Source organism: Hippocampus bargibanti, linkage group LG07 (genome assembly GCF_051943395.1).
Source record: "Hippocampus bargibanti isolate YZ-2025 linkage group LG07, ASM5194339v1, whole genome shotgun sequence".
Classification (NCBI taxonomy): domain Eukaryota; kingdom Metazoa; phylum Chordata; class Actinopteri; order Syngnathiformes; family Syngnathidae; genus Hippocampus; species Hippocampus bargibanti.
In genome coordinates, this window is record NC_142740.1 from 21,662,620 (window position 1) to 21,728,430 (window position 65,811).

At 41.8% G+C, this 65,811-nt stretch overlaps 2 protein-coding genes across 2 annotated transcripts; one reads left to right on the forward strand and one right to left on the reverse strand.

Moving 5' to 3' along the window:
- The first annotated feature begins 4,784 nt into the window (after positions 1–4,784).
- rnf13 (ring finger protein 13) lies at positions 4,785–47,956 on the forward strand. Its single transcript, XM_089000808.1, has 10 exons — positions 4,785–4,959; positions 11,877–12,072; positions 12,202–12,282; positions 20,328–20,450; positions 32,920–33,007; positions 34,666–34,756; positions 34,825–34,930; positions 35,128–35,221; positions 44,046–44,126; positions 46,240–47,956. Exons 2-10 carry the CDS (start codon positions 11,959–11,961, stop codon positions 46,596–46,598), a joined length of 1,137 nt encoding a protein of 378 aa, XP_088856934.1. The 5' UTR covers positions 4,785–4,959; positions 11,877–11,958; the 3' UTR covers positions 46,599–47,956.
- LOC148895797 (profilin-2-like) lies at positions 47,696–53,458 on the reverse strand. The gene is made up of 3 exons (XM_089000809.1): positions 53,155–53,458; positions 50,551–50,746; positions 47,696–48,999 (listed from the first exon to the last, which is right to left on the reverse strand). The coding sequence occupies exons 1-3, from the start codon at positions 53,284–53,286 to the stop codon at positions 48,902–48,904; spliced, it is 426 nt and encodes a 141-aa protein (XP_088856935.1). The 5' UTR covers positions 53,287–53,458; the 3' UTR covers positions 47,696–48,901.
- Positions 53,459–65,811: the final 12,353 nt, after the last annotated feature.

A 65,811-nucleotide genomic window follows, 5' to 3' on the forward strand; every position in this document is an offset into this window, starting at 1 on the left:
ATTGTCCTCAAGTTGTTTGTCTTGTGAGGGAATGGGACAAGCTACACTTTAATGACAGAGGTGTTTTGTACAGAAAAACGGCAAACAGAACCCAACTACTGCTTCCTGAAAAACACAAGGTGACAGTGTTAAAAGAGCTGCATGATGAAATGGGCCACCATGGTGTAGAAAGGACTCTTTCCCTTGTAAGGGATCGTTTTTACTGGCCCTTTATGCAAAAAGAAATAGAGGACTATGTACTGAGACACCCCCCCGCTTTCCTTTCGTCACTCGAGCCCAGCCCTCGAGCCTCAAGTGACGTGACAGTTTCCTTGTGGACAGCGGGGCACAAGTAAGCCTGCTGACGCCCACCGCTGCGGACAAGATGGCAGGTGGATGCGGGCCTGCCTAGTGCGCAGCTAACGGCTCGCCCATCGCTAACTTCGGTTCCAAGTCGGTGACTGTGCGTTTCCACGGACGGGAATTACAGTGGAACTTTATTGTTGCCGCGACCACAGTTCCTATAATTGGCGCCGATTTTTTATGTGCTCACGGACTTCTTGTGGACATTGCCAACCGTCGTTTGATTGACGCCATCTCTTTCGCCACTTTTCCGTGTGAGGCCGGAGGGCTCGGGGCGTTAACGCATGCAAATTATTTAACATCGGGTAACGTTTATGAATGCCTGCTGACCGATTATCCGTCGTTAACCACACCCGCCTTTTCCAATGCCGATACTAAACACGGGGTAGAGCATTTCATTCCCACGGTTGGCCCGCCAGTTTTTGCCCGCGCTCGTCGCCTCGACGCGGCAAAATTGGCAGTGGCGAAAGGGGAGTTCGCGACGATGGAGCGCTTGGGCATCGTGAGGCGTTCCAACAGCCCGTGGGCTTCACCATTACACATGGTGCCCAAAAGTGACGGTTCTTGGCGGCCGTGCGGTGATTTTCGTCGGCTGAATAACATAACCACACATGACCGTTACCCCATCCCGCACATTCAAGATTTTTCCGCACGTTTGGCCGGCGCCGTGATCTTTTCAAAAGTAGATCTAGTTCGCGGTTATCACCAGGTGCCGGTACGGGCGGAGGATGTGCCCAAAACAGCGGTGATTACCCCCTTTGGCCTCTTTGAATTTCTCCGCATGCCTTTTGGCCTGAAGGGGGCGGCACAGACCTTCCAAAGACTGATGGACTCAGTCTTGCGAGGTCTTGATTTTGTATTTGTCTATCTAGACGACATCCTTGTGGCCAGCCCTTCACCGGAGGAACACCTGTCGCACTTAACCGAAGTTTTCAAGCGCCTTGATTCGCACGGCCTTATAGTCAACCCTGTTAAGTGCCAATTTGGTCTGTCCAAGATCGATTTCTTGGGGCATCGCATTTCTCCACAGGGCGCCATCCCCTTACCCGCCAAAGTACAAGCAGTGGTGGATTTCCCCCGCCCGGCCACAGTTAAGGCTCTGCAGGAGTTTTTGGGAATGATCAATTTTTACAACCGGTTTCTTCCTCACGCAGCCGACCTCCTACAACCCCTCTACGGCGCCTTGAGAAAAAAGAAGGCTAACGACCCCGTCGAGTGGGCACCGCAACGAGCACAATCCTTCCAACGGGCCAAGGAAGCTCTTGCGGGTGCAACTCTTCTGGTCCACCCAATCTCAACCGCACAGGTAGCTTTGACTACCGACGCGTCTGATGTTGCCGTAGGGGCGGTGGTTGAGCAGCTTGTGGAGAACGAAGAATGGCAGCCCCTTGCATTTTTCAGTCGGAAACTGCAAGATAACGAACGCAAGTACAGTGTTTTCGACAGAGAGTTGTTAGCACTCTATCTTGCAACGCGCCATTTTCGTTTCCTCCTCGAGGGGCGCCGGTTTACCGCATATGTGGATCACAAACCACTCACATTCGCCATGTCAAAGGTGACTGAACCGTGGTCGGCCCGACAGCAACGGCATTTGGCGGCCATTTCTGAATTCACAACAGACATTCAGCACGTGGCCGGCAAATGTAACCCTGTGGCCGATTGCTTGTCACGCGCGATTGTGTGTCCAGTCCAGCTCGGGGTGGATTTTTCAGAGATGGCCACCGCCCAATCTGAGGATCCGGACATCCACGAACTCAAGGCAGCAGGCACAGCCCTGAAACTTGAGAAGGTGGCACTGTGTGAAGGGGGTCCCGCTCTCCTCTGCGATGTGTCTACGGGTCGCACTCGTCCCGTGGTTCCGCAGGAGTGGTGTCGGCGAATTTTTAATTCTATTCATTCCCTCTCACACCCTGGTGTCCGGCCGTCAGTCAAACTTATTGGGGCCAAGTTCGTCTGGCCTGGGTTACGGAAGGACGTCAGGAAGTGGGCAGCTGCATGCGTGGCATGTCAGCGCGCCAAAGTCCACAGGCACACCCGAGCAAACCTAGAAACTTTTCCAATTCCGGACAGGAGATTTGACCACGTCCATGTGGATCTGGTCGGGCCCCTCCCTCCTTCGCAGGGTTGCACACATCTCCTCACCATGGTCGATCGAACAACTAGGTGGCCGGAAGCAGTCCCCCTGTCCTCCACGACCTCGGCAGATATTGCTCGTGCATTTCTGTCGTCCTGGGTCGCACGTTTCGGCACGCCATCCGATATCACTTCGGACAGAGGCCCCCAGTTTGTGTCCGAGCTCTGGTCGGCCATGGCGCAGTCCTTGGGTGTGCAGGTACACCGCACTATGGCCTACCACCCGCAGGCTAACGGGATGTGCGAACGCTTCCACCGGTCACTGAAAGCCGCGCTACGGGCCGCGCTGTCGGACGGTAACTGGGTCGACCAGCTTTCGTGGGTCCTGCTCGGGTTACGTTCGGCCCCTAAAGAAGACCTTAACGCCGCCCCCGCAGAGTTAGTGCTCGGTCAACCACTCCGCGTTCCTGGTGAATTTCTGCCTGAAGCTTCGGGTGCACCTTCATTCCCCCTTTTGCCAGCAGAGCCCCTGACTCCAGCACCAATTCACCACTGCGTCCCCAATATATTTGTTCCGTCTGCTCTTAGGTCAGCCGGTTTCGTCTTTGTGCGTCACAATGTCCACCGCTCTCCCCTCCGACCGCCGTACGACGGCCCGTTTAGAGTGCTCGAACACGGTGAAAAGAGTTTTGTGCTCGATATGGGTGGGCGGAGGGAGGGAATTTCAATAGACAGGCTCAAACCGGCTCATTTAGTTGCAGGCGAGGACGTTTCGCCGGCCCAGGCCCCACGTCGCGGACGCCCTCCGAAACCTCCAGCCTCACTGCGGCATGCCAGGGTTGAGTGTCGTTCCCCCACTGAGGTCTCGCCCGAATCACCTACACCACCTAATGACGGACTGCGTAGTCGTTGGGGCAGGCTGGTTAAGCCCCCTGCAAAATTTTCACCTTGACCTTCCTTCTGGGTGTTCTGGGGGGGGCTGTGTGGCGGGCACTAGGACCAGGCATCTCACCCAGCAGGTGCAGCGGAGGGGGCAGTTCATGTTGCATGTATTGCACTGCTTTTGCTGTTCAGTTCAGATCCACTTGTTAGCCGTTGGAATAAACACGTCTCCACATATTCATCATGTGTGCTCATTCCTCAACGGCTACAACATATTGATTTATATAGCGCTGTAACAACAGCTGAATCTGTAACAAGATGCTTAACGTGGACAGCTATCATATAGAGGAAATAATGCAGTCACAATTGGCCGAAAATGACTTATTGACCAGAGATATTACAACAGATCTGTTAGTAATGTTTAGTGGCAGACAGACAGAACAATCAAATGTTTCTTTTCCACGAGATGGATGAATGTAGATTAAAAACCCAAGTATCCACTTTTTTGTAACAATTTAGTTTGGTGGTGTGCCTTGTGATTTTGTATTTGTACTACATATAGAATACAGTATGTACCTTGGGTTGAATAAAGTTGGAAACACCACTACGATTTACAATAGTTGAACGGATAGAAACTTGACCATTGTCAACACTATTATATATTCTCTGGTATTTTGGACTCTGAAGTGGTGGTGCGCCAGGAAGTGCTTGCCAACCGGAGGAAACCCACACGCACCCGGGGAGAATGTGCAACCTCCACACAGGAAGCCCGAGAAGGATTTGAACTCATGACGTCTGTGATGTCGGCGTGCTAACCACTTGACTACCCAGCCGCCGATGTCATTTTTAATGTGTAATAATAAAAAGTAGATTGTTTTGCTAGTTCAACTTGTTTGAAACACCTTTGCTAAGACTAACCATTCATTGGACGGGAATTGCTGGTTATTTTGAGCCACCAGGCTGGCACCATGAAGCAAATTTGAAATCAGTTCATATAAGAAACAGTTCAATTGTTAATATAGTTGAATATGTGGTCCAAGACATCCGATTTTGAATGCCCGGGGGGTGACATTGACATGATTGCACAAAACACTGAAATCTTGTTATTTTTATTTTTAAGTCTTATTCTTAACATTTATACTGGAAGCCGTGTAGAGAAATGCAAATAAATTGAAAGACTATTTGGAAAGCGTTAATACAATTTAATAGAATAAATCTGTAAATCAGGGTGCAAATGTTGCCTTCTGTTTCTGTGATGTTGATTTAGGGCCAGCAGAGAAAGCCTTAGCTGTTTCTGTGATGTTGATTTAGGGCCAGCAGAGAAAGCCTTAGCAGGCATGGAGAGATACACGTACCTCAGAGTTGTTTTGGAGACCGTCACGTGTGAAGTGTTTACGTCTGCAACAATTTCCGGAAATAAATTTGATTGACAATCACTTTGCCCAACCAGAGGTGAGATATCGGACACGCGTGTGGCGGAAGTTTCTACTCACATGAATCACTAACATAGCGGACCGGAGCGGATTAGCCGTTTGTCCCCAACGTTCGAACGGTATGACGAGCATCCACGATCAATGCCGTTGCACTCAATCCTTCAAATGATTTATATGCCCCTGCGTGGAACTTCAATTGGATAAGAAAAAGCAGCGCGAAGAAATCGAGGTAAATACCTGCTCCTATAGCTAACGCGCTTTAGCACGTTCCCAGCTCCTGGTATTTTATGGTTCTACACTGCTTGTCATTTCTCACTTCTTTTGGTGAGCCCATGAGTTTGTCATCATCTTCACCTTATAATATTTAAGGTTATGATTTTGTGTGTTATACGTTTTGTCATCTTCAAAAAAAATCATAGATAATTTCAAGTCACTTGATTTTTAGTCATCTGCTTGGAACAATCATGTGCACCGTAGCTTTCGCTTCCCTTTTATTTTACTTTGAAATAGGTGTGCTGTGTCCATTTATCCATCCATCTATTTTATTGAACACTAGTAAAGACAGTAAGGATGGTTTCTGCACAATACTTTCTGCATAACTTGTTTGCAATTATATAGTAATCGATTTGAAATAGTTGACCATCGTTGCGATGATGAATTATGATCAGAGCTGTGTGACAAGGCCGCAAAAGAAAGTGTTATTTAGTCCTCTGCCCCCCATATTAACGTAGTTCTCAATTGTTATCTTTTTCTTAGAATTAAAAATAACAAAGGCGGCTTGGTAGTCGAGTGTTTAGCACACCGGCTTCACAGTGCAGAGGTCGCCGGTTCGCGTCCCGGACGGCCTAAAGAGTTTGATGGTTCTCTTTATTTGTAAGTAGGTTCGTTGTCAGATCTTCCAGGCAGATGATGCGCAGAGCTTGATCGTGGCGTAGAGTCGAGCAAGTCGTGCTGTGAAACTCTGTGCGATGCTGAGCAGGTCTCTGCGAGCGGTGCGTCTGTCTGGGTCTGAGTCCGAGATGAGTCTGAGATGATTCTGCCCCGTGGTTCGCCCAATCTCTCTGTCCCGCGACAGCTCCTTTTATACAATTTGCAAGCGTGTGCTATGCGTCAGGGTGATACGCACATCAAGGAGATCAAGGAATTGAAAGACATGAAAGTGTTGAAAGGCGCACTTCAAAATCATACACGCGTGTGACGCAACAGGGCTCCCCTCCTGGATCCGAAGTCGGTGAAAGCGATGAAGGAAAAAGAAATAAAAACAAAAGTCATTCTGCGACATGGTGAGGCCAGGCAAGATGACGGTCACCGGGCCTGGCAGGCGTCGGTGGGGTGGTTGCAGAGGAAGTTTCGTGGTGCCTGAAGTCGTTGTACGGGAGCACGGCAAAGAGTGCTCTACGACTGCCAGTTTGAGTCGATCGATGGAAACTTTCCTCACGGCCGTCGAGTCGATGCCGGAAGGTCTTCTCACCGTGAGTTGTTCGGCTGGGATCGGTCAAGTCGGAGAATCGATGAGGGATTGTGAGGACGAAGGTGCGTGGGGTTGGCCATGCTGCCGCGCACGGACAGGCCGGTCATCGGCGACGGTGGCGATGATCGCGTTGCCATGGCGCTCTGCAGGACGCTGAGGAAGAACGCTGACGTCGGCGGCCGTGTCAGCCATGAAGCGTCTTCCCGAAGTCCGATCGTGGACAGAAGCGATGTCCGACGATGTCCGATCGGGGACATATATTGATGTCCGATCGTGGACATAAGCGATGTCCGACGATGTGCGATCGTGGACATATACGATGCAGCTAGTTGCAGAGCCGCCAGGCGAACTGGACGATGTCGGCCATCAGGGTGCGGCTGGTTTCACGGTGGGGTCGGGGCGCCCACGGGTGGTGGCGGCCCATCGGGAGCTCGGCTTGAGGAGGAGGGGAAAAATGCTCCTGGCTAGCTCGCCAATAAAGAGTTTGATGGTTCTCTTTATTTGTAAGTAGGTTCGTTGTCAGATCTTCCAGGCAGATGATGCGCAGAGCTTGATCGTGGCGTAGAGTCGAGCAAGTCGTGCTGTGAAACTCCGTGCGATGCTGAGCAGGTCTCTGCGAGCGGTGCGTCTGTCTGGGTCTGAGTCCGAGATGAGTCTGAGATGATTCTGCCCCGTGGTTCGCCCAATCTCTCTGTCCCGCGACAGCTCCTTTTATACAATTTGCAAGCGTGTGCTATGCGTCAGGGTGATACGCAGGAGGAGATCAAGGAATTGAAAGACATGAAAGTGTTGAAAGGCGCACTTCAAAATCATACACGCGTGTGACGCAACAGGCCTCCCTGTGTGGAGTTTGCATGATCTGTTGTTTGCGTGTCTGTTGTTCTGCATGTTTGTCCGGTTTCCTCCCATACTCCAAAAACATGCATTGCAGGCTGATTGACCACTCCAAATTGTCCCTGGGTTTGAGTGTGAGAGTGCCCGAAGACAGCTGAGATAGGCTCCAGCACTCCCCGCGACCCTAATGAGGAATAAGCGGTACGGAAAATGGATGGATGAATAAAAATAACAATGACATTCTTTAAATGTTCTGTTAAGTATACAGTACATTGAAAATCCAATGATCAGAAAAAACTATAGTTCATATTTTATCTCCTTTACAGTTATGAAAAAAGTTTTTGTCAAAACATACATGTAAACATACAGTATATCCATCTCAAATACAATAGCATGGTGGTTCTTAAAACCAGGCTTTGGTCAAACCCTATGGGTTCAGTCAATTGGTCTCAGGGGTTCAACGGAGCCTCTGCCAGGGCGATTAAGACAAACCCGACTTAAGATATCAATTACAGTAAAGTCTCGTTATATCGATATCGGTTATATCGATAGTACCGCTTATTACGATACTATTTTCATTTCCCTTGCACATTTCTAGTCTTTTTATGTATAATTAGTACCGTTTAGTACGATACCCGGTTATGACGATAATCCGGTTATTACGGTGCTCCTTTTCATCCCCCGCCGGCCATTTTTGTTGTTTATATCGATATATCCGTCGCGCCATTGGTCAACTTGGTCACGTGTCTTATTACGTGAGCCGCCATCGGTCGCGCCATCGGTCGCGCCATTGGTCGACTTGGTCACATGATCCGCCATCGGTCGCGCTATTGGTCGACTTGGCCGTGTGACTTTGTCACGTGACACGCCATCGGTCGCGCCATTGGTCAACTTGGTCACGTGTCTTGGTTACGTGTCACGCCATCAGTCGCGCCATTGGTCGACTTGGTCAGGTGACTTGGTTACGTGCCCAGCACCCGTGTAGCAGAGCCATTTTCATTTTCAGACGCTAGCTCGTGTGTAGCAGACGAGATTGAAGTGTTTGTGTTAAAAGGTAAAAATGGGAAGCAGAAGAAGATTGATGACTTTTTTAAATTGTATACATAATACAGTAAGATGTAAGCGTTGCAGTTTCCCTGTTGTGTTATGTACATGCCCACTGTACTGTATATGAATGCAATCGTTTTTTGCAACAATGTTTCTTGTTTTGTCTGCTGAAGCGCGATGATTTTGAAAATTATTAACATTCCATACTGTGTATTAAAGGACAGCCGATGTCACTTTTTATTCAAATGCAAATAAAAATGACTTCACGCCAAGACGTCTTGCATTGCTTGTGAATCCAAACAATGGCTTCAGATTCGGATAATATGCTTTCTTGTTACACATCCAGTTATGAATATGTTTCAAATACACTGTAGTTCTGAAGATTAAAGCATACATGTTTACAATCATTAAAGAATTATATGTGCCATTTTGAGGCAACATCTCTCACCCAAAAAAAAGAGAGCTAATGGCCAGCTCCGTTTCTTATATGGCGCTTGGCTGCCCTCTTTTGGCGGCTTTTGTTTAATGCAGTTCGGCGCAGGATCGGATATATCGATAGTCCCGGTTATATCGATATTTTTTCGGACTCCCTTGAATATCGATATAACGAGACTTTACTGTAGTTATGACATGGCTATTGCTGGCTGCAGTTGGTCACATTACTATACATTGGTTGTTCAATCAGTACAGCGGGAAATTTAGTCTTCTCGATGGTCACCGTGTGATTGCTGTGAAGTATATGTCATACAATTAAAAAAAAACTATACTCATGCCATATAATTCTAATTTTAAGAAATGTGTTTTTTTTAAATGTATTGAATTAGTAAAAAAAATATATATACATTTATTTTTCACAAATGAAATGTTCGGTGAACATGGATATGAACTGGTTGTGTTCCGCACCTCTAACAAGGTTAATAAGAATCAGAATGATCAAGCCTTTAATAGTCCCACAATCGGGAAATTAGATAGATAACATTTGAACACATTCATCCTAATTGTCCAATTGCATGGCTTGTCAGATTCATGTGCTGGTAATGCTGTTCCCAATTCAGCTCTCTCATGCTTTTTTCACATTGAGCTCAGGTGTGGCCAAAGTGGCCTTGAAAAAATATTTCTAGCTGTGAATCATGTGTTGATAAATCACTGCTTCCACAATATACGAATAAACACAATGCGTCTAGCACTGTAATGTGCCTTCATGTTGAGCGGGGGGAAAGTCGCTCAAGTCAATTTCATGCCAGGAATCCCTTGTGGGTGAAACAAGTATGCAATTTCAACCCTACTTTTATAAACTAGTGTCTATTAGTTACTTTGTTGTTAGTTTAAGCAGTGTATGGCATCTGGGACAACAGCTGAATACCATAAAATAAATGGAAAAAACATAAATCTATGAATCATCCATCAATTTTTCATACCGCTTATTTCTCATTGGGGGTGGGACCCACCAGGGGTCAGCTCTGAGCCCCTTCTTATTTGCTATGGTGATGGACAGGCTGACAGACGATGTTAGACAAGAATCTCCTTGGACCATGATGTTTGCAGATGGCATCGTGATCTGTAGCGAGAACGGGGAGCAGGTGGCGGAGAAACTAGAGATCTGGAGATATGCCCTGGAAAGGAGAGGAATGAAGATCGGTCGCAGCAAGACGGAATATATGTGTGTGAATGAGAGGGATCCAAGTGCAAGAGTGATGCTACAGGGAGAAGAGATAAAGAAGGTGGAGGATTTTAAGTACTTGGGGTCAACTGTCCAGAGCAAAGGAGAGTGTGGAAAAGAGGTGAAGAAGCGTGTTTGGACTGGAGACAGTGCCGCTGAAGAAAAGACAGGAAGCAGAGCTGGAGGTAGCAGATCTGAAGATGTTGAGGTTTTCTTTGGGAGTGTAAGCGAGCTTTGCCACAAAAATGTCAGGTGTGATGTGTGATAGAAGGGTTTCGGCTAGGATGAAAGGAAAAGTGTATAAAACCGTGGTGAGACCAGCCATGATGTTTGGACTGGAGACAGCGCCACTGAAGAAAAGACAGGAAGCGGAGCTGGAGGTAGCAGAGCTGAAGATGTTGAGGTTTTCTTTGGAAGTGACCAGTTTGGATAGGATCAGGAATGAGTACATTAGAGGGACAACTCATATTAGAGGCTTTGGAGAGAAAGTCAGAGAGGCCAGACTGAGATGGTTTGGACATGTCCAGAGGAGAGAGGGTGACTATATCGGCAGAAGGATGCTGAGCCTTAAACTGCCAGGCAGGAGACCGAAAGGAAGACCAAAGAGGAGGTTTATGGATGTGGTCAAGGAAGACATGAAGGTATTTGGTGTGAGAGAAGAGGATGCACAAAACCGGGTTAGATGGAGGGCATTGATTCGCTGTGGCGACCCCTGAAGGGAAAAGCCGAAGGGAAAAGAAGAAGAGGGGTGTTTATTTCCCAGAAACAATCTGATGATAAAGTTATTCACATAAATATTAGTGAATGCTACAAAATAGGGTATTTATAGGAAAAGAATGGGGTGGTTTTATGAACACTGGGCAACAAAGCCTCACTTTCCTTAAATATGATATACAGTTGAACTTCAGTGCTTGGTCAGTAACCACCGAATGCTCTGGGTGGAGTAACTCCACTGGAGTTGCTGTATTTTATTAACATGATCTAAAATTAAACGTACCGTGCCTATGGAGGGTGACACACTCGGGCCAAGGGCACTGCTAGCTCATGGTACTGTATACTTACAGGCATTTGTAATTGTCGAAACTTTAAAAGGATTATGACAAGGAAGCACACCCTCAGGTTAGGAAAGTGTGGCGGCTGGCTTGTTGCACAACCGTGAATTTAACTGGGTTATAATGTCTTTAATACAGTGTTCATGGCACTGTCACGAATCATGAATCACCCTATGGCCACTGCTGACAAAAAAAAAATCTCTGAGGCCGAAAGTATATGAGCCACTACTCACCCCCCCCCCCCCCCACTTCTAATACACTTACCATACTTGAACGCAAGTATGGCTTTGCTCTGTATTACTGTGGTGATCAGGGTATTGAAAGAAGGTAGGCGGCTTTCTGGCTTACAAGTGAAATCGGCAGCTCGAAGTGAAAAAAATATATTTGTATTATTACAGTAAAGTCTCGTTATATCGATATCGGATATATCGATAGTCCCGGTTATATCGATACAATTTCTATGCACGCACGGAGAAAATTACATGCAAACAGGGTCGGATATATCGATAGTCCCGGTTATATCGATATTTTTTTGGACTCCCTTGAATATCGATATAACGAGACTTTACTGTATTATTAAAGTTGTGTATTGTATTTTTTACTGCTGGAGGAAACACAAATAATCTTTTGGAATTACTCCTTCTTTGTTACTCATAACACATATGAAATATGTCAGCAATTTATAGTTATCCATTCATGTTGGATCATTTCCATGCAGTCTTTGGGCAAGGTACACCCTGAACTGATTGCCATCCAATCACAGGGCACATAAAGAAGATTATTATTATTATTATTATTATTATTATTATTATTATTATTATTATTATTATTATTATTATTATTATTATTATTATTGTTGATGTTGTTAAAGACCGCTGAATATCTATTGATAGATAAATATATAAGGTATATAAATCTGAATAGATGATTTGTTTAATTATACTTTCTGCCATCCAGTGTAATAACATTTAATTGTTCTTTCACTAGTCACAAGGCATAGATGAGCAATGTCTTTGGAAATATATATATTTTTAAAGTAGTCCTAAATTTTCTTTTAAAAAGGTTTGTTTTTTTTCCTGTAGGCAAGATCAACACACTGTCTCGCAGTGTGGTTTAATGAGGGAGCGGTGCAGCACCAGGTGAACATTGCAACGGGATGCCAAGATGCTGCTGTCCCTGGGGATGCTGATGCTGTCAGCCATGCAGATCTACACCATCTTCACCATCCAGCTCTTTGCTTTCCTCCACCTGCTGCCTGTGGAAGCCGACATTGCAGCTGTGAGTAACTCTCAATGCGAAAGCCTCCTGTAAGACTGCAGTTTAAAATTTGTCCACAGCCTTTTTGGAATAATACTATGTCCATCTCAAGTCAGTGTCCTAAGTAAAATATTCTGAACCTTCTTTCAGTACTCATTTGAGAACAAAACCAAGACTTTTGATGACCTCCCGTCGAGGTTTGGATATCGACTACCTAGCGATGGATTGAAGGTGAGTCTGAAAGCATTTGAGGTATATTCTTGTGCATCCAACACAATCCATTCCACGGAATAAGATTCCTTGAAAAAATATATTGATAAATTAAAAAAAAATTATCTCTCCCATGGTCAACATGGTACTTTCGTAAGATATTGTTTAACTTTTATAGCATCAGTCACAGAATCAAAAAAGGTTAACCCCGATAGGCTGTAAAAAACATGCCAAAGCAACAAGTGGTTTTGTATTCACTCAAAGAAAAAAACCAATTTCTGCATCATTTTTATTTTTCTTGAAACATGCCTGAAGCAGTGCCTTTTGCATCATAAGGCAACATAAGACTGATGATTCTCCTCAGGGCAACAGGCGGCCAAACAAAGCCTTCTCTGTTTTCATATGCACAACTGCTGCTGTGTACACTTGCCTTGCCACACGTTTCCAAAACAGCAACACGAGTTTCAAGCCACGGAACGGAATGCTCTGCTTTGTGGCATCTGATTATTATTTCTTTTAAATTAGTGCTGGGGATCAAATAATGAAAAATAACAGCACAACACAAACTTTGTGTTGCAAATTATGATAGAGGTTTTGCTGCTATTTGACCCACATACGAAATAACCGGAAAGATAGGCTATTTGAAGACTTTAAATTGGCCTGTAACAGTCCAGGGTTCTTTATCTGTATTTACTCTGATTAACGGGGTAACACTACCAGAAGCAGTAGGGTCATTTGGGATATTCTCTAGCTCATCTGTGACCTTGAACAGGTGTGCGGACTTGGGCTCAGGTGGTGTTTATTTATTTATTTAGTTTGTTTATGTTTATTTATTTATTTATTTATTTATTTGTTTGTTTGTTTGTTTATGATGCAATGGGTCAGGTCATTGATAGATGACAGCGATGTTGTGCTGTTCCATCAGAATTAGATGGACCCTTTGGGTTTTTAACTACCAGGGCTTCCCACGGTAACAATGGCAAATGCATCTTGCCGACCAAGGTGTGGCCTACTCATGCATATAACTCCCAGGAATAGTCCTATTGCTCGTTTCCGTTCAGTCATCTAGCAACCAGCAACCATGATGGGCACGTTTGCGCTGGGCCGCCATGTCCGTTCCGTCCTGCAACCCACCCTCGGCCAGGTTGGGCACCTTGAAAACAAAGTGCAATGTGTAAGCGCTTTAACATGAGTGTCCAGTCCATCCACATGAGTGCTTTGTTTCAAGCTCTCAGGCTCTTTTATACAGAGACCTCACATCAGAGCCGCATCAGAGCTGCAGCAGAACGTCCCTCTCTAAGAAGGACTACACGATTTATGCAGAACCCTGCAAAGGAGCAGTATTGCTGTTGATTGTGTGTGATATTTACATACCAAGCCGGCATTGCTGGTGCAATTACAGTTTATATATATATATATATATATATATATATATATATATATATATATATATATATATATATATATATATATATATATATATATATATATGTTTATAGAACGGATTTTGCACATCTACATTTCCACAGTATACAGTTGACATTTTTATTTTGTTATGCTTAGAATATCTTGTTTTCTATCCTTTCACTCCCACCCCAACCCCATCCCTCTTCAATTGCTGCTGTGGCCTGCAAATTTCCCCATTGCGGGACGAATAAAGGTATTCTGATTCTGATTCTGATATATATATATATATATATATATATATATATACATATATACCTCCAGCGGGTGAGGCAAGTCCTCAGAAGCCAGCTCAATGGCAAGAACAAGACCCGGGCAATAAACAGCTATGCCCTGCCAGTGATCAGATACCCTGCAGGAATAATAAGGTGGCCAAAGGAAGAGATTCAGACCACGGATGTTAAGACCCGAAAACTCCTCACCATGCACGGAGGGTTCCATCCCAAGTCCAGCACCCTGAGACTGTACACAAGCCGTAAGGAAGGAGGCCGGGGACTAGTGAGTGTGAGAGCCACTGTCCAGGATGAAACATCCAAGCTCCATGAATACATCAAAGAGAAGGCTCCAACGGATGATGTACTCAGAGAATGTCTCAGTCAATGGGGAACAGAGGATGAGGTGCTGGAAGAGGGACAATCATGGGAGGAAAAGCCCCTACACGGGATGTACCACCGAACCATAGCAGAAGTGGCTGATCTCAAGAAGTCCTATCAGTGGCTAGAGAGGGCTGGCCTAAAGGACAGCACAGAGGCACTCATCCTGGCTGCCCAAGAGCAGGCCCTGAATACCAGAGCCATAGAGGCAGGGATATACCACACCAGACAAGACCCAAGGTGTAGGTTGTGCAAAGAGGCCCCTGAGACAATCCAACACATAACTGCAGGGTGTAAGATGCTGGTAAGGAAAGCCTACATGGAGCGCCATAACCAGGTGGCTGGCATAGTCTACCGAAACATCTGTGCGGAGTATGGACTGGAAACCCCAAGGTCAAAATGGGAAACACCTCCCAAGGTGGTGGAGAATGACCGAGCAAAGATCCTGTGGGACTTCCAGATACAGACCGACAAGATGGTAATGGCCAACCAACCAGATATCGTGGTCATAGATAAAGGGCAAAGGAAAGCCGTTGTCGTGGATGTAGCGGTCCCGAGTGATGGAAACATCAGAAAGAAGGAACATGAGAAAATCGAGAAATACCAAGGGCTCAGAGAGGAGCTGGAGAGAGCCTGGAAGGTAAAGGTGACAGTCGTGCCTGTGGTGGTCGGAGCACTTGGGGCAGTGACCCCCAAACTCGACGAGTGGTTGCAACAGATCCCGGGAACAACATCGGATATCTCGGTCCAGAAAAGCGCAGTGCTGGGAACAGCACGAATACTGCGCAGAACCCTCAAGCTTCCTGGCCTCTGGTAGCGTCAGTTTCTAGTGTGAAGTATCAAATACAACAATGGCGGGAGAAGTGAGTGCCAAGGTACTTATCCGAGCGGTACGTTGTTTTCACCTTTTCAAATTTTAGTTCAAATGCTGTACTTCAAATTCGACATTTTATAGGTCATTACAATGTCTACCAATTGCTGGCTTTACTTAAAGGACAACCGAAAAATGACTTAAAGTGTCTAAAAAGTACTTCAATTTGAAACCGGAAGTGGCCAATTTCAGAAGGTCCCGCCCCCATGTTCGTGGTGTCACGGCAAGACGTCCTGCCTTGCTCGAGAATCAAAACAATTGCTTCAGATTCGGAGAATATGCTTTCTTATTAGGCATCCAGAATTTATTCCGTGTCATATTGAGGGGGGAAATATAGCACCGAATGTGTGTCATCGGGGGGGGTGTAGCACCGAAAAGAGGCAGAAGAGGGTGACAAAGCTCCGTGGAAAGCTCTGTGGAAACGGGCTGATAAATTCCTTACAATTTTTGTCAGTGAATATCAAATAGATGCTTGGTGCCACACACAAGGTTTGACCATCGCGTTATGTGTTTTCCTTCTAATTTCGCCATCAACACGGATCAACACGAAGTTTTCTGACCAAACAAAGTATTGCAAAATGCATTGAGGTGATGCAAGGTATGTCCTTGCTCGCTGAGGGGCGTTCCTTCAGTGACGTAGGGTGAAGACTCGTCACCAACTCAAAAACAAGACTTCCGGGATATTCAACACGAGTCTTAAAACATAAAATATAGCTATATGCGGTGGAATCTTTGTAAAATACGCTCAATAGAAGTAATTTGAAGCCATTTTACAAATTATGCACACAACTTGTCCGGAGACGTCGGTTGTCCTTGAATAGTATGTTGTCAATATGTATTATATTGTGTTTTTTCCCTTTTTAACAAATGCAAAACAAGGGGGCTTCCATATAGACAATAAAATATTTTTTTCTCGCACTTCAATGTTAAGGTGGCACATGCGGATGTCAAACCGGTGGCATTTAATGTTTTATTTTTAAATCGTTCAATAATATTCTGCAAAATTACAAAAAATCTTCACCTGCTTCACAGAACAATTATGAATAGACAGTAATTCTGAACAGCAGCTCTTCTTAATATTTTAATTGCTTTGTAGATATTCTGCAAAACATTGCACAACAATATTCTACGGTAATATTTAACAGTGAAGAACTTAAAATCCGTTTTTTTTCATTGATTTTTGCGACTGTTTCTGACTATGGCAAATGTGTCCTTTCGGGGATATACGTATCTGCAAAGTTTGATGTAGAGCATGCAAAGGTCTACCATTTGTAGCTAATACAGTACAAAATTCTTTCATTCACCTTTCAAACCGCTTAATCCCCACAAGGGTCACGGGGGAGGAGGATGGGTGCTGGAGCCTATTCCAGCTATCTTTGGGCAGTGGGTGGCGGACACCCTGAACCGGTTTTCAACCAATCAGGACATAGTCAGACAAACAACCATGCTCACTCACACTCACACCTAAGGACAATTTAGTTCAGTCAGTCTTCCATGCATGTTTTTGGAAAGTGGGAGGAGACTCAAGTGCCCAGAGTTAAAACACTCAGGCATGGAGAGAACATGCAAAATACAACAGCAGTCAGAATGGAAAAAAAAATCTTCCTTCTATTTATACTAATTTAGCATTTTAACACTTCTGTTCTCAGATGTACCCAAAATGTCTTATGGTTTGTGTGATAGTGGTATATATGTAACGGAGTTGTGCGCTTAGATTATTAAATTATGAAGGAAGTGACGCAACGGCGCACAGTGTGGCACTATGTCCCGCCCATAGTTTCCAGAACAATCTCGAGGAGATTCAGGTTAATCACAAGACGAAACCCATGCGACTTCACCCATCCCTTCTGCCATACTGTGTTGCAGAAATAAAAGAAATAAAAAGACACATCCACGCGTCTCGTCTTCATTAATACGGCAGCATCGTGGAGATGAAGACAGTCACTGTTGTGACACCCGTCTCATATAGACGCGAAAAAAAGAAAATGGGCACGGGCACATGCAATAAAAGTGTCTTGCTTTTTTTCCCCAATAATGCACCAAGGCTGCCACTCGCTCATTTCCTTGCAACATCCTGTGTTTCCTTATTTGGACACTTCAGCACGATCCTTTTTTCACCTACTGTAGAGCCTTATATGGCCTACAAGGGGCGGTATTGCCATAGTTTCGACGGTCATTAGGGCAATAAAGCAGGAACACAGTGACGTCAGTGCGCGCCAGACAAGGAGAATGAAGCGATGGTGTCAACTAAGGACAAAGAAAAAGTGATGGTGTCAAGAAAAAAAAAGGGAGGCGGGGAGAGTGGTGGCGGCCAGGAGCTTCGTTAATTACTCACATCCTGTGCTTGATTTTAAAGATGAAAAAAAGAACTTGTTTTTGGTCAATTTTGGAGTTTGTGTGTGTCTGTGTACGTGTGAGATTTGCAGTTATTTTTTGTGTTATCTTGAAGGGTGCTTGACTTATCAACGCTTCCTGTTGAAACCAATTGACACACACTTATACACTCCCCTGCCGCTCACACATGCATATATATATATATATATATATATATATATATATATATATATATATATATATATATATATATATATATATATATATATATATATGCATGGCAGGCAGATTGACCACTCCAAATTGTCCCTAGGTGTGAGAGTGACTGTTGTATGTCTTTGTGTGCTATGCTGGCAACCAATTCAGGGTGTCCCCTGCCTCGTGCCCGAAGACAGCTGAGATAGGCTCCAGCACCCCCCGTGACCCTAATGAGGAATAAGCTGTACGGAAAATGGATGGATGGATATACAGTTTGTATATAAAAAAAATAAAATTCTCGTCTCACCCCACCATGTGTGGTGTCTGTCCCTCATTTTAGCTCGGGTCCTCTACCAGAGGCCAGGAAGCTTGAGGGTTCTGCGCAGTATCCGTGCTGTTCCCAGCACTGCACTTTTCTGGACCGAGATATCCAGTCTATCGCATATCGTATGGACGAGATGCGATATGCGATATATATATATAAAAAAAAAAAAATCCTCGTCTCACCCACCATGGGTGGTGTCGGTCCCCATTTCAGCTCGGGTCCTCTACCAGAGGCCAGGAAGCTTGAGGGTTCTGCGCAGTATCCGTGCTGTTCCCAGCACTGCGCTTTTCTGGACCGAGATATCCAATGTTGTTCCCGGGATCTGTTGCAACCACTCGTCGAGTTTGGGGGTCACTGCCCCGAGTGCTCCGACCACCACAGGCACGACTGTCACCTTTACCTTCCAGGCTCTCTCCAGCTCCTCTCTGAGCCCTTGGTATTTCTCGATTTTCTCATGTTCCTTCTTTCTGATGTTACCATCACTCGGGACCGCTACATCCACGACAACGGCTTTCCTTTCCCCTTTATCTATGACCACGATATCTGGTTGGTTGGCCATTACCATCTTGTCGGTCTGTATCTGGAAGTCCCACAGGATCTTTGCTCGGTCATTCTCCACCACCTTGGGAGGTGTTTCCCATTTTGTCCTTGGGGTTTCCAGTCCATACTCCGCACAGATGTTTCGGTAGACTATGCCAGCCACCTGGTTATGGCGCTCCATGTAGGCTTTCCCTGCCAGCATCTTACACCCTGCAGTTACGTGTTGGATTGTCTCAGGTGCCTCTTTGCACAACCTACACCTTGGGTCTTGTCTGGTGTGGTATATCCCTGCCTCTATGGCTCTGGTGTTCAGGGCCTGCTCTTGGGCAGCCAGGATGAGTGCCTCTGTGCTGTCCTTTAGGCCAGCCCTCTCTAGCCACTGATAGGACTTCTTGAGATCAGCCACTTCTGCTATGGTTCGGTGGTACATCCCGTGTAGGGGCTTTTCCTCCCATGATTGTCCCTCTTCCAGCACCTCATCCTCTGTTCCCCATTGACTGAGACATTCTCTGAGTACATCATCCGTTGGAGCCTTCTCTTTGATGTATTCATGGAGCTTGGATGTTTCATCCTGGACAGTGGCTCTCACACTCACTAGTCCCCGGCCTCCTTCCTTACGGCTTGTGTACAGTCTCAGGGTGCTGGACTTGGGATGGAACCCTCCGTGCATGGTGAGGAGTTTTCGGGTCTTAACATCCGTGGTCTGAATCTCTTCCTTTGGCCACCTTATTATTCCTGCAGGGTATCTGATCACTGGCAGGGCATAGCTGTTTATTGCCCGGGTCTTGTTCTTGCCATTGAGCTGGCTTCTGAGGACTTGCCTCACCCGCTGGAGGTATTTGGTCGTAGCCGCTTTCCTTGTTGCTAATTCGAGGTTGCCATTGGCCTGTGGTACCGAGGTACTTGTAGCTGTTTTCAATGTCTGCTATTGTTCCTTCAGTGAGTGAGACCCCTTCAGTGTGGACTACCTTGCCCCTCTTAGTCACCATCCGACTACATTTCTCCAGCCCGAATGACATTCCGATATCACTGCTGTAGATCCTGGTTGTGTGGATCAGGGAGTCTATGTCCCTTTCGCTCTTAGCATACAGCTTGATGTCATCCATGTAGAGGAGGTGACTGATCGTAGCTCCATTTCTTTATTATATATATATATATATATATATATATATATATATATATATATATATATATGGGATATGCATTTACCAGAGACCTCACCAGTCAATCGTAGAGCACCTATAGACAAGCAGCCTTTCACTCTCATAAGCACGCGCACCTGTGGAAAAAGTTTCCTTTGGTGAACCTAATGTGCATGTTTTTGTAATGGAGAAGAAAGCCGGAGTTCCACTAGCCGGCCCGCACAAGCAGCTTAACAATATTTGATCTCAGAATCTCTCACCTGCAAGACAGAAATGCTAACCATCTTATTGACTGTACCAACCACCATAACCTACACGCAAATTTAAACCATTTGAAATGAAGTAAAACATAAAACATTATGACTAGCTGTATGCAACATACTAGCTGTCTGTTGCAATATATTGATGATTAAGTATACATAGGGTGGCTGAGTAGTCTAGTGGTTAACATGTCGAGTTCACAGTGCAGAGGTATCAAGTTCAATGCCAGCTCCGGCCTTTCTGGGTCCTCTGGTTTCCTCCCACATTCCAAAACATGCATAAAAAAAAGTAAAAGCAATTTTTGATGTGATGATAAATATTAATTGTCATCCCCACAGGGCTTCCTGATTGATGCACGACCAGCAAATGGTTGCCAGCCTATTGAGCCCCCGCCCAGAGACAACTTGACGGGTGCCTTCGTTGTCCTAATCAAACGCTTCGACTGCAACTTTGATATTAAGGTTTGTCATTTATTGCTGCTTGGATGGGATATGCATATGTGAAATACAGTGGTACCTTGACTTCGAAGCAGCTGCTGGATGATATGGGTTCTGCATAATGAATTCCAGAAATGACATATATTTGTTTAAAATAGCCCCACTGCAAATATGTCTAGAGTAGAAAAATATTTGTCACGATATACAATGTGAATTTCAGAAAGAATCAGAATCATCTTTATTGGCAAGTATGTAGAACACACAAGGAATTTGTCTCCGGTAGAACACGCTGCAATAGTATTATAGAAATATAAGAAAAATTGAGGCACGATACAGTTCTATTTGGGTTACTGTTTAGAGAGTTAATTGTTTGGGGGAAGACGCTGTTTAAATGTCTGCTGGATTTGGTGCGCATTGATCGGTAGCGCCTGCCTGATGGGAGTAGCTGGAAAAGGTGGTGGGCAGGGTGCGAAGGTTCCAGTAGGATTTTCAATAAAAACATTTTTATTGTTTGATTCAAAACTCTTTACTTCAGCAAAAAATACCGCTCAAAGTTAAAACATTGTTCCTCAAATGAAGTAATTGGTTAGCAAAACTACCAAAAAATTCAAGAAAAACTACAAAAAAATCAACTGAGCTTTGTCCATTGCAACTGCCCTTTAAGGTCCACTTCCAACAGACAAATAAAGCACTGATCGCACTTCATAAAACTATTTTATTTCTCTTTTATTCTAATTGTGTCAATTATAGTGCTATATTTTATGTAATAGGGGGAAAATGGATTAAACGTGAGTGTAATGAGTTTGGAGCTGAGAGCAATTCAAACCTTTAAGTCAAGATGCCATGACCCAATACATCTGTTTCTATATATTTAATCAATTAATTTACCTACTGAAAAGCAAATTATTATTATTATTATTATTATTATTATTATTATTATTATTATTATTATTATTGTTGTTGTTGTCATTGTTGTTATTGTTGCATTATGTTAACAGCTAATATGTTCCACTTGTCAGTATTTAGTGTTTGAGGTTTAGCTTGTCTGAAACCATAGCACAAAAACAGGAAGTGGGCCCTTCTCTCAAACCAACACTTTGCTCATGATTGTCTTGACTTTCACAATGATTGGCAGCTTAACAACTTCAATTCTTTTTATTTGTATGAATTCTGAAAATGCCAAGAATTAATGTAGATTAAATTTGATTAAATAATTCTTGTTGAAAACGTTAACCCTTTCAAACAATTCAACACAAAACATTTGAATACTAGTTTGATGTTACTGATATATAAACTTTGTTATTTTACAATGTTGTCCTGATCATCCCGATCAATCATATAACATATATAATAATACATAGAAAGCTACTAAGATCGTCCACCAAGACTAAACACATTTAAAAAGTGAAAACAATCCACAAAGTTGTGTTTTGGGGTTTTTATTCGTCAATGTGTTAGTACAAGGGTGTCAAAGTCATTTTTTGCCGCAGGCCACATTGTAGTTATGGTTTCCTCTCGAGGGCCGTTATGAATTTGGGGAACCCATTAGAATGTTTAAATCCCTTCAAATATTACATATAGAACACACAGCAAATTAATGAATAACTCGTTTTCAAATCTGAAGTCAAGAATATTGACTTTTATTGTGGCTGACATCCAAAAATATGAAATTTTGGCTCAGATTTTAGCAATCACCATGGAATTTAACATGTTTGATTTGCTTTCGCGGGCCCAAAAAAAATTATGTGGCGGGCCGGATTTGGCCCACGGGCCTTGACTTTGACACCTGTGTGTTAGTAGGATGAGGAATAGACAATTCTGTGGCATGGATGGTGCTATGGATGCCACGGTGACTTGTATTCCAGAAATAAAGAATGACCAGCTACCGTAATTCATATCCCTTTTGACACCGTTCAGGTTATCTACAGTTATCTGAAGTAAATTTTTCAAAATGCCTAAGCTTTGCTTGGTTGCAGTCTTTTCCGTGTTTAGTCTTCATCATCCTCTGTTAAAAGATATCCAAGGTGTGAATTAAAAAGGAGTGGGAGAAAGGTGAGGGTTAAACACTGGAAGAGGAGGTATGAATAATTGTTGCGAGATGAGCAAAAGCATGCTGCATCTTGGCAGCCTCTCCTCATCCGTGTTGTATCGCACTTGTCTCTTTGCGCCTTCTCGCATATAGAAGCTTCACCCATCCTCATTCATTCATTCATTCATTCATTTAGAATGTTCTGTTTTTTTTACATGTGATTCCACGGTACATTGAAGCCTATTTGCCTATTCCACTCTTTCCTCTTTTGTGACCAAACCAGCCGTACAGCCTTATAAGGCCTTACTGCAGTATGTACGCACACACATAGACACATTTTCTTGTTGTAAACCATTGACTCAAGGCCGAGCCACCCCCGCCCTCAGCAGACTAGTTATGCACACACATAATACACACAGGCATTCAAAAGTCAAGTTTTAGTCAAAATGTCCTCACATTCCTTAAACCTTTAAACAACAAAACCCCTCCTAAGAGACAGAGACACACTGGCTAGAGTGTAAACCAATTCTATCTCCCAAATCTGATATGCGTTGACACTCACGCCTAACTTGATGGTTGGCATTTACACGCCTCACCATTTTGGTCAGATTGGTACATTTGGCTCTATTTGTCTGTTCTTAGATGAAACAAACCACAACATGGACAAGGAATTTCTCTCCAAAAGATTTTTGCCTGTGGTTGTTATTTAAATGAAATGTATTATTATTATTATTATTATTATTATTATTATTATTATTATTACTTGTGACTGTAAAGTGACCTTGACAGTTTTGAAAGGCGCTTACAAATGAAATGTATTATTATTATTATTATTATTATTATTATTATTATTATTGTAAAAATTGAAACTCCTTCACAGGAAGAGCTCATTAGCCAGGTTACAAATTCATCAGTTCATGGAAGAGACAATGTTTTATTGCTTACAGCTGTTCGCGCTTGGAGCGCCCAGGGGCGTGGTATTCTAATTAAGAAAGCTATGTTTTACTAGAAGGTCTGTTTGTGATGTAATGTAAGGAAAGCGATGCCCATTTCACGGTAAGATCAGAGCATTGTCATCAAATGGTGAGTATAGTTTTTACTTTTTTGAATGTTGCTGTGCCGATGACCATTTTGTGTTTTGGTGCCTTTTACTGAGCGAGGTGCTTGTTCTGTAGCCACAAAGGAACATAAGTCTTCTTGTGCCGGTCCCAAGCCCGGATAAATACAGAGGGTTGTGTCAGGAAGGGCATCCGACGTAAAAGCTGGCCAAAACAAACATGCGGATCATACCTCTAAACATGGAGGACACTGATTTGCTGTGGCGACCCCTTGAATGGAAAAGCCGAAAGGAAAAGAAGTTGTTATTTTATGATGCCCAGTTCAATATACCTGAAATAAGTTTTATCCTGTTGGCTTTACACACAGGTTAATCCTATGTCATTTGCGTGGGATCCTGGTGTGCTTCTCCTGTTGCATGGGCCTTCAGGGGGCACTATGGTGCACATATGCAAATACAGATTAGCTGAAAACGAGAGAAGACAATAATAATAATGATCATGATCATGATAATGATAATCTTCTTCTTTTCCTTTCGGCTTTTCCCTTCAAGGGGTCGCCACAGCAAATCAGTGTCCTCCATCTTTAGAGGTTTGATCCGCATGTTTGTTTTGGCCAAGCGTTTACGTCGGATGCCCTTCTTGACACAACCCTCTGTATTTATGGGACGATAATGATAATGATAATAATAAATTTCATTTATAAGCGTATTTCAAAACTCTCAAGGACACTTTACAGTCACACAATGGTGTTTGAGTTTTAAAACTAGATTGTTTTTCACCTGAAGGAAAGATTATGTCTTCAAATACCTGTACACTTACATTTAATCTTTCTGGATACAGTATGTTGATGTGCCTTTTTGTGGCCTGTTTGTGTTCGTTATAAGTTTGCACTGCTACAGCAATGCTATTTGCTAGCTCGCTTGTAGCGTTGTGCATCTTGTGTTGAGGACATTAAGCTTGCTGAAAGAAAATGTTTTTTTTTTTTTGTAAGATAAAGTATGTATTTGGATTAATATACGTGTGTATTTCTCTTCTATATATTTATTTTAACAGTAAACTTTAATTGGAATGACTGCCAATAAACTATTTGAAGCATGCATACACAGACACTTTTTAAAGAACTGCTTGCTATGCAGCAAATGACACACCACAGGCTCTTGAGGAGGACAATACAGCATAGTATGTTTAAGACAAGCGTGAGTTAGTAGAATCGGAGTGTTTTGGGCTGGGGATGAGCATGAGTATGCATATTTACTTTTAGTAATGTACCAGATAGGAAGAGCAGCTATCCCTGACTTTGATGTACCTAAGAGCTAACACAGCAATCTATGTACATCACAGTTTCATATTCGTCCCGCTTCTCTTTGGGTTATGTTTGTATGGATGTGTCAGCACTCAATATTGCCACCCCCATGTTATTTCCAGAGAACCTCTCTCTTAATACATTAGCTGTTACCAACCAATGAGTCAACGTTATAATGGACCTGTTGCTTTAATGGACAATAATAGAGAATTGTGTCCACTTAACCTTCTTTGAAGTGTGAGCACTTCCGCGTGTTCACTCGTGTGTGTGTGTGTGTGTGTGTGTGTGTGTGTGTGTGTGTGTGTGTGTGTGTGTGTGTGTGTGTGTGTGTGTGTGTGTGTGTGTGTGTGTGTGTGTGTGTGTGTGTGTGTGTGTGTGTGTGTGTGTTAGATGGCATTCCTTCTTTTTTTAGAAAACAAACCAGAGGAAAGGGGGTTTTCCTTCCTCTATACAGATTTTTTTATGGATTTGGGGGGGGGGGGGTTGGGGCGGCACATGACATCAGTGACCTCTATGCAAGAGAAGGGGGGTTAAACAGGAAACTGGTCCCCCCCTTCTCATAGCGTCTTTTTCTCTTCCTTCATTGTCAGAGTTGACTGTTCTCCTTGCATACACTTTCAAGTTTATACACATTGAGACATAATGTTCTAGTTATGCAACATGTACAGCCGAGGCCAAATGTTTTGACACACAGATTTGCTGGCATGTGACTGACAAACAAGCCAGATTTGAATATTTTCTTTGCCTCACAATTAAAGTCAGCAATATACTCCTCCAGCAATCTTCGGATATCTCCTTAAACTTCAAGACAATGTTAAAACAGCTCAGTCCTCTTCTCAAATGGAGGGGCAACTGGTTGTGTTTTGTGTTTATGTAACATTTCAAAAGTCACTTGAGACAATAACACAATGATTTATCAGATAAGCTAAAAAACAGCTTGGGGGCCCAACCCAGCAAAATAATGATCTTACAAATCATAAAGTTTACTTCATCAAGGAAAACAGATGTTTTCATTAAATTAAATGATACCGTGATCTAGAACTCTAGCAAGTTTTAACATGTCATTCTGTCCATTGAAAGTGTGTCTGCCGGGCAAAAAAAAAAGTGCTTTAGCATATCTTCGCTATGGGAGTGGCATTGTTACTTCCTGCTCGGCTCTTTATCGTCAGATCAAAGATTTGAGACGCTTTGGCTGACAAAGGTGTGGCTTGGCTACAGGGCCAATTTTCCGCACCAGTTTAATCTGTTTGGTTGTAGAAACGATACGAATCTTCTTTTAGCAATCTAAGTTAACCATTGTCCTCTCACCTTTTATTAAGATATATTTTTTTTTACGATATGAAACTTCATCTTACAGTGTGGACTTGTAGGAAGGCAAATTCTGTTCATGCTGCACTGACCTGCACAGCCCTGGAGCTATGCACAATAACAAACACACACATACAGACCTTGCTTTTATTAACGCGATGATCTTGGTTCCTACACGCGCTCACTCAGTCTCATGACTGAGTATGACTACGGCTGACTGGATGAGTGACTCGTGGATTGTTTAAGGGTGCTGATTCTCCAAGTTGTGGCAATAAACAGCACAGTCTGCCCGCATGGGTTTGCGGACGCACATGCACGCACACGCACGCACTCACATAAGTATTGCCAAATACATGTCTTATATGAGAACATATGTATGTGCATTTGTCCCCTAAATATACATTTTTACAGCATATTTTGTTCTCTTAGATTATGCCATGCAGTCAAAACGAGTCCTTTGGTATGACGTCATACGCAGCTGAACCTATAGCATTTTTATTTAATGTTACCAAGGTGTGAGATTTGACATTTCCATGCATCATTAAAGGAGGAAAACCTCTTTTACATGCGATTAACTCATTCACTGCCAGGCGTGCAAAAATGTGTCAACGCCAGTGCCAGGGTTTTTGTCATTGTCACTTGAACTCCAGGATCCACAGAATATTGAGTTTTACAACTACATAAACATTCAATACAGCATTAGAAACCTTAGTGGTATTTAGAAACCTATAATGGTATGGGTCTGGAGTTATATGAGCTTGAAATGAGGGTGGCTGTCCAAAATACAATGCAATATTGGTTTATATATGGATTTAACAACAGCCGAAGCTGGAACAAAGTGCTAACATGGAAAAAAGGGAAATGCTGCCCCCTTGTGGAAAGGAAAAAATATTGCCAGAGGCCATGGCCACTGCTTTATCGGCAGCAAGAAAAAACAAAACCCGAACCAATTTGGGAATGATGCTCGACGTCATATTTTTAATTCCAGAATAAATTTGTGAATGGCAGTGAATGAGTTAAGATGTATAGCGCATAGATTCTGCACACATGTGTGTTGGGACAAACCAACGACAGTGAATGATCTATTTTGACAGCCAATACAATAATGGTTATGATCGATTCTCTCCATTAACGTGGTGGTGCCGGCCACATTAAAGTGTGTTGCAGATCTCCGTGGTTACACAGCACACAAAATAATCAGTTCTCACGGTGTAAAATAACTTTGCAGCTGTGAAGGATTATCATTGAACTGGACTCCTCCCTATAGTTTGCAGGTTTATTGAACTCTTTATCTAATCAGTCATCTGGACCTTGTAGCTACAAACCATAGCAAATTCTTCTGAAACCTATTAAGGAAAATGTTGGTTTATGAGGAAAACTTGGGAAAAAGACAAGGGAGGTAAGGAAAAGAGGCAGGATGGTGGTAAGATTCAAATATTGGCTTGGCACAACGAAGGTATCGTGAAAAAAAGATAACAAAATACATCATAAATATATACAAACATTCTTTGTGATGTGCGCATACCAATTTTGTCAAGACGATTTGAACTCACTGAGCTGCAATATCATAGGTTTGTGCCTATTTAATAATAATAATACATTTCATTTCGCCTCTCAAAAATCTCAAGGACACTTTACAGTCACGGTACAGTCTGCGGGTGAGTAGCGGCAGCCACACACGCCAGCGTTCACTCAACCCGGAAGTAACATAAAGTAAAAAAAAAAAAAAAAAACTAAATAACAAATACAGTAAAGTCTCGTTATATCGATATCGGATATATCGATAGTCCCGGTTATATCGATACTATTTCTAGGCACGCACGGGGAAAATTACATGCAAACAGGGTCGTATATATCGATAGTCCCGGCTATATCGATATTTTTTCGGACTCCCTTGAATATCGATATAACGAGACTTTACTGTAATATGACAACACAAAGACACAGAGAGTCATTCATGTCTACATGCCTCGACACCAAATACAGTAATTCAAGCAAATGAGTTTGGTCAAATTAAGTATTATAATATTCTAATCAATTTTGCTGTTTAAATATGAATTTGAACATTCACTATAATGTGATGAGACTTTTTTTGTTTCGGTGGTTCGCATAATATTCAACAAGAGACGAGACAAATGTATTTTTAAAGGCAATCTTATGTGCTGCAGGTAAATAAAATAATCAAAATGTCAATTCAATATCATTACTCAGCACTTATTTAAAATTGTAAATATTAGCACAAAAAACTACCGTTAAAGTACATTCCTACAGTTACTGAGAAGCAACAGTGAGTTCGTAATAAAACCTACACGTGGTGCACTTGATTCCTACAATATTGTTGGGGGATGCATTTGCATGTTAAATCACATATTGTGATATTGTACACCATTCATGCACATATTTGAATGAGTAGATCAGCTGTAGCATTTTGATGTCAATATAACACACAGTCAAGCACAGTATATGAGTCGAGAGAATTTGAGCGGAATGAGGATAAGGGAGGGATTTTGATCCTATGGCAGAACAAAATAGGGCATGAGGCAACCTGCTTTTGCTGCTGCCCTGCATCGAGGCCAAGATCATGTTAGGAAAAATTTGCCGTTATCATTGACACGCACACACACACCGAGTTGATGTGGCAATGGCCAATGATGCCATCAGTGGTCTATTTCTACACAGGTGTTGTTTAGAAGAGTGGAAAAGGCAGTTACTCTGCAAGATGGCATATTTATTGCACCTTTTGTCTTAAACCTTTTTTTGTTGAGTATGTTTATGGTATCCATATAGTAAATCTATCTATAGGTCCAAGTTGTCTAGTTTATACACATACACAAGTCCACAGATGCTGTTATGAGGTACATGACAGATCTTTTCAAAAATTGACAAAAAACATTTTAAAACAGTAAAAAATTTGGATGCTCCAAATTTTTGTGGTTTGTTAGAGATTTACGGCAGGCAGTCATCATCCAAGTGGGGTAGAGTAACTTTTGATATCTGTCCACTGAAGTGACCGCCGTACCATTAAAGGACAACCGACGTCACTTTTTTGTTTCTTAACTGACATCAGAAAAACGTTTTATAGCATCTAAAATACCCAAAACACGCAGTATGATATTTTATTCAAATGCAAAACACCAATAAAAATGACTTAAAGTGTCCAAAATCTGCAAAAAATTGAGCTGCGAATTGGGCATTTTCAGAAAGTCCCGCCCCCAGTTCGTGACGTCACACCAAGACGTCTTGCATTGCTGGAGAATCAAAACAATGGCTTCAGATTCGGAGAATATGCTTTCTTGTTACACATCCAGTTATGAATATGATTCAAATAGTTCTGAAGAGGAAAGCATACATGTTTGCAATTAATTAGTCTTTCCGTGTCATTTTGAGGCATCTGGACTGCAATGTAGCGTCCCAGAAAAGAGGCAGAAAATGGCGACCAAGCTCCCTGTGAGGAATTAATCAGCCCGTTTCCACAGGCTGATAAATTCCTTATATGGAGCTTGGTTGCCCTCTTCTGGCTCTTTTTGGTGCAACATGACATTTTCAGTCCAAACAAGCAAAGCAAAATGCATTGCCGTGATGGAAGGACTGCTACAATGTGTCCTTTTTTCGGTCAGGGGTGTTCCTTCAGTGACGTCACGTACGGACTCGTCACCAACTCAAAAACAAGACTTCCGGAATATTCAGCGCGAGTCTTAAAACATAAAATATAGCTATATGCGGTGGAATCTTTGTAAAATACGCTCAGTAGAAGTCATTTGAAGCCATTTTACAAATTATGGACACAACTTGTTCTGAGACGGCGGTTGTCCTTTAAGGGTTACCCTGCCTCTTGCAATCAAACTGGCTTCAGTGAAAATTTATCTTTTCCTGTCTGTTGGCTTTCTCCATGCAGTATTTTGGTTCATTGACACAAAGATATGGCTGTTCTTTTTTTGTTGTCTTACATCCAACGTCTGTGTTAGTTTGGCTCGACTTCATAGCAGATGGACGAAGACTGGCTAAAGGCCTGAATATATAGCAATGAATAACTGCTTGGGAATCAGGTCATTCTGTCAAACCCTACAAACAACGCCTTATGTGTAGTTTGACAATGCTTAGAATTGTATATGAATTTCACATCTTCTGAACTGGAGTTTCCTGCAAATAAATTGTGTGCTAACTTAACACTAACATAATGTATCTACGATATGATAGTCTGCAAAATGGAAGAGCACCAATACAGAAATGCGACATAGCGTTGAGACTCCCACCCGTGCTATTTTTCCCCCATCTGCGAACTTCCTCTTGTCATTTACTTATTCTCTCACTTCTGCTCTACTTTTTGAGCCCCCCCCCACCCTCTTTCAGTCTCAGGCATGTATCATATGTCCATATCTCTGCAGAGGCCAAATTCCTCTTGCTCAGAGTGCACAAATGGCGCTTTTGTAATCCAGTGACTGATAAAAGACAATATGTTGTGCAAATGAACATTCTCTGTCAGTGTTTCGTCGGAGGGAATTGAATCTTGACGCGGTCCCTGAATCAACGTGCTGTTAAGAGTGCTGAAGTCAGCTGTACTTATCAAAATGCGCAGACACACACACTCACACATCCAGAATTGTGCACGTGTCCCTCATCCACACAGCATGCACAGTGGCCATTGATGCATTTAAACAAAACACACACACACACACACATGCAGTCAGTCACACTGTCTCAACTGCAATAAACACCGCTTCACATATGCGCGCACGTTCATAGAATTGCGATGACATGGCTCAAACAAAAGGCAGGACTGTTCTGCCTCAGCTTCTAACCGTGTCTTTGTTGGTGCGTCACAGGTCTAAATGGATTGACTTTCATCACAGTAAAGGCATTTTACACAGAGAAAACACCCGGTCCATAAAAAATAAAATAAAAATCAATTCAAAAGACACTTAACTCATTCACGGCCATTCACGAATGTATTCAGGAATTGAAAATATGACGTCAAGCGCCATTCCCGAATTTGTTTTGGTTTTGTTTTTTCATCCTTGGGTGCCGTTAAAGTGCTAGTCATGGCCTCTGGCAATGTTTTTTTTTCTTTTCCACAAGGGGGCAGCATTTCCCTTTTTCCATATTAGGGCTTTGTTCCCGCTTCAGCTGTTGTGAAAGCGCTCTATATAAACCAATATGTATCTATTGCATTGTATTTTGGACAGCCACCCTCATTTCAAGCTCATATAACTCCAGACCCATATCATTTAGGAGTTAACTCTTTTTTTTCTGATGAAAGAAGTCTAAGGTTTCTAACGCTGTATTGAATGTCTATGTAGTCCTAAAAGTCAATATTCTGTGGGTCCTGGAATTCAAGTGACAATGACAAAAACCCTGGCACTGGTGGGGCCGCATTTTTGCACATGTCTGGCAGTGAATGAGTTAAATAGGTGAAGTGTGGGAAATGATGATGACATACAAGAATCAAAGGTTCGAGGTCTTTGGCCATGAAGATTCTAGTTTAAAAATATCCGTTTTTCCCCCGATTCACTTTATCCTCATATCGGTAGCGGAGGGGTGCTGGAGCCTATCCCAGCTGTCTTCAGTTAGTCGGCAGGGGACACCCTGAACTTGTTACCACTCTATCGTTGGGCACACAGAGATGAACAACTACCCGCACTCACACCTAGAGACAATTTTGAATGATCCATTGACCTGTCACACATGATTTCAGAATGTGGGAGGAAACTGGAGTAACAGGGGAAAACCCACACAGGGCTGGGGAGTCATGCACACTCCACTCAGTAAAGCCGCAGCCGGGATCGAACCGGTACCTCTGCACTATGACGTCTACATGCTAACCCGTTGTCCGCCACGCCTCCCTCACTTAGTCACTGCAGGACCACAAGCCATTCCAAGATTAGTTTGTGACATCCTCTTTCCTTGTAAACATCTGTTGTCAGCAGCCCGACAATAGCTGAACAGGATGCCGTAGCTTCTGTTCCGAATGGGAGCCCCACGCATGGAAGGGATCGTCATGACAGTGCGATTCATACAGCTTCCTGCACATTCATGACGCAGCAAGCGTTCCTTCCGCTGGGAGGACCACCAAGCAACTTTTTAAAAATACAAGTCACATTTTTAATGACGCAACCCACTCCGAACAACAATCTGTCAAATACTTTATACAGCCATTTTGTATTGAAAGTATTGGGACAAACAGGAAAACGTTATCATTCAGCAGGTTTGTCGATTATTCCAAAAGACTTTAATCAGAGGAAATACTCAAATACTGCTGTCTAAAATACAATGCAGTTTTCCCAAAGCATTATGACCAAAAAGGTGGTGCCTTTACAACAACTACTGTACTGTTTGTTTTTCTACTTAATTCCTTTCATAACTTTGCTGCTGTAATTTGGGAATGTCTCCACTGCGAGACAAATAAAGGTTTTCTTCTCATTCTTACTATATACAGCAAGTTCAAAGCCAATGGAATTCTTTACTGCACATGTCAAAGCCTTGTGGGTAAAAAATAAATTAAAAAGTGCATGTCTCATGAACGTCTCCTGGGGGTTTCAGAGGGACATGTATGGGCAAGTTGAGTGTTTATTATATCAGAGTGAATGCTCTGGGCCTTGGGTGTGTATAAACCAAGCACGTTGTTTCTTGCACAGACTCTTAGGGAATGGGCTGCCTGCATCATTCTCGACATTAGCAATACATATGGCTGATTTAAGCTCTCTAGTTTAACCTTCACTTCAAGTGAAGCACCGTGCATACTTATCAAAGCAAATTGATGAATCTGCTAAATATGAGACAAATGTTTTCTTCTCCCAGGTACTCAATGCACAGAAAGCTGGGTTCAAGGCGGCCATCGTTCACAATGTGAACTCTGATGACTTGATCAGCATGGGCTCCAACGATCGTAAGTTTACTCATGCCAACGTCTATATAACCATGCACCATAGCTGTCGGCTTACCAAGCCCGATGACGCTTGACTTGAGGAATCCCTGTCAAGTCCCGGGATGTTTCTTGGAATGTTCTGATACCTTGCAGAGGCTGAGCATAGCCTACTTTAGTCCCAGTGAAAGTGTCCCCTGTCCTCACTTAGAACGGTGCACCACAGTCATAAATCATTGTGAAGGTGCTTTTTTTTCGCCATGTTGCAGAACTGCCAAGCATGTTTCTTCTTGTTTCTGTGTTGAGACCTGCCACATTTAGCCGAACATCTCTTGGTATTTTCTGATTGTGAAGCGCCTGTGATTGCTGCAAAATCATGTGCAGTAGCTTGGTCAGATGTGCAGTAACATGGACGACATATGTTTTCCCTTCGGAGGGCCATTGTGCCTCAAACCAAATGAAAAAAGTCAATAATTGTTAAATCAACTGTGGTTTAAGTTATTCTAATGTAGGGTTTAATTACAACAAAATGCTTACAATATGTCTCCTATTTATGAAAAAGGAAAATTTTCAATTTTGGTTTTAGCAAGCATGCAAGTTGACAATTTTGATTTGCTTCAGCCGGCCTCATAAAATTACACGATGGGCCAAATTTGGCTGCCAGGCCTTGACTTTGACGCCTGCAGACAAGCCAGCTTTTTAAAATCATATTCAAGCTTGGCAACATTTGATAAGTGCGCTATAAATGGCAATTGTATCTTTAATTTTGATTTTATGTCCAATAGATTGAACCCCATTCAGGTGGAGGATTTTAAGTACTTGGGGTCAACTGTCCAGAGCAATGGAGAGTGTGGAAAAGAGGTGAAGAAGCGTGTCCAGGCAGGCTGGAGCGGCTGGAGAAAAATGTCAGGTGTGATGTGTGATAGAAGGGTTTCAGCTAGGATGAAAGGAAAACTGTATAAAACAGTGAGACCAGCCATGATGTTTGGACTGGAAACAGTGCCGCTGAAGAAAAGACAGGAAGCAGAGCTGGAGGGAGCAGAGCTGAAGATGTTGAGGTTTTATTTGGGAGTGACCAGGTTGGATAGGATCAGGAATGAGTCCATTAGAGGGACAACTCATATTAGAGGCTTTGGAGAGAAAGTCAGAGAGGCCAGACTGAGATGGTTTGGACATGTCCAGAGGAGAGAGAGTGACTATATCGGGAGAAGGATGCTGAGTCTTGAACTGCCAGGCAGGAGACCGAGAGGAAGACCGAAGAGGAGGTTTATGGATGTGCTCAAAGAGGACATGAAAGTAGCTGGTGTGAGAGAAGAGGATGCACAAAACCGGGATAGATGAGGACATTGATTCGCTGTGGCGGCCCCTGAAGGGAAAAGCCGAAAGGAAAAGAAGAGATTGAACCCCATTCAAGAGTATGTCTTATACATTCAGATTACTTCACAATAATACCAGGCAGCCAAACTGAGCCATCCGGGAGAGAAATCCTATGGCCTTTGCCATAAAAATTCACTTGGGATTGGTGAAACATGGCTGTCAATTCAATGCATGGAGGGAGCCACGCACCACTTGCTACCCCAATCATGACTGTATTAAAACAAGGCTTCATACAGAACAACTAATCGGATGAAGTTAAATGGGCTTTAAGTCATGATTTTTTTTCTTCTGTTTTTTGTTTGTAGTCGACATAATGAAGCAGATTGATATTCCCTCTGTGTTTGTAAGTGAAGACACTGCAAACTCTTTGAAAGAAGACTACCTGTTTGACAAAGGGTAAGTTGATGTTAAGCATGCAGAAAAGGAATTTTACCAGTTTTTGCGGCTCACTCATTTTGTTTCAGGGGCCGTGTGATCCTCATGCCAGATTTCAGTCTTCCGTTGGAATACTACTTGATCCCCTTCCTCATCATCGTTGGAATCTGCCTCATCCTCATTGTTGTCTTCATGGTACGTCTGTTATTCACATTCTGAGTTGGAACAAAGATTATCCAATAGATCAGACTGTATGAAGTCATGCATCTGCAGTGTATTGGTCCACCTTGCACTGACTTAGACCTCATGTACTCTAACCTGACTACACTACTACAGCACGAGGATATATAATAAAAAAGCAACAGAGACCTTTCCGATTTTATTGTCGCCAGATCACAAAGTTTGTCCAAGATCGGCACAGGGCTCGGAGGAGTCGCCTCCGTAAAGATCAGTTAAAGAAGCTGCCAATCCACAAGTACAAAAAAGGTAAGTGTCTGTACTGTTTTTTTCCTGCAGGTATGATAAAGACTGATCTCTATACCACATGTGCTTTCTCACCATTTGACCCAGATGAGCGTGATAGCAATGCACTCCGACATATCATTTTTCCATTTTGGGGCTAATCGGATTATTATCCTCTCAAAGGTTTTTTTTTCTTTTAAAGCGGTCCTTGGGTGATCAGAGGTATTCCAAGTGGAGAGTGGACACATGACTGGTGGTTAAGAATGTATTGTCGGGACAAACTGTGAGGGAGCAAAGTAGTTTCTCGCTGTTGAGTGGATTGAACAGCCGAGTTGTTTGGTGACACGATAGCCACACTTTTACTTTTTTCCTCACTGGTTGATCACAGTACAGCTCAAGTAAGCACTGATGTGTTAGCTATGTAAACAGAAAGCATAGCAACCATACCAGCAAGACTGTGTCATTTGCCCATCCATCAAGTAAAACAATAAGCGGCCATATGTTTGATGACATTCTCGCTTCCAAATATTCTTTTGTGGTAATCTTTTTTTTTTCAGTTCTCCTGTGTATTTTCTTCCCATTCATTCTTTCAAAGCGATTCATTGTATTTCTCTAATTACAGTTTAGACCTGGTGAAGCAGCATGTGGCCTGTTGTCCATGTTTATTTTTACGCTCTCTCTTCCAAGGGACTGGCAATTGTATAATCAGTCTGCAGGGATAATTACTAAATGGTTACCCAACTAACATCATTACCAAAGTGATTCTTAGCTTCTGTTAAAAAAAAAAAAACAAGATTCTAGCTGAAAAATGTTTTTCTTGTTCTTCAAAAATGTTCAAATATGGTTTTTGGTAACTACACAGTGTTAGGGCAATTTGCTACACGAACACATTCTTAACATCTATTGTCACTTTCAATATCTACACTTTAGTATACTTACTTTTGGTTTGATTGTAAGCTCCCACTTCTAGATAGTTTGTGGCTGATAGGGTCTTTTAAACAATATCCCCATTATCTGAATGCCCCTCTCTCGCTCTCTCTCTCTTCTTCTTCCTCTTGGCTCTTCTCTCCCCTGCCTGCCCCTATCGGGCTGGGCAGTCACATTTTCTATGCCGTCCCAAAGATTAAAGAATCTTTTTGTTTTTACTTTTGATTTCTGCTTCATTAATAAATTCCATAACAGATAGTATATTAGTCGAATATATTATTATTAAAAAGTAATCTCGTTTACTTATGACGTGAATCTTAAATCCAATGAATGATATCCACTAAAATATCTACCAAACTGGACCTGTTTGTTTAAAACAAGGTGATCAAAAGGCAATCTGAACTCCACAGAAGAAAATGAAGCGTCAGAGGTGAAACTCCTGTAATCAGGATATTGCTTTGAATTTTATTTGGGTTTAATATCACAGTGACTTTTAGAATAGACTACAACGGTCTGGCTACTTCCCATCCCTGCAGGGGATCTTTTAAAAGTGAGTCGCTTTATAAGGAGCTCCCTTGTAAATTTTCAAACTGTGGAGGTTGTGAGCCATGCTGCTCCTTCCCACATGAGCCAAATGTAGTCTGTGGTTCCTTAGATTGTAGTTTAGGTACATCATGAGTGCTCAGTGACTTCCTGCCTAGGTTTGATGAGACTGCTGAGTGGCACAGTTTTTTTTTTTTTTTTTTTTTTTTTTGGGGGGGGGGGGGGGGGGGTAGCAGTCCTGCTAGTTGAATCAGACAGTATTGGATGACAGGAAGGAGACACAAATGTGTACCGAATTACATTTAGAGTTGGCTTACTTCGAAGCAAATCAAATGATGACTTAAGAGTAGATAGCCCCCCACTCCCACCGAGCAATTGGGTGGAATTTATGAGTTGGTGCTTACATTTATTTGATAAAGACTGTTAGAGGAGTCAGCTTTTTGAAAACATATGAAGCAAAACAGGAATTAGCCATTGAAAAGCAAAAGGTTTGAGAGAGCCTTTGCTATTATCAACATCCAATGAAAATGTACTTTTGTATTCCTCTTTTTATCACATCTGTTTAGAACTGTCATTATGACAGTAGTACATGAATAAATACTATCTGCGGAGTCGTAAAAAACAGTAATTTAGCCCCATCTTGTACCTAAAATTTGTTTTTTGTAATCACCGCGCAAAAAAATATCTGAGTTGGCTGTTGTTGACTGCACTCGCAGGCCCGCTACCTCGGCTTTATGCTCTTTGTTGAAAAATAGCTTTGATAACTGAAACAAAAAAAACATCTCTTCTTTGACAACAACTGTCCACATGACGACGGAACAAAAGTATGAACAAGAAGGAATTGGATAGATCCCGAGACATAATGAACGCAAACACATCAGTTGCCATTTAAGGCAGAGGGTGCTTGGGCAGTTGAGAGGGATTCAGAACCGGTACTAATTTGTAATTGATTGTATGCTTCATAAAATTTCGTGTTAAATCAAGATAACAAAACAGTCATGTGATCAACTAGGACTGAACAGTTAAGCGAATTAAAATCAACATTGCATTATAGCATAAGGTTGCAATTTCAAAGAAAAATAAGGGCTTCATTTTGCTGTATAAATATAGAAGATTTTTTTCTATATGGTGTGACGACAGCACTGTGGTCGATCGGTTAGCACGTTTGCCTTACAGTGCACACAGTAGGGTTTGATTTGGCATTCTTGTGTGGAGTTTGCATATTCTCGCTCCATGTGTCTGGGTGGGCTTTCTACGGGAATTTCATCCGATTTCCTCCTATATTCCAAAAATGTGCATTGCAGGCTGATTAAATGCTCTAAAATCTAAATTGTCCCTTGGTGTGGGCGTGAGCGCCAATGGTTGTTTGTCTGTGTGTGCCACAGCGATTGACTGGCAACCGTTTCAGCGTATCGCCTGTCTTGTGCCCGAAGACAGCTGGCATCAATTCCAATATGCCCGTGACCCTGTGACAATAAAAGGATTAGCAAATGGATAGATAGATTAAAAAAGATACATTTATTGCTTCAGCATTGTAGTCCTCTTCTTTGCATATCATCATTTCATGAAAAATACAGGATATATGAGAAGAGGACCTTCAAGAATCATTCATTTTTCATTATCGTTCCATCCTTCCCACAGCAGAGGAGATGTTGGCTTGGCTTGTTAACGACACAACTGCTACCTTACTTTTGCTAATGCTGCTATCTTATTGAATCTAGATATGCATTCTGTATAACTACCTGTCACGAGTGTACATTGCGGGCTCTTCGAATTTGGATGCTCTATTGAATAACACTTTTGTACGTCCAACAAAAGAATGAAGAGTTTAATTTTCACACTGCACTTCCAAAAAAATCGGCAAAATAGACAGTGTCACATTTCCATAAATGGTGTACAGTCCGAAGATGAACGTCTATAGAGTCTGTGTAATTGGTGCACAATAGCATCGTGAGACATAGGATCTGCGTCAATACACGGGGTTATGTAACAGCAGCTGCCGCGCCTGTCAGCGTTGCGCTGCCATTTTGATATCTATGGTTGCAGTGTGATTGCAAGGCCTTGCATCATCCGGGCTCACCTTTAGTGTCAGCCCAATCGGTGGACAGAATCAGCAACTTCTGTTTGTAGCATGAGCTCGTGGCACATATTTGAAATCACTTCCCTCCCCATTTCTTAAACCCTGACCTCTATCTTGGCGATTCCCACACACACACACAGACTCGCAATGAACAGAGCAGCTGCAGTGTTTCACGACATGGACATAGAGCAGCGCTCTGATTCAGCGACACATTACACACTTCTTCCACTGAGTCTCCTCGCTCGCAGGCTTCACACTCCTCATCTGAAGTTCAGTGGGACAGCTGAGCTCTTAGGAGAGATGAGAACGCTGCCGCAAGGCTAGCTGAAGAAGGGGGGGGGGGGGGGGACTATGTGGTTTTTATTAGTCTGTTTTCAGGAATGCTAGGAATTTTAGATGTGGCCAAAATGTTTTTTGAGAGTACCCAGGGAGGAAAGAACAACTTTTTGGCAATTTAAAGCACATTAATAGGTAAGGCAAACTGTTCTAATGAGCTCCAATTAAATAGTATGCAAAAAATATCTCCATATGCAGTATTTAATAATTCACATAACGTTACTATCGGGGAACCATACACTATCATATTTGCATGTACGAGTGTTTCGGCACGCTGAGTATAATTCCATTCCTGTCCTTAAAAAAAAAAAGACACCAGACCAGTTTGTCGAGTCTTAAAAAAGCCCGCGCAAGTTTCATGAATATCAACTTGCTGTATTTGTCTTTGGGTGGTTAGGTTTGCAGATGGGAAAATGCAATGTTTGCACACGACACGCATGGATAATTGAATCCCCAAAACGCGGAAACAATTAATTATTAACAATTCTCTCATAGTCCCTCATATAGGTAGAAAAATAGTTAAATAAGTGAATATCGATATTTGGGATATTATTGTGGTTGTAGTTGTGATTTCAGAATCAGAATCAGAATCAGAATACCTTTATTCGTCCCGCAATGGGGAAATTTGCATTTACATTGGTATTGAACGTTTTTGTACCAAGACATGTTATCTTTAAAAATAAAACCTTTTGTAGCAGTCTCAACATTCTTATTTTTGTAAAGTAAAAACAACTCATATAATAAAGGTCTTATAACGGATTTTACAAGGTTACTGTCTGCACATACATCAAAAAAATTGTAATTTATGGCTGTTATTTACACCATTACAGAGAGGTAGGACATTTGTTGGTGAAAGGTCTTTACACAAATACATAGTCCATAAATTAATCACAATGCTTTATTCAAGTCAATGGTCAATGTGGCTCTGTGCCCCATATGTCATCTGAAGTTCTTGATAACAAAGCCAAAATTATCAAAATATCAAAAAACAAATAATCTGAAGACGTTATGGTGGACAACCTCGATGCCTTTGTGAATTGAGTTATAGTACCCACTTAGTTACTTCAGCCACCACGACTGATTCTGAAGGCAGCAGCAAAACGTAGGAGCTGAAATTTGGACAAAAACATCTGACATACGAAACAGAAGCGGTGCCAGCAAGAGAAATGTTACAAAATACAATACAATACTTGGCTTACAAGAAATAAACTACTATACTATATAATTAAGTCGTTTTATTTACCTTTCTGATGGTCGATGTAGTTGCCTCTTGATGATATCCGAGTGAAGTTGCCATGCTTTCTCAGCGATAATATCGTCACTCACACTGTCCCCTGCTAGCTGCTTTTTGTTAATCCAAATTAACAGAAGTTTTTTCGACCTCTTCTATTGCCTGAGACCGTTGCTTAGACAACACAGAAACACCCTTAGCCACACATGCACCCTTAATAGCTTCCTTGTTCTTAAGGATGTTAGCAATGGTCGACTTAGCGTAATGGTACTGGGAAGCTAATTGCACAAACACACACCTCGTTAGGTATCACTGTACTACATACAGAGCGCACTACAAATTAATGAATAATTTTCAAATTCAAAGTAAACAATAATCACTGTTATTGTAGTATACTTGGGACAGTTTGAAATCTTGGTTTGAACTTTTGCAATGATCATTGAATTTCACAAGTTTGCTTTTCTTTTGCGGCGGCCCGGTAGTCGATGGGCTAGCACACCGGCTTCACAGTACAGAGGTTGGCGGTTTGCGTCCGGTTTCCTCCCACACACCAAAAACATGCATGGCAGGAAGATTGACCACTCCAAATTGGTGTGAGTGTGAGAGTGACTGTTGTACGTCTTTGTGTGCCCTGCGATTGGCTGGCAACCAATTCAGGGTGTCCCCCGCCTCGTGCCCGAAGACAGCTGAGATAAGCTCCAGCACCCCCCGCGACCGTAATGAGGAATAAGCAGTACGGAAAATGGATGGATGAATGCATTTTCTTTTGCGGGCCGAATGAAATGATGTGGCGGGCCGGATTTGGCCTTGACTTTCACACCTGTGCCGTAAACAGTCCACATCAGGTCCGCACAACGAAACAACAAACACTATGTGACAAAAACAAATCCAAAAACAAAACAAAAAAAAACAAGGCTTCTACTCAAGTGCCACCAAATGATGACAACAGACTGTTGGGAATGAATCCATACAATTTCTTAGAACCAAAATTATAATTCCGCTTGCAATGTGTAAAATGAAATGGAAAGGTGCACAGGCAATTCAGAGGAAAACTAAGTCAGCACCTTTGACAGAATGGATGGGTGCATCTCTTCTGGTTAGCAACGTGGTTCACAAATGGCCACCGCATTTGACTCTTGAGTGGTCCTGTGGTAAATAATTGTGCTACCTGTTTTTATCATTTAGGGATAAATATGAGTATTTTGAGTTGGAGTGAATAATAATAATAATAATAATAATAATAATTTGCTGCATCACATGGTCACATGCTGTTTCATCATTCTGTGTCATCACAAAGAGGGTACAGCAAGTCCTGAAGAATGAATGTCTCTCTGTGTCTTTGTTTTGTCATATTGTCTCTATGCTGTCATATTATTTGTTATTTAGTTTTTTTTTGTTCTTTTGACTTCAAGACGGCGCCGCGAGAGTGGCTGCCTTTCCAGCAGCTCATGTATTTCGTTTTTCTACTTTCATTCCTTTCATCACTTTGCTGCTGTGAAATGTAAATTTCTCCACTGTGAGACTAATAAAGGCATATCCAATCCAATCCAATAATAAACATACAATTTAATTTCAAGTGCCTTTCAAAACACCCGAGGACACTTTCCAGTAAAAACAAAGCACACAACAATAAAACCATAAGTAAAATGATAAATAATAAAATAGCAGTTTGAACTAGACATTGAAAGCCATTTTAAACAGATGGGTTTTGAGGTGGGATTTGAAAATAGGGAGGGAGTCAATATCACGGCTATTAGGTGGAAGTGAATTCCAGAGTTTGGGAGCAGAGCGGCTGAAAGCTCTGCATCCGATTGTGGTGATACGGGCAGAGGGCACATAGAGGTGAAGGGAGGATGGCGATCTGAGGGAACGGAGATTTAAAGCAGGTCAGACAGATAGGGAGGGGCAAGGTTATGGATGGCTTTGAATGTAAACAAGTATTTTGAATTCGATCCGATGTGTAACAGGGAGCCAGTGGAGCTGCTGGAGGACAGGGGTGATGTGGTGAAAGGAGGGGGTTTTAGTGATGATCCGCGCTGAAGAATTTTGAAGGTCGCCGATTTCGGGAATGTGCTTCTGTTATTTACTTTTAACTCCACACACACACACATAAGCACCTCATCTGAAGTTGACGCTTCCATGGAGGGGACTGGATCTTTCAATTGATGGAGTTTATCGATCCTAATGTTCAAACATGAACATTAACTCATTCACTGCTGGACGTGCAAAAATGTGTCCACTCCAGTGTCAGGGCTTTCACTTGAATTCCAGGACTACATAAACATTCAATGCAGCGTTAGAAACATTAGACTGTTCTTTCATTAATTCCTAAATGATATGGGTCTGGAGTTATAAGAGCTTAAAATGAGAGTGCCTGTCCAAAATACAATGCAATATATTTGTTTATATAGCGCTTTAACAACAGCTGAAGCTGGAACAAAGGGCTGACATGGAAAAAAGGGAAATGCTGCCCCTTATGGAAACGGAAAAAAAAACATCGCCATAGGCCACGGCCAGCGCTTTATCGGAACTGAAGCAGGAAAAAACAAAACCCAAACAAATTCAGGAATGGTGCTCAACGCTACGGCATATTTTCAATTCACGAATAAATTTGTGAATGGCAGTGAATGAGTTAAAGAGTTGAGCTCAGGGGAAAGGTATTGCTAACCAAAAGAGCAGCACCTGCCAAAGCTATGAAACAAACCATTTGTGAAACAAAACTGTCAAATCATCCAATATGAGGATCTTTGTACAATTAAGTGTCTGGTAACTTTCATAAATAACTAAACACTACTTGATGTTTGGTCCACAAAGGAGGTCAATGTGAACTTGTTGCTTTTTTTTCCTTTAGGGAGGGGTGGTGGGTTTGTAATGAGCAAAATGTGACTGGAACACAGAAAACAAACTAATTTGTTAATCTATGGCCAAGAACCAGTGTTGCAAATAGTCTCATTTGTCTTGCTACTTGAACTAGGGCCTGAAAGTTTGACAATATCCGTTAAAAAGTGAAAAGTTTGCCTTTAAGTTTCAGTTGCTGACAGTGAAACAAAAAAGGAGGAAGGAGGAGGAGCGGCGGCGGTGGTTGTAACTGGGCGTCCATATAAGGTCACATGCGGCACTGGCGTAGACACCAGAGGAAAGCATACTCACTTTGAGCTTGCGTAAACAGAGCAGCTCACAAGAGTCCAACCTCCTTCAAGCCACCACTGGAAGAAAGATGGTTTGTGTGTGGGGGGGGGGTGGGGGTTCTGTGGAATTTGAAAATGGAACATGTTGGTAAATTCCTCAACTCACGTCTTTGACGGGCTTGGATGTAAAGACATTTTTGGAAGAATCAGACCAGTGCTGGAAGGAGAGTGATAAACCTTGTCTGGAGTCAATGGCAAAATCAGTTTTGGTATAAAACTGTTGTGTACTACCAAAGTAGTAGTAGTAGAAGTATTGTTAAACATGCCCATAAACACTCAAATTCACAAAAAAACATATTTGATGTTTGGACGCTTCAATTCCATTCCTCCGTCCTGTGTAGCGCTTTTCCTGGCGCTTCAATGAGCAAGAGGCGGAATGCAACGTGGACCAGTTGCCTGCCAATTGCAAGACAAAGTTTCGAATATTTTTGTTGTCAGAAGCAGCGTGAGAGTGAAAAGATTGGTATGAAAGACCTCAAACGTCTTCCCGGTTGTGTTAGTTGAGGCCATGAAGGCAATGGAAAAATGTGCTTTGTTTCTCAGGAGACAACTATGATGTGTGCGCCATCTGCCTGGACGAATATGAAGAAGGAGACAAACTGCGGGTCCTGCCATGTTCTCATGGTGAGTCCAGCCTGCCGAAACACTCAAGATGAATGAGTTTAACACTTGAGCAACCAAGTACAGTACAGTGATACCTTGGCTTACAAACGCTTTAGCTAACGAACTTTTCACCTTACGAACGTTAAATTCGCGAGAATCTTTGCATATGAACAATTTTTCGGGATACACACAGAGCGCCATAATGAGTGATGTGTTATTTGCGAATGAGCAATTGGGGCTCTTAACAAGGAGCTGCAAATCGCAGCTGACTTTTTTTGTCCCCGTCCCCAATCTTCGGATAAAGCAGCACGTGATTGGTCAAAGGCGAGGGGTGAGGGGTTACAGAAACAGAGCTATACATGAACAGAAAAGGCAGACAGAGCTTGAAATGAAAAAAAAAACAAAAGTGAAAAAAAAAACAAGTGAAGGTGACAAAATGGATATAGAACACAGTGAAATTTGGACTTTTATTGATAGTTCAAAGGCAGAGTGTAGACTGCAGAGAAAAGACAAGCAAGGGAACCAGCTATTAATGAAGTTTCTAGTGTGTCTGCCTGCATCTGTTGCTGTTGCCATATCACAACTTCCAAGATGTGCAACCCAGAGCTTCTTGAGACACTTTATGCAAAAAGCTATCCATTCCATCAAGCCATCAACAACCATCACAAAGGTAAATAAAATGACTTTTTTTATTCATTACAGTTTATTTCTTTAATTTCAATATCATAGAACATTTATTATACATAAAATAACATATTGTGTGTAGTTTTAAGGCTTATTTAGGTCAAAATTATGTTTTATGGGGACCCGGGAATGGATTATTCTAATTTTAATGGTTTCCTATGGGAAATTAATGTTTGGAATTGATGGGTTAAAAGTGTTCCTGGTTCATCGCTTTTCAGGGTGTTAGAAATGGGATGGTGAAATCAGCAGGAAGCCAGGTGTTGAACAGAATAAGTCAGTTTAATCTTGTAGACGGCAGAGAAACTGTGGGGTCGGTTGAAGAGAGGCAGAAAGGAAGAGAGAGATCGACACGCTGGGAGAGCATTTATGGAAGATGGATAGGATGTGATGTGATAGGATGTGACATCACGCAAAGGCAGGCAGGATATGACGCATCAGGAAGTCCAAAACAAAAACAAATGATGCAAAAAGATGTTCGTATAGTGAATTACCCCAACAGGAATACACACTTTTCGCCTTACACACACACTTTCTGGGAACCAATTAAGTTCGTAAGCCAAGGTATCATTGTACAATCCATTGCCAGACCACGCTGGACTGTCTTCTTCTTTTCCTTTCGGCTTTTCCCTTGAAGGGGTCGCCACAGCAAATCAGTGTCCTCCATCTTTAGAGGTTTGATCTGCATGCTTGTTTTGGCCAAGCTTTGACATCGGATGCCCTTCCTGACACAACCCTCTGTATTTATCCGGGCTTGGGCTGTGAGGTGCAAAAAATTGCATTAGAACTGGTTCCCAGTTGAAATGTACTGAAGGAGAACATTTTAAAACCCTGAAAAGTGTTAAATAATAAAGGTGATTAACATTTAGTCTTTCCCTTGCCTTAACCTGGTTCAGGCCACCACTGGAAGAAAGGGGGGTGAGGGAGAGAGGGAGGCAGGGAGGGAGGGACAAAGAGAGAGAGAGACCCCTCCCTAAGAATTTTATGCAATGTCCGCTTTCATCTCTGTATGTAGCAGTTGCACTCAACTATTTTTTGGAGCTAAATAACCCACTACATGGGCCCCAAAGTGCTGGTACAGAATACCCTTATTTTGAAAATATCATCTTATACAGAATTTCCCCATTGTGGGACGATTAAAGGTTTTTTTATGCTGATTAGGTTGTTGCTCCAACATGCCAATACATTTGATAAACCCTTTTTTTTTTTACAACTTTGAAAATGTTTCAACTGCACACCCTTCAATTTATTGAAACAAACGGTCCAGTTGCATTTTTAGATTTAAAAACACACATGATGAAACCAAGGTTTTACTGTCTCTTACGTTTTGGTGTATTGCTTGGTATGGTTTGCGGTCACTGGTGTTTCCAATTGGCACAAACCGACGTCATTCCCTTGGTTGTTGGCATGGCTCCAATTACGAACCATGTGTAATGAGCAACTATCCCCACAGCCTACCACGGCAAATGCGTGGACCCCTGGCTGACCAAAACCAAGAAGACATGTCCAGTCTGCAAACAGAAGGTCGTCCCTTCGCAGGATGACTCCGACTCGGACTCTGACGAGAGCGGCGACGAAGAGAATGATGAGGCGTCCGAAAGCACACCACTGCTGCGCTCACTCGCCTCCACCAGCGCCCACTCCTTTGGCACCATGTCAGCAGCGTCCCGCTCTGACCGAAACCAAGGCGACTCCTCAGAATATGAGGACGATGAGCTGGATGAATGCAGTGACGGCGAGGAGGTGGTCACCGTGGTGGTTCAGATGCAGCAGTCAAGCCCAGAAGGCCATGATCTCATGCTTCGCGCTTGACCCTTTCTTGCAAACGGCTTACTGTGTGATATACTCTCCCTTCCCCTTACATATTAGCAGGTACTGTATATTTGATTGCAAGCTGACGAATGAAGCATTGAAGGAATTCTGCTGCACACCTGGGATAATACACACGCAGACTGTTTAAGAGTCGCAAATACAAGATGCACTCCCTACGGGCCAAGTCAAAGTCCAAATGAGCACTACGTAAATACATAACCGCGCACACAAATGTAAACGTTTTTTCTCAGTCGCTTTTTTATTGTACATACACTGATCCAACGGTTCTGGTCTCTTTTTTTGAAGCATGTGTTCAAAAAAGCATATATTGAAGTTTCAGGCCCTCACTAAAAAGAAAGGCATGTTGATAAATGTCAGTGCTAAAATAAAGTTTTAATTACACAAAAAGTTTGATTTCATTATTGATATAATGTGGAGGGAGGGATATTTTCAAGAAAATTATCAGTGTCCCTGCACTTACCTTTATGTCACTTGATGCTGCAATCAGTCAGCAAAATCGATACCACACGCTAATCCAAAATTGTATTTGTGAGCCACCATTTTTAAAATGGCGGCAATCTGATGTATTTATTCTTTAATGTTAGGTACCCCGACAAATACAATCCCCGTAGATTGTGCATTCGTCGTAAAAGTCATAATATTTAAAGAGTACCATGGTAAACCAAAATGGGATTGTCATATTTTCAAGAGGTTGAAAATGGAGAAAACCATAACAGCTTCAAGGTTGCGTAGTCTTCCATTCTAGTCACAAAACAGAACAGGGCAAACCATTGCTTCTTTTCAGCACAACAGTGACCACATAACAAAAAGGAAAGTGCTGTGTTATTTCTTTACATGCAGATATACACACAAGAGGTTGAAAAATCTATTTATCTAATGGGACTTCCTTAACCTATGGACTCAATTGCTATTAGCTTTGAAAATAACTTGGCTTTTAATTTGCTACATTATTGTAAACGCCATTGCAACAAATGAAACACTACTTTTCTAAATCCATACACTTCAAATGACATTGGCAACAAACCTGTGATTGCCCAGATAAATTAGAACAAATTCAAAAGCAGAACAGGAAACACTTCTGGTTGGAATAAATTTATTTTTGATCTGTCTGTAAACAAGATAAATCAACATGGCATTCTTGGTTGTATGCACGTGAACTTTAATGCATTGACAGACTATCCCAGACGTAAGAAAACTAAAATGAGAACAGAAATCAGCAAGGAGGACTTTGAAACAGATCTGATGCTTACACAAGGCTTTAACAGTAGAGCTGTAGTTGGGGGGGGGGGGGGGGCAAGTTATGGGAGGGAAAAGTAATCTGAGAAGAGCAACAGACCTCTACATTATGGCACAGGATACACAGGTTCTGATCAAGAACGCATTGGTTCCTTCCAACCCACCGCCCAAAGACATTACAGTTGTAGGTACTGCGCTCAGTGGATGACAAAAAGCAATTAGTTCCACAGTTTCAGTTGTCAACTCAGCGTAATGAAGATTTCTTTCAAATTCAGTGTAGCTTCGGAAAGGGGACAAGGGACCCCCCCACACTTATTTTTAAATGACCGGCTCCATGCTCACCATACCTGCTACTTAACCCGCCGCTTTTTGTGTTTTGTTTTAACTTCAGGGCTTTTGCTACACTTGGTCCTATCTGGGGGTGAGGGGAAAGGAACATGCTCAGGGTGGTTAAAAAGTGAGAAAGTCCAACAAAATGGTATTTCACAAAACAAATTTCAGGAAGTGGCACCAAAAAAGCTGCTAACTGGAATGTCCATTGACTTTTGCCCTCGTGTACAGGTACAGTAATAACAACTAACTGCTGGATGATGGTTAACCGTAACAAAACTACACCGCGACAAGGATGTGTGTGTCTGAAGGCTTTCATATTTGTATTTTATTTTTGGGGGGAGGTGGGGTCACCAGGCAAGTGAACATGACTGCTTAACGGAGTAGTTGGGAGAGGAGGGTGTGATAAGCAGCTGTTTCAGCGCTCCCATTTATTTTAAAAAATAGGCAGTGGCCCCTCAGAGCGCATACAAGTCTTGTCGTATCAATGGGCACCAAAGAAACCCAAGGTGTTTGGCTTTCATTCTGCTGGTCTTTGTCAAGTGACGAGATTTGTCATCTTGGCTACGGATCAACTACAGGGGCTGTGATTTGTTTTGGTGGGGGCTAGGGGTCAGAAGAAAAGTAGGGAGCAACAAGGACAGGAAGTGTGAAATGCAACAGGGTGGTGGGTCGACGGGTAGCTGGTGGGTTGGGTGGCCTGGCAACGGTACACTTCAGTAGCCACTCTTCCTCAGGTGATCAGCCATATTGAATGCCAGCGTGTTGAGCTGCCCTCCATAGATACCTTCCTTCCCCTTGACCATAATCAATACTAGAGCATGAAAAGAAAGACAACAAAATTAAATCATCTACAGAGCAAACAGTGCTACCTCGGACAAGAGGCAACAAATGTCAACTTGCAAAATGTGTGCGCAACTCTGTTGAGAAAAAAAAATGCATTTTGTGGTTGAATCAATTGTCTAAATTTTTATAACGACATTTGTATTTACATGTTTTATCAGAATCAGAATCATCTTTATTGCCAAGTATGTAGGACACACAAGGAATTTGTTTCCGGTAGAACACGCTGCACTAGCATCGTTGTCAAAAAAACTGCTAAGTGGCACTATACAGTCAGTATGTCAGTATTTGTGAGCAGGTATCACAGGTGGCCAAGGAATAAACCCGATATTTCATGGACGCAGTATTATTATGTTCGGTAAAGCACGTGGGTATCAGTCACCTGATGTCCGGAAAACTAATGAAGTAGTATTAGCAACAAAGTGGCATAATTTGAGGCGGAGATAAAGTTTACAGCGATAGTAGCTTTTTACTCATTTAATTTTATTTTACAGTAGTTATTATGGTTGGGTATCAAGAATCAAGTGAAACCAGGAGTAACATTCAGGTTTTCCTTGAAGTGTTCAGATTTTGAAATTGCACTGCTTTGTTCACCACACAGAAGCTGACGAATGCCAGCAACAAAGGGCCAATAATAAATGAGTTCAAGCGGCATGCAACAATACATTCGTCACCGAACAAGAACAAGTGTGTGAGTGTCAAATTTAGAGCTGTAGTAATTGACACTACTTGGTGGAGATATGAAGTGAATTCCAAATATATATGGTCCCATCTTTGACATTCCAGCGCTGCCCTTCTTTGGCTCTGACTGCCAGCCTTGTAGCACGCCAAAATCAGGTAGTTAAACCAGTAAAATAAGTCGTTGCTTGTACAACTTTATTCTAAAATCCTGACATATTTTCCTTGTGTTTTAATTTTAAGTCCATACATTTGATATTACTACACCGTTTATCAAGTTCTAATTTTCACACCTCTAAATCCTTAACAGTAAAAAGTTCAAGAAAATAAAATTATCATGTTTGCCACTCCCATGAGCTCCCCCACAGAAACCCTGCCCAATTTGTTTGAATAAAAAAAGAATATACAGTAAAGTCTCGTTATATCGATATTCTCGGGAGTCGGAAAAAATATCGATATAACCGGACTATCGATATATCCGATCCTGCGGCATGTAAATTTTCTCCTTGCGTTCATAGAAATAGTATCGTAATAAGCAGTACTATCGATATAACGATATCGATATAACGAGACTTTACTGTATTAAGAATTATCTTGAAGCAGAAGCACCCAAGTACAAAATGTGACCAACAATCCTAAGTTGCTTTTGTTTTTTTAACTATTTCGATCATGATGTGAATGAAACAATTGCTCAGTTTATTGGAAATTCTGTTTTGAAATGCTGGAAAACAAGCTAATAAGCATGGAACAGAGGGTGACAGTTCACTTGGGGGCACAAAAATGATTGGTTGCATTCTTTTCCAATTGACACGATGACAGCTGTCATGTACATCACAGCACTTACCAGTGGCAGCTTTGCTCACAGCAATGTTGAACGTGGGCCCTCCATCTGCACATTTAGTCCGGATGTCCACTGACCATTCCGAATCTACATTAAAGCGGTCTCTGATCACGGAGCACTTTTCACTTCCTAGGGTCAGGCCATTGGTGAAGAATGTTTGACGATCCTTAAGCGATGTCAATACATCAATTTCGGCAGGCTGCAAAAGAAACAAGTGACAACAGTATTCATCTTGTGGGTCAGAACACAAATGTGGGTCGCAGACTGGTGGCAAAAAGAAATATATGTATCAGCCCCCCAGTTTACAATAACAAAATACAAACTGCACAAAAAAAAGACACTTTTTGGCCACGACATTCATCAAGGAAAGTGTGCTCGAGCATTCTGAATCATCAGGAATGTATTTGATTGGGAGACATGTCTGTGCCATTTGACTGTCATAGTTGGCTCTCCAGAGTGCTTGTTTTTTGCGCCTGTAAGAAGCAGCATTTTTTACAGCCCCACTTTGTTCGGCGGAGGTGAGTTGTGAATGGATGCATAGCTTAATATTCAAATATTTACAAAATGGACAGAGGTCTAAGTCAGTGCCTTTAGTGGTTTCATCCTTCTATGATTACAACTTATTTACAGCTATAGTCTACCCATACTTTAAAAATATCCACTCAAAACTCTGGCATTATTCCGCTGTCTGTATGAACGTCATCACATGGGTGCACCTGAATGTTCATATATATTTTCTCCAGGGTATCCATGTACAGTAAAGTCTCGTTATATCGATATTCAAGGGAGTCCGAAAAAATATCGATATAACCGGGACTATCGATATATCCGACCCTGTTTGCATGTAATTTTCTCCGTGCGTGCATAGAAATAGTATCGATATAACGAGACTTTACTGTATTTCATAAATGTGATGAACTCAACCTTAAATAAATACAATATTTTACTTAAACTTTATTAATCAGTTTATTTCATGACATTAACTTTTATGTATAAATCCTTTTATGTGATGCCAAAACGTCCCAATACAGCATGCTTGTTAAATCATTGAAATGACAATATCAAAGAAAGCAGGCCAATTTCAAGATTTAAAGTTGGTGAGTCATTGAATCATAAAAGATTGAAACACATGACCAGATTCTGACATGATATCAGCCCAACGCGAGCATCATATAGGGTTGGTGCTGGCTCTGGCAGGGCCAATTCAACTTGGCTTCTTGTAGTCCTAACTGTGTGCATCGACATCTGAACTTTCAGGTGTCAATACGTTTCTCCTGACTATACACACATCCAACATAGCACAGTTCTGAGAACATTAGTTCAAATTCAGGCTTTGGCCTTCCCATGTGGAGTTTGCAACCTTGCATGTTCTCCCTTTGCTTCTAAGTTACCTCGGGCACTGCATTGTTCTCCCACATTCCAAAAACATGCCTGGTTAGTTATTAGAACCAGTTGAGGGTGTAACCTGCTTCTTGCCCAAAGTCAGCTGAGGTAGTCATTATTGAGGAAAACGATAGAGGATCGTTTCCACTCAAGCTAAAATGCTTCACAATGGACAAGTCTAACAGCAGAAGTGCAGCGTCATCGGGTAGCCCCACGCAGCACGCGCTTTGTACATTCAGGAAGCGGAAATGCAATAGTGCACAAGCCACGCGACAGGCTTCGAAATGGGGCCCTGTTCATTCGACAAACGACGGGGCGCTTCGCAGCTGCTCGTCCACTCTGCCCTTCCAATCTTAACAGCGAGACGAGGGGAAACCCCCATTCACCCTCGGTGTGGCCCACGCCCCGACGCTAATGTTGGGAGTAGGCTTTGTTTTGTAAAATGGGGCAAAATCACACATAGCTTGAACATGCTTTAACAATTGCGTAAAGTTGGTAAAACAATCCAGTGAACCTTTGTTTTCACAGCGCAAACTCTTAAAAATGTGACTAATAAAGAAGCCAAAGGAACTATAGAAGTAATGCTAACACCCAAAAAAGTGAGGCCACACAAGTTGAATTGTGCCACGCTATGTTTCCAGGCACACAAGAAAATAATCTTTCGGCTGTGGGAACGCTTTGAGTTTCCCCTCCACGTCGAATGAATAAAAGAATGGAGGAGCGCCCTCTGCGACGGTAAAGGGGCATTATATCAGGGGCATTCGAAAATTACTCAATGCTTTGAAGCTCAAATCGCTTCACAAAAAAAAAAAAAAAATACATCGCCAATCAATCAAAAAACATTTCACGCCAATAAATGCCTCGTTTATCGCCGGCACAACTAGATACGTTCGGGAAGCAGTCACGCCTTTCGGCTTCCGGCTCAAATGCGCGGTTCCGAACGCCAAATGGCTGACGCCTTTGCTAGCGAGCTAGCCTCGTCGTGGCCGCACGGAAACTCGCGTGAGTGGCGTTTAGGGTTACCACCTCACAATTAATCTCATTTATAAAAGCAACTCACACCAGACGTTGCAATCAAATTAAGTTTTGAAACCGGAAGCCCAAATACTAGACGCCATGTGTCCTACAGCGTCCGGCGAGGCCTTCTCAAACACACGCGCGGATGTCCAAAGTTTCCTTACGAGGCTACAAGTAACTAGAAAATGTGAGAAGGAGCATACTAACCGTGATCTTGGCAAATTCACCACCGGGAGCTGCCGCCCAGACGTATTTGCTGTCACAGAACCCAACAACGGCCGCGTCCTTGCAAATGCCACTTTTCATCAAAGTGTCCACGTAGCCTTGCCAGGAACTCATGGTTTCTGACGATAAGTCGAATATAAAAGGAAGCTGGGTCTAGAAAGTTTTGCCACCGCGTCTCCACCGACAAAGGAAGCGAAAGACTAATGCTGTAGGTGCCAGTTCAAGTCCCGCAGCTTTTTTTCTACTCTCAGCGCCCAAGAGAAGCCACAGCGGCTAGACAAGGACTTGGGTGTAGTCCTGGTTAAATCACTCCGCGAGGGTGGTGATTGGACCGGTGCTTCATTGCGTAATATAAGACATGGCGGATGAATACAATCATACACGACCTATTTTACTGTGTGATTCTCTCATACAGTCCATGCTATCACCCTCAAGTGATTTTTCTCAAACACAAATGACCTAATCATGTGTATTCACAACACGTCCGACTAATAAATATGTGATTGTGTACATCTGTGTAAGCTCTCAGTCGTGCAGGAGTGGTCAATCGATGAAGACGCATGACGGCTGAAGAAACCTTTTCATCGATGTGATTGTGTACGCAAATGACTAGTTGCAACACGTGTGAACAGACACCCCGACTTGCTGTTAAAAAGTACAAGTGAAACCACATTGAACAGAATTGCACAAACGCAGAAAATAAATGATATCAGTGTACGCTGCGTCGATAATGGTCAACGTGTCCAAGCGAAACTTGCTTTGTGTGGTTAAGGGAGGTTAAAGACCGAAGCGTTGTTACATTGGCACCAATGTCCTGACGTAATCTTGGTTTCAACGTACATTCTCCTTGTGCAGTAATCCCTCAGTAGAACACGATTCAGTTTTTATTTGTGTGTATTTTTATTGCGTCTGGTGTTCTGCATCCTGATTGGCCAAAGGACTGTACACCACAGGTGTCAAAGTCAAGGCCCGCGGGCCAAATCCGGCCCGCCACATAATTTTTTTCGGCCCGTGAAAGCAAATCAAACTTGTTAAATTCCATGATGATTGCTAAAATCTGAGCCAAAATTTCATATTTTTGGATGTCAACCACAATAAAAGTCATTATTCTTGACTTCAGATTTGAAAACGAGTTATTCATTAATTTGCTGTGTGCTCTATATGTAATATTTGAAGGGATTTAAACATTCTAATGGGTTCCCCAAATTCATAATGGCCCTCGAGAGGAAACCATAACTACAATGTGGCCCGCGGCAAAAAATGACTTTGACACCCCTGCTGTACACTAACATTAACAGTCTCGTCGAATCATCGCTGTATAGCTTTTATCCATCCATTTTCCGTACCGCTTATTCCTCATTAGGGTCACGGGGGTGCTGGAGCCTATCTCAGCTGTCTTCGGGCACGAGGCGGGGGACACCCTGAATTGGTTGCCAGCCAATCGCAGGGCACACAAAGACGTACAACAGTCACTCTCACAATTCCAAATTGTCTTTCAGCTTCCGTTTGTTGCTTTCCCCTGTTGTGCTCCTTCCAGATGTGTGTTTTCATAAGCATTTAACCAATCACATTTCAGCCATTTGTTACAAATGCCAGAAATCTACGTGGACGCCTTCACAATCAGTTCTGCGGGCCCTGTAGCATTAAATAGGTGTCGATAAAACTTTCTTTAACATCACACTTTGTATATGAGTCACAGTCGCAGCTGTAGCTGCAGTAACCGTTGTACAGTCATAAAATAGTTATTTTGGGTTTGGTTGATTTAGACGTAGCTCTATTGAAGGCCTAGATGTGAAATGCATGGCTTGCCCCTGCGTACAATGCAGGTCTGTAAAACAATAAGCAGAAGCATAACACTAACAGTGTTATTTCTAAATTAATTAACGACAGCACTGTGATTTAAGGTTCTGTTTTATCGATTGTTTATTATCTGAAGCAAGTTCAGTGTTCAGTACTTGGATTGCTCAGAAAATCATCCTTACTGTTTTTGATAAGTCAACCTAGGCACTTTTGAAGGACCTTGTGTTCTGATTTATTTTTATTTTGTAGTTCCTTGGAGGTTTACAAAATCAATTAATTCATTGTTCGCTTTATTCTTACCGGGGATGGTTGTGGTGGTGGTGCAGGAGACTAACTCAGCTGTCTTCGGGCAGGAGGCAGAGAACACACTAAACCGGTTGCCAGCCAATTGCAGGGCACTCAAAAACAAACAAAACAGTCATATTCCCTTTGACTCACATCTCAAACACAGCTGATAGTAAATGGCAAGGACTGCATTTGTCCAAGTCTACTGAAAAAAATAAAATTAACACGTCATAATGCATTATCCTTTGATCTCCCTCAATAATGTCATGAATTTAAAATGAAAATAGGGGTTGTCTCAGTATTTTTTAGATGAGACAAAATAGATTAATGAGAACAATTAACTACAGACATGAATTAATTGCTCACATATTTTTGATCGCCTGACAGCACTAACAAAAAGTGTTTGTTGCTCGTAACGATCATATGGACCTCTAGCTTACTGTACATTGCGTTGCATGTTTAATACAATACAATACAATACAATACAATACAATACAATACAATACACATTGATTTATATAGCACCTTAACAACAGCTGAAGTGCTTAAGTCATAATGTCATGCTCCAGTTTATTCAGTTTGATAAATTACTAAATCTCCCTCATCTTCAGTTGGACCTGCGAACTGGGCACGGCGTTTATATCAGAAACTATTATAAATGCATTTGCAAAAAGATGCGGAAAATCAGCATGGCAAGCCTGAACAGCCTGTAACAAGATGAAAACAAGGCCACACATACTTCACATCCCGAAGCGGGTGGTGAATAGTTCAGCCGACAGACAAATCCTTACACCATGTTCAGGCTCGTTCGGGGAACAAAAAGACATTCTTGAGGGACAACAAATTCAAACGTCTCGTACTACATGTGAAATGCTACAAAGCTAATGTTCTAAAAGTATCCTTGAGAGTTTTGAAAGGCGCTAATAAATGAAATGAATTATTATTATAAAACTCACATGTAAAGACAGTAATTATTTTTATTTTTTACATAACATATTTGTGTTTTTATTTTTGTGCACCTTTTTTTCACCTGAATGGGGCTTATTTATTTACTTATATTGCTTGAATACATTTTAAATCGATTATTATATTGTTATTCCATCGCCTATTGAAAATTGGACATTTTAATTTGATTCTTAAAATAGTTGATCATTGGACAACAGATTACTTTTTGATTAGTGAATGCACTTTGATGCTTCTGTTTAGAAGCTGTTCAGTGGCAGATGGAAAAAGGGTGCTTCACGAAGTATGGCGGTCTCCACATTACTTTCCTTGGAGACAGGACGAAAACAAAACAATATTTTTTTAAAGTGTTCAAAGTGATCTTTTAGATGACCAGCATAAAATAAATAGTGGGGTTAATAATGAGACAACTTGTCTAATTATGCTCTGTTTCATGACAGATGTCTGGTCTGGAGTGCATAAATCTTTGCTCATTGACTCTTGTTAAAAGTTCTATGTAGTAGTTGTCCAATGCAATCAACAGTACATGGAACCAAAGTGGGGGGACATTTCAGATCTCCCAACTGGCCAACGTCACATTCCGATGAGACACGAAGCCCCAGAACTTTGGTGATTCGAATTATTAAACCTAGTACTTCGGCACTGTGAGGCTGACTTGCCAACCACTGGATCATTGGGCCACTGCATCACTTTTTGAATCATTATCATTTTTAACAAAATTAAACAAGTTGTCGTGCCTTCCTGGTGCATTTCAGGCAGAGTAGAATAAATATTTAGTAGCAAAAGGAGAAGTGGAAGCATGTTGTTCCTCTTTGTTTTGAACAAATGACTCCTCTTGACTCTCAAGGCTGTGGCTTGTTAGGCACAAAGAAAATCTACAATGGAGTAAAGAATTTTATGCATTTTGTGTCCACTGGGCAGAGGCGGAGAGGGTGAACTGCCTGTCATCTGCCCTTTCTGTATAAGACGTGTGTCGAGTAATTTCAGTGTCTGTCATATATATACACTGGAAATTATCAGAAAATAGCACATTATTCCTTTTTGACTGAAAATCAACACATTAGCACTTTAGTTTGCTGACGAAGCCGCTTGTTCGCTGACGAAGCCTCTTGGATAGGAGGTGAAACGTCCGAAACCTTCAAATTTGTACAGATGACGGCTGAAGAAACCTTCTCATCGATTAGCGGGGCGAGTTCGTCTTCTTGCATCAGCAAACCAGCACTGTTAAAGATTGGGGAATTTGTGATGGTGACAGTGTGTATTTACAGGCATCTTTTTGCTTCCTGTTCCGTCTCGAGTTGAGTGAGAAACAGGAAATGCAACAGTATCACGCATTTCATTTTGGTGAGTGACATCTACATTTGGCAGTGAAGCCCGTTGCTGTTGTCCTACTTCACATCGAGCTTGCCTCACACTGACAGCATTGTATGATAATGTTGAGTCGGGAGAGAAAGGCTGCAGTGTTCCTGCCCGATGTATAGTCATAATGCACAGAGTAGGATGAAGTAAGTTCCTTAGATGGACATTCAGTGCTTTTCTCATCATACATGCTTTCACAGCTTCATTGAAACTAGCAGGTCATTTCTCATGTATCTTCCTTTTGAGGATTCCTGCCAAAGTGCTGCTCCGACAATAAATAAATAAATAAAAATAGGCCGACACCTGCTTGCTTTGGTTTCTTTCATGGATGTTGTAGAAGACAATATATTCGGGGCAATTTAAAAAAAAATCTTTTGGAAACGAATGTATTGACTAACGGCAGTCCTACTACTGTTGCTAGAGACAACCATATTGGAAAGGAATATTTATTTACAAAGTTGGGCAGTGTGGTGTAACAAGTCGATCGTGGACTGCCTCACAATTTTGAGCCTTAGGTTTCGAATCTCAGTAACAGTTTGTCTGGATTTACCACACCGATGGGGCTATGTTGCCCACATGCCGTGATTTTTGGTGCATTTTAAAGTACAAGAGAAGAGCAATACAGTATTGTGCACTGTTGAAAATTAAGTATGTTCACAAATTGTCACTTCTGTATTCTGAGCTTCAGTCTGTCCACAAATTGTCACTGTTGTATTCAGAGCTCACAAGGTTATCCTCGGGTGATGCATGTAGATAGAGCTCTTCACTATTTTTCTAACTCCTGTATCTGATGCCTACATTTTTGTTCAAAAAGAGCAATAAACAACACAAAAAATGAGGCAGAATAGTGCTACTTAGATCCCCAAATGAGATGATTCATTGATAATTAATTCAGATGATTCACGTGGCCATCTTGGCATCCGGTGAGTCATTCAGTTGTTTTTGTTTTGTGGCTTGGAGATGGCCCTGTGTCCAAAGGTCAAAGTAGCACTTGGTTGTTCCTTGGTGCACCACACCCACACTTATGAAGTCACACAAGACATACAGTCAGATCCATAAATAATCGGACATCAAATTCTACTCATAATTTCGGCCTTAAACACCACCCGAATGGATTTGAAATGAAAAGAAACGGAAATGCTTTAAGAACAGACTTTCAGTTTTAATTTGAGGTTATTTAAATCCGAATCAGATTAACCGTTTACGAAATTTCATGTCTGTGCCTTCCACTTTTTAAGGTGCAAAATGTAATGGGGCAACTGCTGCTCGGCTGTTTCATGGCCAGGTGGTCATGAAACAGCCTATGACTCACTGTTGTTTCTAACGCTTTCTCTGACTTCTGCCCTGTTTGGACGTTATTGCAAAACTAAATTCACAATATCAATATACATATTATCCCATATATGTGAAAATGTCAGTGAAAACTAGATATTATTATGATCACTGTATATGCACAATTACTGATATCTATTTTCAGATTGTATATAAACACGAAAATTGACTTTCCAACGTCTTAACATGTTTACTCTACTGGATTCAGGGCTGTTATGCAGTTGGACCTATGGTGACATCTTGCGGCCGTAATTGTACAACAACCTGAGTGCCCACACATTTTCATTCAGCATACAAACTGTACTCATGAAACTTCTTCTTTTCCTTTCGGCTTTCCCCTTCAAGGGGTCACCACAGCGAATCAGTGTCCCCCATCTTCAGAGGTTTGATTAGCATGTTTGTTTTGGCCAAGTTTTACGTCGATGCCCTTCCTGACACAACCCTCTGCCCGGATAAATAATCCGGGTTTGGGACTGACACAAGAAGACTCATGTCCCTTTGTGGCTACAGAACAAGCAGCTCGCTCAGTAAAAGGCTCCCAAAGACAAAATGGTCATCGGCACAGCAACACTGAAAAAAGCAAAACTGTACTGATAAAACGATCAAGTCAAAATGGTCCACCAACATTAGCTTATTTAAACATATACTCAGCAATATTTCATTTCGTAGCAGTGTCTGGTCTCTCTCACATATTCGTTAGTAGCTTCTGCATTCAGGCCAAATTAGCCCATGTCATGAAATCACCAGAAATCTCTTTTGAGCGCCCCCAATCCCAAACCTCCACCCCGCAGCACAACAGAAGCCCCGGCCTCCATGTGTGGCGTTTCCCCATGTTCTCCCCGGCGTGGTTTTTCCTCCATATATGTACTCCGGTTTCCTCCCACATTACATGGCAGACTGATTGAACACTTCAAACTGTTCCTCGGTGTAACTATGTGCTCGGACTATGATTGTTCATCTTTGTGTGCCCTGCGATTGACTGGCAACCAGTTCAGGGTGTCCCCCATCTACTGCCAGAAGACGGTTGTGATAGGCTCCAGCAACCCCGCCCCGCCGGCCAGACCTTTGTGAGAATAAAGCGGTTCGCAAAATTTATGAATGAATGGCCCTTTCCAAATACATGTACATGTACGTACAGCAATCCACGGACGTGCAAAAGGGACTGGAAGTGAAACAGCGCTTCACTATCACCATCTGCTGGATGATCTCTACATGTTAAAATGTATGATGATCTCTACTGATTAAAAAAGAAAAGTTAAAATGATTATAGGCTATTAATTCAGGAACATTTAAATGATATGATTTGTCTTTTCAATGTAATTTATTTTTTAATACACAACTATCAATTTTTCCCCATTAAAATAGCTGGACATGCATGTTTGCAAAAGATGGATCTAGTTGCTATCCATTTGCCATCTGAGAGTTTTGAAAGGCGCTTAGAAATGAATGTATTATTATTGTTAGCTATCTGGCTAGCTAGCTAGCTATGTAGCTGGCTATTTATTAGCTATATGGCTATCTGGTTAGTTAGTTAACTGTCTAGTTGGCTATAAATCAAATCAAATGTATTATTATTAGTATTATCTATTAGCTAGCTGGCTAGCTTTCTATCTATTTGAGTTACTTCCGGGTTGAGTGAACGCTGGCGCATGTGGCTGCCACTTCTCAACCGCGGAAAAACCGATCCTGTGACTGTAAAGTGACCTTGAGAGTTTTGAAAGGCGCTTAGAAATAAAATGATTATTATGATTATTATTATATGCGTATTTGCAATTCATGGATATGTGTATATGCTCTGATAAAATGAGCCAGAAGTTAGCCTCAGCTCACCATTTCAAACTCAGACAGGCAAAGGAAGTGTGCACTATGCTGTTTTTCACCAATAAATGTTTTATTTTACATGCACTACTGAGTGATGTTCAATCTGTATGCGTTATATAGATAGCTCGGATAGGCCCGAGCAATTCCCGCGGAAGACGTAAAGTCCAAAGTGGACTTTGACAAAATGAGTTTTGACACCCCTGGATAAAGTGATGTTTCTTTTCTGTAACTGTAGTGAAATCCATGTACATTTTTTTTCTATTATGAGTACGCAATTCAATTCCGGTTCCTTCTGATTCCTGAACTGTATAAACTATATGAAGTCTCGATATTAACTGAACATAAATCAAAATGCAGACAGCATTATATAAGGTTGTGAATGACTTGTTGAAGGGGATATCATTAAGATGTCTTCATAAGACAATTTCAATGGAGTTCAAATCCCACAACCTCTTTGCTACTCCAACTTTATGATGCTGAAAGACCAATTGCTTTGGAAACTGATTCAGAGATGATACTAGTTAAGTCATGTTCCACATTGCAACCAAAACAGTCTGAAGCAAAGAAACAAGGAATCCCTCATTACATTATCACTGTCAAAAGGGTTTGAACATAAGGATTGTGTTAAACTAAAATCCTTCAACACATTTTTTTCCACTCCTTATTCCCCTAAAAACTTGTTTTGGCATACTTATCTGCAGAATTACATCACAGAGAAGCTTAAGAATCAAAGCAATCAAAGAGGAAACAGCTCAAACCATTTTTCTAGATTTAGTCTTGTGTTGTTGTACTCTGACTTTGAACATTCTTATGAAAATATTACATTGTGGGCGTGTTACCATTGACTAGTCCTATTGTTTCTTTGCCTAAATACACACACACACACACACACACACACACACACACACACACACACACACACACACACACACACACACACACACACACACACACACACACACACACACACACACACACACACACACACACACACACACACACACACACACACACACATTCCTGTTTCAACGGTTTTGTGAGGTCCGGATAACTCCAGATAAGGAGCGAGGACCACCATTGCTGATAAGTTTAGAGAAGAACCAGTGTTCCATTTGAGCACTAAATGTCACCGCATTTCCCATTTTAACTTCTTTAAAAACAAAGCAATAAAAAGTGGACTTGAAACTGAAATAACAGCAGGAGTGAGTTTTCTGAATGGGTACATTCAAAGTCCTCACCCATGTAGTGATTTTGGTTAAAATATCGTTTTACTTTTTGTGGTATGAACTTTTTCTTCTCATTAACCATGCGCACGCACACACACACACAGTGAATAAAAAGTGTCTGTATCCAAGTGAAATGAAAATACACACCAAAAAACATTTTGGGTGAATTTCTGAGGAGCTTTCTGAAACTTTAGCAGATGCATATATAAACCCTCTAGAAGCCTCTAGAATTAAAAACTTTTGAGGATCGGCCAAAAGGTCCTCACTTGTCAAAAATGTCCTCACTACGTATGGTCTAAAATGTTAGTGGTCCTCACAAGACTAATCATACAAACACACACACACACACACACACACACACACACACACACACACACACACACACACACACACACACACACACACACACACACACACACACACACACACGCACGCACACACACACAGCGGATTTTAAAATATGGATGGGTGGATGGATTGATTTTTGCTCTCATAATAACCATCCATCCATCCTTTTTTTGTTCTTTTGACTTCAAGACGGCGCCGCGAGAGTGGCTGCCTTTCGAGCAGCTCCTGTGTTTTGCTTTTCTACTTTCATTTCTTTCATAACTTTGCTGCTGTGAAATGTAAATTTCTCCACTGCGAGACTATTAAAGGCAAATCCAATCCAATCCAATCCTATCCAATCCAATCCATCCATTATCCATTGCACTTTTTCCTCCCGAGTGTCGCATAGAGTTCTGGAGCCTATCCCAGCCGTCTACAACCAGTAGGCAGTGGGCACCCTGAACCGGTTGTCAGCCAATAGCAGGGCACATTGAGACGAGCAACCACTTGCGCTCACACTTATACCTAGGACAATTTATGACACGATAAGATAAGAGTACCCTTATTAGTCTCATAATGGAGAAATTCCTCGGAGAAAATTAGTGTTCAATCAGACTAGGAGAAAACCCACGTGAGCCCGGCGAGAACATACAAATACCACACTGTAAGGCCGGAGCCGTGGTTGAATTAACAACCTGTGCAATGTGAGGTCAATGCGCGCACCATTGGACCACTGGGCCTCCCAGTTATAATAATAATGACAATAATCATTGCATTAGTATGATTTTTATTAATGCTGGCAACCAATTCAAGATGGATGGATGGATGGATATTTTTCAAATAAATACCATAAAACAATCCTTCTCTTTCTTCACCTATTCCTACTCCTACTGCGATTACTACTGCTACTACTACTACTACAAATAATAATAATAATAATGATAATAATAATAATAATAATAATAATAATAATAATAATAATAATAATAATAATAATAATAATAATATATATATATTTTTTTTTTCCCCAAGATGGCGGCGCGTGAACACGCAGCGGCTCCCCTCTCCCGGCAAATTGGCGTTTTCATGTTTATGTTTGTTAAAGTAATTATATGTGCCTTGCATGCTGGGTCCGAGAGGACAGTAATTTCATCTGTGCTGTATGTCATGCATATTAGCATATTTGACAATAAAGCTGACTTTGACTTTGACTTTGATAATAATAATAATAATAATAATAATAATAATAATAATAATAATAATAATAATAATAATAATAATAATAATAATAATACACAATTAGCAGGTCTATGAATACTTAAAAATTATTACACTGAATACAAACACTTCGCACTTTGCCTCTGCTGATCACATGTTGATGTGTCCCAGCATTGACTACTGCTAGGTAACTGTGTGTTATTGTCAGACCCATTTCAATGGGAATTGTTTTTCTTGATAATCAATAGGTAAAACCCTTGAAAATGAATCATTCCTGCTTTAAGGTACTGTTGTTGCCATCACACAGATTTTCTATTGTTGTAAAAAGTGAAAGAATTCATGAGACTGTTAAGAACTAGCCAAAGGAATACGTCAGTGTTGAACATAAAATACACTCGATGATCTCCCAAAATACACCAGACTTTAACTAAACCTGTTTTGGGAACCGTGTGTATTCAGAGCTTATCCGAACAGAGACACACCTTGAATCATATATGCAATGGTGAATTTCCGTTTTCCCGACTTGATTTGTGGTCCGACAGTGGGAAATGAATTTTCCATGTCACGATAAACATGTCACTGGAAAACATGCCCAAAACATCACATTCAGTACAATGTTCACGTACATGTTTTCCATTATTTTAGTGTTTTGGCGGTCAAACACCGAAGTCAAGTGCATGTACACATTTTTACAAGCCAATTTTAGTGAGTGTTGAGTGATGTTTGGTCGCTTTGTTTACTGATCCCGGACCAAAGCTGCTTTGCCAAAAGCCATCGGTAGCAAGTTGAGGCCGGTGAAACTAACCACCGACCCTTGGGCCCCAAAATACAGACAGCACAACGTTTGTCTTGTTTCTGAGGTGGTGTGCTGAAAGTGACCGCTATTTTTGTTTTTAAAGCGTTGCAAGCACAGCCCGGTAGTCTGTAGACTCGAAGCAGGGTAAATAAACACATACAGCTTCATAAATACTTGGTCTGGAGCCTGGAAAGGCAAAGGTAAGCAGGGAGCCTAAATATATAGTATGTATGGACTGATGATTGATATGATGTTGCAATGTTTTCTTTTCCAGCATTATACACCGTCCTGTACAAGCTATTTTTTAAATACGTATGTACAAATACGGGTGGGGCCAGAAGGATTTGGATCACATTTATAAAATGTCATTTTCTGCAACTACGTTTACAAGAAAAAACATTTTGTGCCTTTTTAAAGAGAAGGTTTCATTTAAAAGGCTTCATAAATGGTAGTGCTGGTCCTGGTATAGAGTGCTATGAAATACTGAAATCAAAAAAGGGCTTTTCATATTCATCACATACAAAGATTTCAGTCCATTAAACTAATTTTAATAGCAAACAAAATACCCAATGAATTTATGATTACCGTTTCGAATTGGCAATTAAATTTATTAAGGCACAAAAAAAATCCACAACTACGTAATTGAAAAAGTGTGACTAACGTCAGTTTTGGGAAAGCTGATTTTAATTTCACAGGCAACACCCAAGTATTACTTTTGCTGAATCAAGAAATTAATAATATAGTCTGTTAGAGAACATGAAGATCTGAAGAAACAAATGCATCATGCTACATATGATGCAAATAAATTAAAGAATAAATTTTAAGTTTTTGAAATCATTGATTTAGAAACTGTCATAAAGCAATTTTCAAGATTGTAGGGCTTCAAAACACACTCTCAGACCCATCATTCAGGAATGGAAAAAACTGGGGAAAATGGCAACCATCCTCAGGATTGGTCGACCAATTATAAAACTACTCTAAGAGTGCCATGATGATTCATCCAAGAGGTTGCAAAAGAACTTCATAGAACTCCATTCGTCTCTGGACTCAGTTCAGCTTTGTGTTCACGACTCTACTATAAAAACACACACTGGCCAATAAATGCCATCCAGGGAAAAATTCCGATATGAAAACCACTGCTCTCCAAAAAGAACACAACGGCTTGTCTCACATTTGTTAAAAGACATCTTGATGATAGCCAAACCTTTTTTTAAAAACATTCTGGGGACTGATGAGTCACAAATTGTGAATAGCTTAATGGGGCAATTTAGATTTGGATTGGATTGGATCTGCCTTTATTAGTCTCACAGTGGAGAAATTTACATTTCACAGCAGCAAAGTGATGAAAGGAATGAAAGTAGAAAAACAAAATACATGAGCTGCTGGAAAGGCAGCCACTCTCGCGGCGCCGTCTTGAAGTCAAAAGAACAAAAAAAAAAGTAAATAACAAATAATATGACAGCATAGAGACAATATGACAAAACAAAGACATTCATTCTTCAGGACTTGCTG

Bases quoted from the DNA above. Each gene is read 5' to 3' on its own strand.
- rnf13 (XM_089000808.1), top strand. From the start codon at position 11,959: ATGCTGCTGTCCCTGGGGATGCTGATGCTGTCAGCCATGCAGATCTAC. The intron at 20,451-32,919 runs GTTTGTCATTTA...TTCTTCTCCCAG, and splicing joins ACTGCAACTTTGATATTAAG to GTACTCAATGCACAGAAAGC. The intron at 44,127-46,239 runs GTGAGTCCAGCC...CTATCCCCACAG, and splicing joins GGTCCTGCCATGTTCTCATG to CCTACCACGGCAAATGCGTG.
- LOC148895797 (XM_089000809.1), bottom strand. From the start codon at position 53,286: ATGAGTTCCTGGCAAGGCTACGTGGACACTTTGATGAAAAGTGGCATT. The intron at 50,747-53,154 runs GTTAGTATGCTC...TTTCTTTTGCAG, and splicing joins GTGAATTTGCCAAGATCACG to CCTGCCGAAATTGATGTATT. The intron at 49,000-50,550 runs GTAAGTGCTGTG...TTCATGCTCTAG, and splicing joins TGTGAGCAAAGCTGCCACTG to TATTGATTATGGTCAAGGGG.